The following is a 72089-nucleotide window of genomic DNA, read 5'->3' as shown; positions in this document are numbered from 1 at the left end:
GGACTTGGATCTGCATGCTACAGCAGCTTCTAGGGCATGCATCTGAGTGCTACAGCAGCTACTAGGACATGGATCTGCGTTCTACAACAGTTTCTAGGACATGGATCTGCGTGCAGTACCAACCTCTAGGACATGGATCTGTCTGCTTACAGCATCTTCTAGGACATGGATCTGCGTGCTACAGCAACTTCTAGGACTTGGGTCTGCATGCTACAGCAGCTTCTAGGACATGGATCTGCGTGCTACAGCAGCTTCTGGGACTTGGATCTGCGTGCTACTGTAGCTTATAGGACATGGATGTATTTGTTATAGTAGCCTCTAGGGCATGGATCTGGGTGCTACAGTAGCTTCAAGGAAATGGATCTGCGTGCTACACCAACTTCTAGGACATGGATCTGTCTGCTACAGCATCTTCTAGGACATGGATATGTGTGCTACAGCAGCTTCTCGGACATGGATCTGTGTGCTACAGCAGCTTCTAGGTCATGGATCTGTGTGCTACAGCAGCTTCTAGGTCATGGATCTGCGTGCTACAGCACCTTCTATGACATGGATCTGTGTGCTACTGCAGCTTCTAGGACATGGATCTTCGTGCTACAGCAGCTTCTAGGTCATGGATCTGTGTGCTACTGCAACTTATAGGACATGGATCTGCGTGCTACAGCAGTTTCTAGGAAATGGATCTGCGTGCTACAGCAGCTTCAAGACATGGATCTGTGTGCTACAGCAGTTTCTAGGACATGTATCTGAGTGCTACAGCATCTTCTAGGACATGTGTCTGCGTGCTACAGCACCTTCTAGCACATCGATCTGCGTGCTACAGCAGTTTCTAGGACATGGATATGCGTGCTACAGCAGTTTCTAGGACATGGATCTGCGTGCTACAGCAGTTTCCAGGACATGGATCGGCGTGCTACAGCAGCTTCTAGGACATGGATCTGTGTGCTAAAGCAGCTGCTAGGACATGGATCTGCGTGCAGTACCAACCTCTAGGACATGGATCTGTCTGCTTACAGCATCTTCTAGGACATGGATCTGCGTGCTACACCAACTTCTAGGACTTGGGTCTGCATGCTACAGCAGCTTCTAGGACATGGATCTGCGTGCTACAGCAGCTTCTGGGACTTGGATCTGCGTGCTACAGCAGCTTATAGGACATGGATCTGTGTGCTACACTAGATTCTAGGACATGGATCTGTGTGCTACAGCAGCTTCTGGGACTTGGATCTGCGTGCTACTGTAGCTTATAGGACATGGATGTATTTGTTATAGTAGCCTCTAGGGCATGGATCTGGGTGCTACAGTAGCTTCAAGGAAATGGATCTGTGTGCTACAGCAGCTCCTAGGACATGGATCTGTGTGCTACAGCATCTTCTAGGACATGGATATGTGTGCTACAGCAGCTTCTCGGACATGGATCTGTGTGCTACAGCAGCTTCTAGGTCATGGATCTGTGTGCTACAGCAGCTTCTAGGTCATGGATCTGTGTGCTACAGCAGCTTCTAGGTCATGGATCTGTGTGCTACAGCAGCTTCTAGGTCATGGATCTGTGTGCTACAGCAGCTTCTAGGTCATGGATCTGCGTGCTACAGCACCTTCTATGACATGGATCTGTGTGCTACTGCAGCTTCTAGGACATGGATCTTCGTGCTACAGCAGCTTCTAGGTCATGGATCTGTGTGCTACAGCAACTTATAGGACATGGATCTGCGTGCTACAGCAGTTTCTAGGACATGGATCTGCGTGCTACAGCAGCTTCAAGACATGGATCTGTGTGCTACAGCAGTTTCTAGGACATGTATCTGAGTGCTACAGCATCTTCTAGGACATGTGTCTGCGTCATACAGCACCTTCTCGGACATGGATCTGCGTGCTACAGCAGTTTCTAGGACATGGATATGCGTGCTACAGCAGTTTCCAGGACATGGATTGGCGTGCTACAGCAGATTCTAGGACATGTATCTCTGTGCTAAAGCAGCTGCTAGGACATGGATCTGCGTGCTACAGCAGCTTCTAGGACATGGATCTGTGTGCTACAGCAGCTTCTAGGACATGGATCTGTATGCTACAGCAGCTTCTAGGACATGGATCTGTGTGATACAGCAGCTTTTAGGACATGGATCTGCGTGCTACTGAAGCTTGTAGGACATGGATCTGTGTGATACAGCAGCTTCTAGGACATGGATCTGCGTGCTACTGCTGCTTCTAGGACATGGATCTGTGTGCTACTGCAGCTTCTAGGACATGGATCTGCGTGCTACTGCAGCTTCTAGGAAATGGATCTGTGTGCTACTGCTGCTTCTAGGACATGGATCTGTGTGCTACAAAGGCCACTAGGACATGGATCTGTGTGCTACAGCAGCTCCTAGGACATGGATCTGTGTGCTACAGCAGCTCCTAGGACATGGATCTGTGTGCTACAGCAGCTCCTAGGACACGGATCTGTGTGCTACCGCAGCTTCTAGGACATGGATCTGTGTGCTACGGCAACTTCTAGGACATGGATCTGCATGCTAAAGCAACTTCTAGGACTTAGATCTGCGTGCTACAGCAGCTTCTAGGACATGGATAAGCGTGCTACAGCAGCTTCTAGGACATGATCTGTGTTCTACAGCAGCTTCTAGGTCATGGACCTGCGTGGTACAGCAGCTTCTAGGTGATGGATCTGCGTGCTACTGCAGCTTCTAGGACATGGATATGCGTGCTACAGCAGCTTCTAGGACATGGATCTGTGTGCTACTGCTGCTTCTAGGACATGGATCTGTGTGCCACAGCAGCTTCTAGGACATGGATCTGCGTACTACAGCATCTTCTAGGATATGGATCTGTGTGCTACACCAACTTCTGGGACTTGGGTCTGTGTGTTACAGCAGCTTCTAGGACATGGATCTGCGTGCAACCGCAGCTTCTAGGACATGGTTCTGTGTGCTACAGCAGCTTCTAGGGCATGCATCTGCGTGCTACAACAGCTTCCAGGACATGGATCGGTGTGCTACAGCAGCTTCTGGGACTTGGATCTGCATGCTACAGCAGCTTCTAGGGCATGTATCTGAGTGCTACAGCAGCTACTAGGACATGGATCTGCGTTCTACAACAGTTTCGAGGACATGGATCTGCGTGCAGTACCAACCCCTAGGACATGGATCTGTCTGCTACAGCATCTTCTAGGACATGGATCTGCGTGCTACACCAACTTCTAGGACTTGGGTCTGCATGCTACAGCAGCTTCTAGGTCATGGATCAGTCTGCTACAGCAGCTTCTTGGACATGGATCTGCATGCTACACCAACTTCTAGGTCATGGATCTGCATGCTACAGCAGCTTCTTGGACATGGATCTGCATGCTACACCAACTTCTAGGACTTGGGTCTGCATGTTACAGCAGCTTCTAGGACATGGATCTGCGTGCTACAGCAGCTTCTGGGACTTGGATCTGCGTGCTACAGCAGCTTATAGGACATGGATCTGTGTGCTACACTAGCTTCTAGGACATGGATCTGTGTGCTACAGCAGCTTCTGGGACTTGGATCTGCGTGCTACTGCAGCTTATAGGACATGGATGTATTTGTTATAGTAGCCTCTAGGGCATGGATCTGGGTGCTACAGTAGCTTCAAGGAAATGGATCTGCGTGCTACACCAACTTCTAGGACATGGATCTGTCTGCTACAGCATCTTCTCGGACATGGATCTGTGTGCTACAGCAGCTTCTCGGACATGGATCTGTGTGCTACAGCAGCTTCTAGGTTATGGATCTGTGTGCTACAGCAGCTTATAGGTCATGGATCTGTGTGCTACAGCAGCTTCTAGGTCATGGATCTGTGTGCTACAGCAGCTTCTAGGTCATGGATCTGTGTGCTACAGCAGCTTCTAGGTCATGGATCTGTGTGCTACAGCAGCTTCTAGGTCATGGATCTGCGTGCTACAGCACCTTCTAGGACATGGATCTGTGTGCTACTGCAGCTTCTAGGACATGGATCGGCGTGCTACAGCAGTTTCTAGGAGATGGATCTGCGTGCTACAGCTGCTTCAAGACATGGATCTGTGTGCTACAGCAGTTTCTAGGACATGGATCTGCGTGCTACAGCATCTTCTTGGACATGTGTCTGCGTCCTACAGCACCTTCTGGGACATGGATCTGTGTGCTACAGCAGTTTCTAGGACATGGATCTGCGTGCTACAGCAGTTTCTAGGACATGGATCGGCGTGCTACAACAGCTTCGAGGACATGGATCTGTGTGATAAAGCAGCAGCTAGGACATGGATCTGTGTGCTACAGCAGCTTCTAGGACATGGATCTGTGTGCTACAGCAGCTTCTAGGACATGGATCTGTGTGCTACAGCAGCTTCTAGGACATGGATCTGTGTGATACAGCAGCTCCTAGGACATGGATCTGCGTGCTACTGCAGCTTCTAGGACATGGATCTGTGTGATACAACAGCTTCTAGGACATGGATCTGCATGCTACTGCAGCTTCTAGGACATGGATCAGCGTGCTACAGCAGCTTCTAGGACATGATCTGTGTTCTACAGCAGCTTCTAGGTCATGGACCTGCGTGCTACAGCAGCTTCTAGGTCATGGATCTGCGTGCTACTGCAGCTTCTAGGACATGGATATGCGTGCTACAGCAGCCTCTAGGACCTGGATCTGTGTGCTACTGCTGCTTCTAGGACATGGATCTGTGTGCCACAGCAGCTTTTAGGACATGGATCTGCCTGCTACAGCAGCTTCTAGGACATGTATCTGGGTGCTACAGTAGCTTGCAGGACATGGATCTTTGTGCTACAGCAGCTTCTAGGGCATGGATCTGCGTGCTACAGCTGCTTCTAGGGCATGGATCTGTCTGCTACAGCAGCTTCTAGGACATGGATCTTTGTGCTACAACAACTTCTAGGACTTCGGTCTGCGTGTTACGGCAGCTTCTAGGACATGGGTTTGCGTGCTACTGCAGCTTCTAGGACATGGATCTGTGTGCTACAGCAGCTTCTAGGACATGGATCTGCGTGCTACAGCTGCTTCTAGGGCATGGATCTGTCTACTACAGCTGCTTCTAGGATATGGATCTGCGTTCTACACCAACTTCTAGGACATGGATCTGTCTGCTACAGCATCTTCTAGGACATGGATCTGCGTACTACAGCATCTTCTAGGACATGGATCTGTGTGCTACACCAACTTCTGGGACTTGGGTCTGCGTGTTACAGCAGTTTCTAGGACATGGATCTGCGTGCTACAGCAGTTTCTAGGACATGGATCTGCGTGCTACAGCTGCTTCAAGACATGGATCTGTGTGCTACAGCGGTTTCTAGGACATGGATCTGCGTGCTACAGCATCTTCTAGGACATGTGTCTGCGTCATACAGCACCTTCTAGGACATGGATCTGCGTGCTACCGCAGTTTCTAGGACATGGATCTGCGTGCTACAGCAGTTTCTAGGACATGGATCTGCGTGCTACAGCAGTTTCTAGGGCATGGATCGGCATGCTACAACAGCTTCGAGGACATGGATCTGTGTGCTAAAGCAGTTGCTAGGACATGGATCTGTGTGCCTCAGCAGCTTCTAGGACATGGATCTGTGTGCTACAGCAGCTTCTTGGACATGGATCTGTGTGCTACAGCAGCTTCTAGCACATGGATCTGTGTGATACAGCAGTTTCTAGGACATGGATCTGCGTGCTACTGCAGCTTCTAGGACATGGATCTGTGTGATACAGCAGCTTCTAGGACATGGATCTGCATGCTACTGCAGCTTCTAGGACATGGATCTGTGTGATACAGCAGCTTCTAGACATGGATCTGCGTGCAACTGCAGCTTCTAGGACATGGATCTCCGTGCTACTGCTGCTTCTAGGACATGGTTCTGTGTGCTACTGCAGCTTCTAGGGCATGCATCTGCGTGCTACAACAGCTTCCAGGACATGGATCTGTGTGCTACAGCAGCTTCTCGGACATGGATCTGTGTGCTACAGCAGCTTCTCGGACATGGATCTGTGTGCTACAGCAGCTTCTAGGTCATGGATCTGTGTGCTACAGCAGCTTCTATGTCATGGATCTGTGTGCTACAGCAGCTTCTAGGTCATGGATCTGTGTGCTACAGCAGCTTCTAGGTCATGGATCTGTGTGCTACAGCAGCTTCTAGGTCATGGATCTGTGTGCTACAGCAGCTTCTAGGTCATGGATCTGCGTGCTACAGCACCTTCTATGACATGGATCTGTGTGCTACTGCAGCTTCTAGGACATGGATCTGCGTGCAACAGCAGCTGCTAGGTCATGGATCTGTGTGCTACAGCAACTTATAGGACATGGATCTGCGTGCTACAGCTGTTTCTAGGACATGGATCTGCGTGCTACAGCTGCTTCAAGACATGGATCTGTGTGCTACAGCGGTTTCTAGGACATGGATCGGCGTGCTACAGCATCTTCTAGGACATGTGTCTGCGTCCTACAGCACCTTCTAGGACATGGATCTGCGTGCTACCGCAGTTTCTAGGACATGGATCTGCATGCTACAGCAGTTTCTAGGACATGGATCTGCGTGCTACAGCAGTTTCTAGGACATGGATCGGCATGCTACAACAGCTTCGATGACATGGATCTGTGTGCTAAAGCAGCTGCTAGGACATGGATCTGTGTGCTACAGCAGCTTCTAGGACATGGATCTGTGTGCTACAGCAGCTTCTAGGACATGGATCTGTGTGCTACAGCAGCTTCTAGGACATGGATCTGTGTGATACAGCAGCTTCTAGGACATGGATCTGCGTGCTACTGCAGCTTCTAGGACATGGATCTGTGTGATACAGCAGCTTCTAGGACATGGATCTGCATGCTACTGCAGCTTCTAGGACATGGATCTGTGTGATACAGCAGCTTCTAGGACATGGATCTGCGTGCAACTGCAGCTTCTAGGACATGGATCTGTGTGCTACTGCTGCTTCTAGGACATGGATCTGTGTGCTACAAAGGCCCCTAGGACATGGATCTGTGTGCTACAGCAGCTCCTAGGACATGGATCTGTGTGCTACAGCAGCTCCTAGGACATGGATCTGTGTGCTACAGCAGCTCCTAGGACACGGATCTGTGCGCTACCGCAGCTTCTAGGACATGGATCTGTGTGCTACGGCATCTTCTAAGACATGATCTTTGTTCTACAGCAGCCTCTAGGACATGATCTGTGTTCTACAGAAGCTTCTAAACATGGATCTGTGTGTAACAGCAACTTCTAGGACATGGATCTGCGTGCTACAGCAGCTTCTAGAACATGGATCAGCGTGCTACAGCAGCTTCTAGGACATGATCTGTGTTCTACAGCAGCTTCTAGGTGATGGACCTGCGTGCTACAGCAGCTTCTAGGTCATGGATCTGCGTGCTAGTGCAGCTTCTAGGACATGGATATGCATGCTACAGCAGCTTCTAGGTCATGGATCTGTGTGCTACTGCTGCTTCTAGGACATCGATCTGTGTGCTACAGCAGCTTATAGGACATGGATCTGTGTGCTACACTAGCTTCTAGGACATGGATCTGTGTGCTACAGCAGCTTCTGGGACTTGGATCTGCGTGCTACTGCAGCTTATAGGACATGGATGTATTTGTTATAGTAGCCTCTAGGGCATGGATCTGGGTGCTACAGTAGCTTCAAGGAAATGGATCTGCGTGCTACACCAACTTCTAGGACATGGATCTGTCTGCTACAGCATCTTCTCGGACATGGATCTGTGTGCTACAGCAGCTTCTTGGACATGGATCTGTGTGCTACAGCAGCTTCTAGGTCATGGATCTGTGTGCTACAGCAGCTTCTAGGTCATGGATATGTGTGCTACAGCAGCTTCTAGGTCATGGATCTGTGTGCTACAGCAGATTCTAGGTCATGGATCTGTGTGCTACAGCAGCTTCTAGGTCATGGATCTGTGTGCTACAGCAGCTTCTAGGTCATGGATCTGCGTGCTACAGCACCTTCTATGACATGGATCTGTGTGCTACTGCAGCTTCTACGACATGGATCGGCGTGCTACAGCAGTTTCTAGGACATGGATCTGCGTGCTACAGCATCTTCTTGGACATGTGTCTGCGTCCTACAGCACCTTCTGGGTCATGGATCTGCGTGCTACAGCAGTTTCTAGGACATGGATCTGCGTGCTACAGCAGTTTCTAGGACATGGATCGGCGTGCTACAACAGCTTCGAGGACATGGATCTGTGTGATAAAGCAGCAGCTAGGACATGGATCTGTGTGCTACAGCAGCTTCTAGGACATGGATCTGTGTGCTACAGCAGCTTCTAGGACATGGATCTGTGTGCTACAGCAGCTTCTAGGACATGGATCTGTGTGATACAGCAGCTCCTAGGACATGGATCTGCGTGCTACTGCAGCTTCTAGGACATGGATCTGTGTGATACAACAGCTTCTAGGACATGGATCTGCATGCTACAGCAGCTTCTAGGACATGGATCAGCGTGCTACAGCAGCTTCTAGGACATGATCTGTGTTCTACAGCAGCTTCTAGGTCATGGACCTGCGTGCTACAGCAGCTTCTAGGTCATGGATCTGCGTGCTACTGCAGCTTCTAGGACATGGATATGCGTGCTACAGCAGCTTCTAGGACCTGGATCTGTGTGCTACTGCTGCTTCTAGGACATGGATCTGTGTGCCACAGCAGCTTTTAGGACATGGATCTGCCTGCTACAGCAGCTTCTAGGACATGTATCTGGGTGCTACAGAAGCTTGCAGGACATGGATCTTTGTGCTACAGCAGCTTCTAGGGCATGGATCTGCGTGCTACAGCTGCTTCTAGGGCATGGATCTGTCTGCTACAGCAGCTTCTAGGACATGGATCTTTGTGCTACAACAACTTCTAGGACTTCGGTCTGCGTGTTACAGCAGCTTCTAGGACATGGGTTTGCGTGCTACTGCAGCTTCTAGGACATGGATCTGTGTGCTACAGCAGCTTCTAGGACATGGATCTGCGTGCTACAGCTGCTTCTAGGGCATGGATCTGTCTACTACAGCTGCTTCTAGGATATGGATCTGCGTTCTACACCAACTTCTAGGACATGGATCTGTCTGCTACAGCATCTTCTAGGACATGGATCAGCGTACTACAGCATCTTCTAGGACATGGATGTGTGTGCTACACCAACTTCTGGGACTTGGGTCTGCGTGTTACAGCAGTTTCTAGGACATGGATCTGCGTGCTACAGCAGTTTCTAGGACATGGATCTGCGTGCTACAGCTGCTTCAAGACATGGATCTGTGTGCTACAGCGGTTTCTAGGACATGGATCTGCGTGCTACAGCATCTTCTAGGACATGTGTCTGCGTCCTACAGCACCTTCTAGGTCATGGATCTGCGTGCTACTGCAGCTTCTAGGACATGGATCTGTGTGATACAGCAGCTTCTAGGACATGGATCTGCATGCTACTGCAGCTTCTAGGACATGGATCTGTGTGATACAGCAGCTTCTAGACATGGATCTGCGTGCAACTGCAGCTTCTAGGACATGGATCTCTGTGCTACTGCTGCTTCTAGGACATGGATCTGTGTGCTACAAAGGCCCCTAGGACATGGATCTGTGTTCTACAGCAGATCCTAGGACATGGATCTGTGTTCTACATCAGCTCCTAGGACATGGATCTGTGTGCTACAGCAGCTCCTAGGACACGGATCTGTGTGCTACCGCAGCTTCTAGGACATGGATCTGTGTGCTACGGCATCTTCTAGGACATGATCTTTGTTCTACAGCAGCTTCTAGGACATGATCTGTGTTCTACAGAAGCTTCTAGGACATTGATCTGTGTGTAACAGCAACTTCTAGGACATGGATCTGCGTGCTACAGCAGCTTCTAGAACATGGATCAGCGTGCTACAGAAGCTTCTAGGACATGATCTGTGTTCTACAGCAGCTTCTAGGTGATGGACCTGCGTGCTACAGCAGCTTCTAGGTCATGGATCTGCGTGCTAGTGCAGCTTCTAGGACATGGATATGCATGCTACAGCAGCTTCTAGGTCATGGATCTGTGTGCTACTGCTGCTTCTAGGACATCGATCTGTGTGCTACAGCAGCTTATAGGACATGGATCTGTGTGCTACACTAGCTTCTAGGACATGGATCTGAGTGCTACAGCAGCTTCTGGGACTTGGATCTGCGTGCTACTGCAGCTTATAGGACATGGATGTATTTGTTATAGTAGCCTCTAGGGCATGGATCTGGGTCCTACAGTAGCTTCAAGGAAATGGATCTGCGTGCTACACCAACTTCTAGGACATGGATCTGTCTGCTACAGCATCTTCTCGGACATGGATCTGTGTGCTACAGCAGCTTCTTGGACATGGATCTGTGTGCTACAGCAGCTTCTAGGTCATGGATCTGTGTGCTACAGCAGCTTCTAGGTCATGGATATGTGTGCTACAGCAGCTTCTAGGTCATGGATCTGTGTGCTACAGCAGATTCTAGGTCATGGATCTGTGTGCTACAGCAGCTTCTAGGACATGGATCTGTGTGCTACAGCAGCTTCTAGGACATGGATCTGTGTGCTACAGCAGCTTCTAGGACATGGATCTGTGTGCTACAGCAGCTTCTAGGACATGGATCTGTGTGATACAGCAGCTCCTAGGACATGGATCTGCGTGCTACTGCAGCTTCTAGGACATGGATCTGTGTGATACAACAGCTTCTAGGACATGGATCTGCATGCTACTGCAGCTTCTAGGACATGGATCAGCGTGCTACAGCAGCTTCTAGGACATGATCTGTGTTCTACAGCAGCTTCTAGGTCATGGACCTGCGTGCTACAGCAGCTTCTAGGTCATGGATCTGCGTGCTACTGCAGCTTCTAGGACATGGATATGCGTGCTACAGCAGCTTCTAGGACCTGGATCTGTGTGCTACTGCTGCTTCTAGGACATGGATCTGTGTGCCACAGCAGCTTTTAGGACATGGATCTGCCTGCTACAGCAGCTTCTAGGACATGTATCTAGGTGCTACAGAAGCTTGCAGGACATGGATCTTTGTGCTACAGCAGCTTCTAGGGCATGGATCTGCGTGCTACAGCTGCTTCTAGGGCATGGATCTGTCTGCTACAGCAGCTTCTAGGACATGGATCTGTGTGCTACAACAACTTCTAGGACTTCGGTCTGCGTGTTACAGCAGCTTCTAGGACATGGGATTGCGTGCTACTGCAGCTTCTAGGACATGGATCGGTGTGCTACAGCAGCTTCTAGGACATGGATCTGCGTGCTACAGCTGCTTCTAGGGCATGGATCTGTCTACTACAGCTGCTTCTAGGATATGGATCTGCGTTCTACACCAACTTCTAGGACATGGATCTGTCTGCTACAGCATCTTCTAGGACATGGATCTGCGTACTACAGCATCTTCTAGGACATGTATGTGTGTGCTACACCATCTTCTGGGACTTGGGTCTGCGTGTTACAGCAGTTTCTAGGACATGGATCTGCGTGCTACAGCAGTTTCTAGGACATGGATCTGCGTGCTACTGCAGCTTCTAGGACATGGATCTGAGTGCTACTGCAGCTTCTAGGACATGGATCTGAGTGCTACAGCAGCTTCTAGGTCATGGATCTGTGTGCTACAGCAGCTTCTAGGTCATGGATCTGTGTGCTACAGCAGCTTCTAGGTCATGGATCTGCGTGCTACAGCACCTTCTATGACATGGATCTGTGTGCTATTGCAGCTTCTAGGACATGGATCGGCGTGCTACAGCAGTTTCTAGGACATGGATCTGCGTGCTACAGCTGCTTCAAGACATGGATCTGTGTGCTACAGCAGTTTCTAGGACATGGATCTGTGTGCTACAGCATCTTCTTGGACATGTGTCTGCGTCCTACAGCACCTTCTGGGACATGGATCTGCGTGCTACAGCAGTTTCTAGGACATGGATCTGCGTGCTACAGCAGTTTCTAGGACATGGATCTGTGTGCTACACCAACTTCTGGGACTTGGGTCTGCGTGTTACAGCAGCTTCTAGGACATGGATCTGCGTGCAACCGCAGCTTCTAAGACATGGTTCTGTGTGCTACTGCAGCTTCTAGGGCATGCATCTGCGTGCTACAACAGCTTCCAGGACATGGATCTGTGTGCTACAGCAGCTTCTCGGTCATGGATCTGTGTGCTACAGCAGCTTCTCGGACATGGATCTGTGTGCTACAGCAGCTTCTAGGTCATGGATCTGTGTGCTACAGCAGCTTCTATGTCATGGATCTGTGTGCTACAGCAGCTTCTAGGTCATGGATCTGTGTGCTACAGCAGCTTCTAGGTCATGGATCTGTGTGCTACAGCAGCTTCTAGGTCATGGATCTGTGTGCTACAGCAGCTTCTAGGTCATGGATCTGCGTGCTACAGCACCTTCTATGACATGGATCTGTGTGCTACTGCAGCTTCTAGGACATGGATCTGCGTGCAACAGCAGCTTCTAGGTCATGGATCTGTGTGCTACAGCAACTTATAGGACATGGATCTGCGTGCTACAGCAGTTTCTAGGACATGGATCTGCGTGCTACAGCTGCTTCAAGACATGGATCTGTGTGCTACAGCGGTTTCTAGGACATGGATCTGCGTGCTACAGCATCTTCTAGGACATGTGTCTGCGTCCTACAGCACCTTCTAGGACATGGATCTGCGTGCTACCGCAGTTTCTAGGACATGGATCTGCGTGCTACAGCAGTTTCTAGGACATGGATCTGTGTGCTACAGCAGCTTCTAGGACATGGATCTGTGTGCTACAGCAGCTTCTAGGACATGGATCTGTGTGCTACAGCAGCTTCTAGGACATGGATCTCTGTGCTACAGCACCTTCTAGGACATGGATCTGTGTGATACAGCAGCTTCTAGGACATGGATCTGCGTGCTACTGCAGCTTCTAGGACATGGATCTGTGTGATACAGCGGCTTCTAGGACATGGATCTGCATGCTACTGCAGCTTCTAGGACATGGATCTGTGTGATACAGCAGCTTCTAGGACATGGATCTGCGTGCAACTGCAGCTTCTAGGACATGGATCTGTGTGCTACTGCTGCTTCTAGGACATGGATCTGTGTGCTACAAAGGCCCCTAGGACATGGATCTGTGTGCTACAGCAGCTCCTAGGACATGGATCTGTGTGCTACAGCAGCTCCTAGGACATGGATCTGTGTGCTACAGCAGCTCCTAGGACACGGATCTGTGTGCTACCGCAGCTTCTAGGACATGGATCTGTGTGCTACGGCATCTTCTAGGACATGATCTTTGTTCTACAGCAGCTTCTAGGACATGATCTGTGTTCTACAGAAGCTTCTAGGACATTGATCTGTGTGTAACAGCAACTTCTAGGACATGGATCTGCGTGCTACAGCAGCTTCTAGAACATGGATCAGCGTGCTACAGCAGCTTCTAGGACATGATCTGTGTTCTACAGCAGCTTCTAGGTGATGGACCTGCGTGCTACAGCAGCTTCTAGGTCATGGATCTGCGTGCTAGTGCAGCTTCTAGGACATGGATATGCATGCTACAGCAGCTTCTAGGTCATGGATCTGTGTGCTACTGCTGCTTCTAGGACATCGATCTGTATGCTACAGCAGCATATAGGACATGGATCTGTGTGCTACACTAGCTTCTAGGACATGGATCTGTGTGCTACAGCAGCTTCTGGGACTTGGATCTGCGTGCTACTGCAGCTTATAGGACATGGATGTATTTGTTATAGTAGCCTCTAGGGCATGGATCTGGGTGCTACAGTAGCTTCAAGGAAATGGATCTGCGTGCTACACCAACTTCTAGGACATGGATCTGTCTGCTACAGCATCTTCTCGGACATGGATCTGTGTGCTACAGCAGCTTCTTGGACATGGATCTGTGTGCTACAGCAGCTTCTAGGTCATGGATCTGTGTGCTACAGCAGCTTCTAGGTCATGGATATGTGTGCTACAGCAGCTTCTAGGTCATGGATCTGTGTGCTACAGCAGATTCTGGGTCATGGATCTGTGTGCTACAGCAGCTTCTAGGACATGGATCTGTGTGCTACAGCAGCTTCTAGGACATGGATCTGTGTGCTACAGCAGCTTCTAGGACTTGGATCTGTGTGCTACAGCAGCTTCTAGGACATGGATCTGTGTGATACAGCAGCTCCTAGGTCATGGATCTGCGTGCTACTGCAGCTTCTAGGACATGGATCTGTGTGATACAACAGCTTCTAGGACATGGATCTGCATGCTACTGCAGCTTCTAGGACATGGATCAGCGTGCTACAGCAGCTTCTAGGACATGATCTGTGTTCTACAGCAGCTTCTAGGTCATGGACCTGCGTGCTACAGCAGCTTCTAGGTCATGGATCTGCGTGCTACTGCAGCTTCTAGGACATGGATATGCGTGCTACAGCAGCTTCTAGGACCTGGATCTGTGTGCTACTGCTGCTTCTAGGACATGGATCTGTGTGCCACAGCAGCTTTTAGGACATGGATCTGCCTGCTACAGCAGTTTCTAGGACATGCATCTGGGTGCTACAGAAGCTTGCAGGACATGGATCTTTGTGCTACAGCAGCTTCTAGGGCATGGATCTGCGTGCTACAGCTGCTTCTAGTGCATGGATCTGTCTGCTACAGCAGCTTCTAGGACATGGATCTTTGTGCTACAACAACTTCTAGGACTTCGGTCTGCGTGTTACAGCAGCTTCTAGGACATGGGTTTGCGTGCTACTGCAGCTTCTAGGACATGGATCTGTGTGCTACAGCAGCTTCTAGGACATGGATCTGCGTGCTACAGCTGCTTCTAGGGCATGGATCTGTCTACTACAGCAGCTCCTAGGACACGGATCTGTGTGCTACCGCAGCTTCTAGGACATGGATCTGTCTGCTACAGCATCTTCTAGGACATGGATCTGCGTACTACAGCATCTTCTAGGACATGGATCTGTGTGCTACACCAACTTCTGGGACTTGGGTCTGCGTGTTACAGCAGTTTCTAGGACATGGATCTGCGTGCTACAGCAGTTTCTAGGACATGGATCTGCGTGCTACAGCTGCTTCAAGACATGGATCTGTGTGCTACAGCGGTTTCTAGGACATGGATCTGCGTGCTACAGCATCTTCTAGGACATGTGTCTGCGTCCTACAGCACCTTCTAGGACATGGATCTGCGTGCTACCGCAGTTTCTAGGACATGGATCTGCGTGCTACAGCAGTTTCTAGGACATGGATCTGCGTGCTACAGCAGTTGCTAGGACATGGATCGGCATGCTACAACAGCTTCGAGGACATGGTTCTGTGTGCTAAAGCAGCTGCTAGGACATGGATCTGTGCGCTACAGCAGCTTCTAGGACATGGATCTGTGTGCTACAGCAGCTTCTAGGACATGGATCTGTGTGCTACAGCAGCTTCTAGGACATGGATCTGTGTGATACAGCAGCTTCTAGGACATGGATCTGCGTGCTACTGCAGCTTATAGGACATGGATCTGTGTGATACAGCAGCTTCTAGGTCATGGATCTGCATGTTACTGCAGCTTCTAGGACATGGATCTGTGTGATACAGCAGCTTCTAGACATGGATCTGCGTGCAACTGCAGCTTCTAGGACATGGATCTGTGTGCTACTGCTGCTTCTAGGACATGGATCTGTGTGCTACAAAGGCCCCTAGGACATGGATCTGTGTGCTACAGCAGCTCCTAGGACATGGATCTGTGTGCTACAGCAGCTCCTAGGACATGGATCTGTGTGCTACAGCAGCTCCTAGGACACGGATCTGTGTGGTACCGCAGCTTCTAGGACATGGATCTGTGTGCTACGGCATCTTCTAGGACATGATCTTTGTTCTACAGCAGCTTCTAGGACATGATCTGTGTTCTACAGAAGCTTCTAGGACATGGATCTGTGTGTAACAGCAACTTCTAGGACATGGATCTGCGTGCTACAGCAGCTTCTAGAACATGGATCAGCGTGCTACAGCAGCTTCTAGGGCATGATCTGTGTTCTACAGCAGCTTCTAGGTCATGGACCTGCGTGCTACAGCAGCTTCTAGGTCATGGATCTGCGTGCTAGTGCAGCTTCTAGGACATGGATATGCATGCTACAGCAGCTTCTAGGTCATGGATCTGTGTGCTACTGCTGCTTCTAGGACATCAATCTGTGTGCCACAGCAGCTTTTAGGACATGGATCTGCCTGCTACAGCAGCTTCTAGGACATGTATCTGGGTGCTACAGAAGCTTGCAGGACATGGATCTTTGTGCTACAGCTGCTTCTAGGGCATGTATCTGTCTGCTACAGCAGCTTCTAGGACATGGATCTGTGTGCTACAACAACTTCTAGGACTTCGGTCTGCGTGTTACAGCAGCTTCAAGGACATGGGTCTGCGTGCTACTGCAGCTTCTAGGACATGGATCTGTGTGCTACAGCAGCTTCTAGGACATGTATCTGCATGCAACAGCTGCTTCTAGGGCATGGATCTGTCTACTACAGCTGCTTCTAGGACATGGATCTGCGTTCTACACCAACTTCTAGGACATGGATCTGTCTGCTACAGCATCTTCTAGGACATGGATCTGCGTGCTACAGCATCTTCTAGGACATGGATCTGTGTGCAAGAACAACTTCTGGGACTTGGGCCTGCGTGTTACAGCAGCTTCTAGGACATGGATCTGCGTGCAACCGCAGCTTCTAGGACATGGTTCTGTGTGCTACAGCAGCTTCTAGGGCATGCATCTGCGTGCTACAACAGCTTCCAGGACATGGATCTGTGTGCTACAGCAGCTTCTGGGACTTGGATCTGCATGCTACAGCAGCTTCTAGGGCATGCATCTGAGTGCTACAGCAGCTACTAGGACATGGATCTGCGTTCTACAACAGTTTCTAGGACATGGATCTGCGTGCAGTACCAACCTCAAGGACATGGATCTGTCTGCTACAGCATCTTCTAGGACATGGATGTGCGTGCTACAGCAACTTCTAGGACTTGGGTCTGCATGCTACAGCAGCTTCTAGGTCATGGATCAGTCTGCTACAGCTGCTTCTAGGACATGGATCTGCATGCTACACCAACTTCTAGGTCATGGATCTGCGTGCTACAGCAGCTTCTTGGACATGGATCTGCATGCTACACCAACTTCTAGGACTTGGGTCTGCATGTTACAGCAGCTTCTAGGACATGGATCTGCGTGCTACAGCAGCTTCTGGGACTTGGATCTGCGTGCTACAGCAGCTTATAGGACATGGATCTGTGTGCTACACTAGCTTCTAGGACATGGATCTGTGTGCTACAGCTGCTTCTGGGACTTGGATCTGCGTGCTACTGCAGCTTATAGGAAATGGATGTATTTGTTATAGTAGCCTCTAGGGCATGGATCTGGGTGCTACAGTAGCTTCAAGGAAAGGGATCTACGTGCTACCCCAACTTCTAGGACATGGATCTGTCTGCTACAGCATCTTCTTGGACATGGATCTGTGTGCTACAGCATCTTCTAGGACATGGATCTGTGTGCTACACTAGCTTCTAGGACATGGATCTGTGTGCTACACCAACTTCTAGGACTTGGGTCTGCGTGTTACAACAGATTCTAGGGCATGGATCTTCGTGCTACTGCAGCTTCTAGGACATGGATCTGTGTGCTACATCAGCTTCTAGGAAATGGATCTCAGTGCTACAGCAGCTTCTAGGACATGGATCTGCGTGCTACAGCAGCTTCTTGGTCATGGATCTGTGTGCTACAGCAGCTTCTAGGTCATGGATCTGTGTGCTACAGCAGCTTCTAGGTCATGGATCTGCGTGCTACAGCACCTTCTATGACATGGATCTGTGTGCTATTGCAGCTTCTAGGTCATGGATCGGCGTGCTACAGCAGTTTCTAGGACATGGATCTGCGTGCTACAGCTGCTTCAAGACATGGATCTGTGTGCTACAGCAGTTTCTAGGACATGGATCTGCGTGCTACAGCATCTTCTTGGACATGTGTCTGCGTCCTACAGCACCTTCTGGGACATGGATCTGCGTGCTACAGCAGTTTCTTGGACATGGATCTGCGTGCTACAGCAGTTTCTAGGACATGGATCTGTGTGCTACACCAACTTCTGGGACTTGGGTCTGCGTGTTACAGCAGCTTCTAGGACACGGATCTGCGTGCAACCGCAGCTTCTAGGACATGGTTCTGTGTGCTACTGCAGCTTCTAGGGCATGCATCTGCGTGCTACAACAGCTTCCAGGACATGGATCTGTGTGCTACAGCAGCTTCTCGGACATGGATCTGTGTGCTACAGCAGCTTCTCGGACATGGATCTGTGTGCTACAGCAGCTTCTAGGTCATGGATCTGTGTGCTACAGCAGCTTCTATGTCATGGATCTGTGTGCTACAGCAGCTTCTAGGTCATGGATCTGTGTGCTACAGCAGCTTCTAGGTCATGGATCTGTGTGCTACAGCAGCTTCTAGGTCATGGATCTGTGTGCTACAGCAGCTTCTAGGTCATGGATCTGCGTGCTACAGCACCTTCTATGACATGGATCTGTGTGCTACTGCAGCTTCTAGGACATGGATCTGCGTGCAACAGCAGCTTCTAGGTCATGGATCTGTGTGCTACAGCAACTTATAGGACATGGATCTGCGTGCTACAGCAGTTTCTAGGACATGGATCTGCGTGCTACAGCTGCTTCAAGACATGGATCTGTGTGCTACAGCGGTTTCTAGGATATGGATCTGCGTGCTACAGCATCTTCTAGGACATGTGTCTGCGTCCTACAGCACCTTCTAGGACATGGATCTGCGTGCTACCGCAGTTTCTAGGACATGGATCTGCGTGCTACAGCAGTTTCTAGGACATGGATCTGCGTGCTACAGCAGTTTCTAGGACATGGATCGGCATGCTACAACAGCTTCGAGGACATGGATCTGTGTGCTAAAGCAGCTGCTAGGACATGGATCTGTGTGCTACAGCAGCTTCTAGGACATGGATCTGTGTGCTACAGCAGCTTCTAGGACATGGATCTGTGTGCTACAGCAGCTTCTAGGACATGGATCTGTGTGATACAGCAGCTTCTAGGACATGGATCTGCGTGCTACTGCAGCTTCTAGGACATGGATCTGTGTGATACAGCAGCTTCTAGGACATGGATCTGCATGCTACTGCAGCTTCTAGGACATGGATCTGTGTGATACAGCAGCTTCTAGGACATGGATCTGCGTGCAACTGCAGCTTCTAGGACATGGATCTGTGTGCTACTGCTGCTTCTAGGACATGGATCTGTGTGCTACAAAGGCCCCTAGGACATGGATCTGTGTGCTACAGCAGCTCCTAGGACATGGATCTGTGTGCTACAGCAGCTCCTAGGACATGGATCTGTGTGCTACAGCAGCTCCTAGGACACGGATCTGTGTGCTACCGCAGCTTCTAGGACATGGATCTGTGTGCTACGGCATCTTCTAGGACATGATCTTTGTTCTACAGCATTTCTAGGACATGATCTGTGTTCTACAGAAGCTTCTAGGACATTGATCTGTGTGTAACAGCAACTTCTAGGACATGGATCTGCGTGCTACAGCAGCTTCTAGAACATGGATCAGCGTGCTACAGCAGCTTCTAGGACATGATCTGTGTTCTACAGCAGCTTCTAGGGCATGCATCTGAGTGATACAGCAGCTACTAGGACATGGATCTGCGTTCTACAACAGTTTCTAGGACATGGATCTGCGTGCAGTACCAACCTCAAGGACATGGATCTGTGTGCTACAGCAGCTTCTAGGGCATGCATCTGCGTGCTACAACAGCTTCCAGGACATGGATCTGTGTGCTACAGCAGCTTCTGGGACTTGGATCTGCATGCTACAGCAGCTTCTAGGGCATGCATCTGAGTGCTACAGCAGCTTCTAGGACATGGATCTGCGTTCTACAACAGTTTCTAGGACATGGATCTGCGTGCAGTACCAACCTCTAGGACATGGATCTGTCTGCTACAGCATCTTCTAGGACATGGATCTGCGTGCTACAGCAACTTCTAGGACTTGGGTCTGCATGCTACAGCAGCTTCTAGGTCATGGATCAGTCTGCTACAGCTGCTTCTAGGACATGGATCTGCATGCTACACCAACTTCTAGGTCATGGATCTGCGTGCTACCCCAACTTCTAGGACATGGATCTGTCTGCTACAGCATCTTCTTGGACATGGATCTGTGTGCTACAGCATCTTCTAGGACATGGATCTGTGTGCTACACTAGCTTCTAGGACATGGATCTGTGTGCTACACCAACTTCTAGGACTTGGGTCTGCGTGTTACAACAGATTCTAGGGCATGGATCTTCGTGCTACTGCAGCTTCTAGGACATGGATCTGTGTGCTACATCAGCTTCTAGGACATGGATCTGAGTGCTACAGCAGCTTCTAGGACATGGATCTGCGTGCTACAGCAGCTTCTTGGTCATGGATCTGTGTGCTACAGCAGCTTCTAGGTCATGGATCTGTGTGCTACAGCAGCTTCTAGGTCATGGATCTGCGTGCTACAGCACCTTCTATGACATGGATCTGTGTGCTATTGCAGCTTCTAGGTCATGGATCGGCGTGCTACAGCAGTTTCTAGGACATGGATCTGCGTGCTACAGCTGCTTCAAGACATGGATCTGTGTGCTACAGCAGTTTCTAGGACATGGATCTGCGTGCTACAGCATCTTCTTGGACATGTGTCTGCGTCCTACAGCACCTTCTGGGACATGGATCTGCGTGCTACATCAGTTTCTTGGACATGGATCTGCGTGCTACAGCAGTTTCTAGGACATGGATCTGTGTGCTACACCAACTTCTGGGACTTGGGTCTGCGTGTTACAGCAGCTTCTAGGACACGGATCTGCGTGCAACCGCAGCTTCTAGGACATGGTTCTGTGTGCTACTGCAGCTTCTAGGGCATGCATCTGCGTGCTACAACAGCTTCCAGGACATGGATCTGTGTGCTACAGCAGCTTCTCGGACATGGATCTGTGTGATACAGCAGCTTCTCGGACATGGATCTGTGTGCTACAGCAGCTTCTAGGTCATGGATCTGTGTGCTACAGCAGCTTCTATGTCATGGATCTGTGTGCTACAGCAGCTTCTAGGTCATGGATCTGTGTGCTACAGCAGCTTCTAGGTCATGGATCTGTGTGCTACAGCAGCTTCTAGGTCATGGATCTGTGTGCTACAGCAGCTTCTAGGTCATGGATCTGCGTGCTACAGCACCTTCTATGACATGGATCTGTGTGCTACTGCAGCTTCTAGGACATGGATCTGCGTGCAACAGCAGCTTCTAGGTCATGGATCTGTGTGCTACAGCAACTTATAGGACATGGATCTGCGTGCTACAGCAGTTTCTAGGACATGGATCTGCGTGCTACAGCTGCTTCAAGACATGGATCTGTGTGCTACAGCGGTTTCTAGGATATGGATCTGCGTGCTACAGCATCTTCTAGGACATGTGTCTGCGTCCTACAGCACCTTCTAGGACATGGATCTGCGTGCTACCGCAGTTTCTAGGACATGGATCTGCGTGCTACAGCAGTTTCTAGGACATGGATCTGCGTGCTACAGCAGTTTCTAGGACATGGATCGGCATGCTACAACAGCTTCGAGGACATGGATCTGTGTGCTAAAGCAGCTGCTAGGACATGGATCTGTGCGCTACAGCAGCTTCTAGGACATGGATCTGTGTGCTACAGCAGCTTCTAGGACATGGATCTGTGTGCTACAGCAGCTTCTAGGACATGGATCTGTGTGATACAGCAGCTTCTAGGACATGGATCTGCGTGCTACTGCAGCTTCTAGGACATGGATCTGTGTGATACAGCAGCTTCTAGGACATGGATCTGCATGCTACTGCAGCTTCTAGGACATGGATCTGTGTGATACAGCAGCTTCTAGGACATGGATCTGCGTGCAACTGCAGCTTCTAGGACATGGATCTGTGTGCTACTGCTGCTTCTAGGACATGGATCTGTGTGCTACAAAGGCCCCTAGGACATGGATCTGTGTGCTACAGCAGCTCCTAGGACATGGATCTGTGTGCTACAGCAGCTCCTAGGACATGGATCTGTGTGCTACAGCAGCTCCTAGGACACGGATCTGTGTGCTACCGCAGCTTCTAGGACATGGATCTGTGTGCTACGGCATCTTCTAGGACATGATCTTTGTTCTACAGCAGCTTCTAGGACATGATCTGTGTTCTACAGAAGCTTCTAGGACATTGATCTGTGTGTAACAGCAACTTCTAGGACATGGATCTGCGTGCTACAGCAGCTTCTAGAACATGGATCAGCGTGCTACAGCAGCTTCTAGGACATGATCTGTGTTCTACAGCAGCTTCTAGGGCATGCATCTGAGTGATACAGCAGCTACTAGGACATGGATCTGCGTTCTACAACAGTTTCTAGGACATGGATCTGCGTGCAGTACCAACCTCAAGGACATGGATCTGTCTGCTACAGCATCTTCTAGGACATGGATGTGCGTGCTACAGCAACTTCTAGGACTTGGGTCTGCATGCTACAGCAGCTTCTAGGTCATGGATCAGTCTGCTACAGCTGCTTCTAGGACATGGATCTGCATGCTACACCAACTTCTAGGTCATGGATCTGCGTGCTACAGCAGCTTCTTGGACATGGATCTGCATGCTACACCAACTTCTAGGACTTGGGTCTGCATGTTACAGCAGCTTCTGGGACATGGATCTGCGTGCTACAGCAGCTTCTGGGACTTGGATCTGCGTGCTACAGCAGCTTATAGGACATGGATCTGTGTGCTACACTAGCTTCTAGGACATGGATCTGTGTGTTACTGCAGCTTATAGGAAATGGATGTATTTGTTATAGTAGCCTCTAGGGCATGGATCTGGGTGCTACAGTAGCTTCAAGGAAAGGGATCTGCGTGCTACCCCAACTTCTAGGACATGGATCTGTCTGCTACAGCATCTTCTTGGACATGGATCTGTGTGCTACAGCATCTTCTAGGACATGGATCTGTGTGCTACACTAGCTTCTAGGACATGGATCTGTGTGCTACACCAACTTCTAGGACTTGGGTCTGCGTGTTACAACAGATTCTAGGGCATGGATCTTCGTGCTACTGCAGCTTCTAGGACATGGATCTGTGTGCTACATCAGCTTCTAGGACATGGATCTGAGTGCTACAGCAGCTTCTAGGACATGGATCTGCGTGCTACTGCAGCTTCTAGGACATGGATCTGAGTGCTACAGCACCTTCTAGGTCATGGATCTGTGTGCTACAGCAGCTTCTAGGTCATGGATCTGTGTGCTACAGCAGCTTCTAGGTCATGGATCTGCGTGCTACAGCACCTTCTATGACATGGACCTGTGTGCTATTGCAGCTTCTAGGACATGGATCGGCGTGCTACAGCAGTTTCTAGGATATGGATCTGCGTGCTACAGCTGCTTCAAGACATGGATCTGTGTGCTACAGCAGTTTCTAGGACATGGATCTGCGTGCTACAGCATCTTCTTGGACATGTGTCTGCGTCCTACAGCACCTTCTGGGACATGGATCTGCGTGCTACAGCAGTTTCTAGGACATGGATCTGCGTGCTACAGCAGTTTCTAGGACATGGATCTGTGTGCTACACCAACTTCTGGGACTTGGGTCTGCGTGTTACAGCAGCTTCTAGGACATGGATCTGCGTGCAACCGCAGCTTCTAGGACATGGTTCTGTGTGCTACTGCAGCTTCTAGGGCATGCATCTGCGTGCTACAACAGCTTCCAGGACATGGATCTGTGTGCTACAGCAGCTTCTCGGACATGGATCTGTGTGCTACAGCAGCTTCTCGGACATGGATCTGTGTGCTACAGCAGCTTCTAGGTCATGGATCTGTGTGCTACAGCAGCTTCTATGTCATGGATCTGTGTGCTACAGCAGCTTCTAGGTCATGGATCTGTGTGCTACAGCAGCTTCTAGGTCATGGATCTGCGTGCTACAGCACCTTCTATGACATGGATCTGTGTGCTACTGCAGCTTCTAGGACATGGATCTGCGTGCAACAGCAGCTTCTAGGTCATGGATCTGTGTGCTGCAGCAACTTATAGGACATGGATCTGCGTGCTACAGCAGTTTCTAGGACATGGATCTGCGTGCTACAGCTGCTTCAAGACATGGAACTGTGTGCTACAGCGGTTTCTAGGATATGGATCTGCGTGCTACAGCATCTTCTAGGACATGTGTCTGCGTACTACAGCACTTTCTAGGACATGGATCTGCGTGCTACCGCAGTTTCTAGGACATGGATCTGCGTGCTACAGCAGTTTCTAGGACATGGATCTGCGTGCTACAGCAGTTTCTAGGACATGGATCGGCATGCTACAACAGCTTCGAGGACATGGATCTGTGTGCTAAAGCAGCTGCTAGGACATGGATCTGTGTGCCTCAGCAGCTTCTAGGACATGGATCTGTGTGCTACAGCAGCTTCTAGGACATGGATCTGTGTGCTACAGCAGCTTCTAGGACATGGATCTGTGTGATACAGCAGCTTCTAGGACATGGATCTGCGTGCTACTGCAGCTTCTAGGACATGGATCTGTGTGATACAGCAGCTTCTAGGACATGGATCTGCATGCTACTGCAGCTTCTAGGACATGGATCTGTGTGATACAGCAGCTTCTAGGACATGGATCTGTGTGCTACTGCTGCTTCTAGGACATGGATCTGTGTGCTACAGAGGCCCCTAGGACATGGATCTGTGTGCTACAGCAGCTCCTAGGACATGGATCTGAGTGCTACAGCAGCTCCTAGGACATGGATCTGTGTGCTACAGCAGCTCCTAGGACACGGATCTGTGTGCTACCGCAGCTTCTAGGACATGGATCTGTGTGCTACGGCATCTTCTAGGACATGATCTTTGTTCTACAGCAGCTTCTAGGACATGATCTGTGTTCTACAGAAGCTTCTAGGGCATTGATCTGTGTGTAACAGCAACTTCTAGGACATGGATCTGCGTGATACAGCAGCTTCTAGAACATGGATCTGCGTGCTAGTGCAGCTTCTAGGACATGGATATGCATGCTACAGCAACTTCTAGGTCATGGATCTGTGTGCTACTGCTGCTTCTAGGACATCGATCTGTGTGCCACAGCAGCTTTTAGGACATGGATCTGCCTGCTACAGCAGCTTCTAGGACATATATCAGGGTGCTACAGAAGCTTGCAGGACATGGATCTTTGTGCTACAGCTGCTTCTAGGGCATGTATCTGTCTGCTACAGCAGCTTCTAGGACATGGATCTGTGTGCTCCAACAACTTCTAGGACTTCGGTCTGCGTGTTACAGCAGCTTCTAGGACATGGGTCTGCGTGCTACTGCAGCTTCTAGGACATGGATCTGTGTGCTACAGCAGCTTCTAGGACATGTATCTGCGTGCTACAGCTGCTTCTAGGGCATGGATCTGTCTACTACAGCTGCTTCTAGGACATGGATCTGCGTTCTACACCAACTTCTAGGACATGGATCTGTCTGCTACAGCATCTTCTAGGACATGGATCTGCGTGCTACAGCATCTTCTAGGACATGGATCTGTGTGCAACAACAACTTCTGGGACTTGGGTCTGCGTGTTACAGCAGCTTCTAGGACATGGATCTGCGTGCAACCGCAGCTTCTAGGACATGGTTCTGTGTGCTACAGCAGCTTCTAGGGCATGCATCTGCGTGCTACAACAGCTTCCAGGACATGGATCTGTGTGCTACAGCAGCTTCTGGGACTTGGATCTGCATGCTACAGCAGCTTCTAGGGCATGCATCTGAGTGCTACAGCAGCTTCTGGGACATGGATCTGCGTTCTACAACAGTTTCTAGGACATGGATCTGCGTGCAGTACCAACCTCTAGGACATGGATCTGTCTGCTACAGCATCTTCTAGGACATGGATCTGCGTGCTACAGCAACTTCTAGGACTTGGGTCTGCATGCTACAGCAGCTTCTAGGTCATGGATCAGTCTGCTACAGCTGCTTCTAGGACATGGATCTGCATGCTACACCAACTTCTAGGTCATGGATCTGCGTGCTACAGCAGCTTCTTGGACATGGATCTGCATGCTACACCAACTTCTAGGACTTGGGTCTGCATGTTACAGCAGCTTCTAGGACATGGATCTGCGTGCTACAGCAGCTTCTGGGACTTGGATCTGCGTGCTACAGCAGCTTATAGGACATGGATCTGTGTGCTACACTAGCTTCTAGGACATGGATCTGTGTGCAACAGCAGCTTCAGGGACTTGGATCTGCGTGCTACTGCAGCTTATAGGAAATGGATGTATTTGTTATAGTAGCCTCTAGGGCATGGATCTGGGTGCTACAGTAGCTTCAAGGAAAGGGATCTGCGTGCTACCCCAACTTCTAGGACATGGATCTGTCTGCTACAGCATCTTCTTGGACATGGATCTGTGTGCTACAGCATCTTCTAGGACATGGATCTGTGTGCTACACTAGCTTCTAGGACATGGATCTGTGTGCTACACCAACTTCTAGGACTTGGGTCTGCGTGTTACAACAGATTCTAGGGCATGGATCTTCGTGCTACTGCAGCTTCTAGGACATGGATCTGTGTGCTACATCAGCTTCTAGGACATGGATCTGAGTGCTACAGCAGCTTCTAGGACATGGATCTGCGTGCTACTGCAGCTTCTAGGACATGGATCTGAGTGCTACAGCAGCTTCTAGGACATGGATCTGAATGCTACAGCAGCTTCTAGGACATGGATCTGTGTGTTACTGCAGCTTCTAGGACATGGATCTGCGTGCGACTGCAGCTTCTAGGACATGGATCTGCGTGCTACAGCAGCTTCTAGGACATGGATCTGCGTACTACAGCAGCTTCTAGGGCATGGATCTGTGTGCTACAGCAGCTTCTACTGCATGGATCTGCGTGCTACAGCAGCTTCTAGGGCATGGATCTTTTTTGCTACAGCAGCTTCTAGGGCATGGTTCTGACTGCTACAGCAGCTTCTTGGGCATGGATCTGCGTGCTACAGCATCTTCTAGGGCATGGATCTGCGTACTACAGCATCTTCTAGGGCATGGATCTGTGTACTACAGCATCTTCTAGGGCATGGATCTGCGTGCTACTGCAGCTTCTAGGGCATGGATCTGCGTACTACAGAATCTTCTAGGGCATGGATCTGCGTTCTACAGCTGCTTCTAGGACATGGATCTGCGTGCTACAGCTGCTTCTAGGGCATGGATCTGTGTGCTACAGCAGCTTCTAGGACATCGATCTGCGTGCTTCAGCTGCTTCTAGGATATGGATCTTTGTGCTACAGCAGCTTGTAGGACATGGATCTGCGTGCTACAGCATCTTCTAGGGCATGGATCTGCTAGCTACAGCAGCGTCTAGGAGATGGATCTGTGTGCTACAGCAGCTTCTAGGACATGGATCTGCGTGCTACAGCAACTTGTAGGACATGGATCTGCGTGCTACAGCTGCTTCTAGGAGATGGATCTGTGTGCTACAGCACCTTCTAGGACATGGATCTGCGTGCTACAGCAGTTTCTAGGACATGGATCTGCGTGCTACAGCAGTTTCTAGGACATAGATCTGCGTGCTACAGCAGTTTCTAGGACATGGATCGGCGTGCGACAGCAGCTTCTAGGAAATGGATCTGTGTGCTAAAGCAGCTGCTAGGACACGGATCTGTGTGCTACAGCAGCTTCTAGGACATGGATCTGTGTGCTACAGCAGCTTCTAGGACATGGATCTGTGTGCTACAGCAGCTTCTAGGACATGGATCTGTGTGATACAGCAGCTTCTAGGACATGGATCTGTGTGCTACTGCAGCTTCTAGGGCATGGATGTGCGTGCTACTGCAGCTTCTAGGACATGAATCTGTGTGCTACTGCTGCTTCTAGGACATGTATCTGTGTGCTACATAGGCCCCTAGGACATGGATCTGTGTGCTACAGCAGCTCCTGGGACATGGATCTGAGTGCTACAGCAGCTCCTAGGAAATTGATCTGTGTGCTACAGCAGCTCCTAGGACATGGATCTGTGTGCTACCGCAGCTTCTAGGACATGGATCTGTGTGCTACGGCATCTTCTAGGACATGATCTTTGTTCTACAGCAGCTTCTAGGACATGATCTGTGTTCTACAGAAGCTTCTAGGACATGGATCTGTGTGCAACAGCAACTTCTAGGACATGGATCTGCATGCTACAGCAGCTTCTAGGACATGGATCAGCGTGCTACACCAACTTCTAGGACTTAGATCTGTGTTCTACAGCAGCTTCTAGGTCATGGACCTACGTGCTACAGCAGCTTCTTGATCATGGATCTGCGTGCTTCTGCAGCTTCTAGGACATGGAAATGTGTGCTACATCAGCTTCTAGGCCAAGGATCTGCGTGCTACAGCAGCTTCTAGGACATGGATCTGTGTGCTACAGCAGCTTGTAGGACATGGATCTGCGTGCTACAGCAGCTTCTAGGGCATGGATCTGCTAGCTACAGCAGCGTCTAGGAGATGGATCTGTGTGCTACAGCAGCTTCTAGGACATGGATCTGCGTGCTACAGCAACTTGTAGGACATGGATCTGCGTGCTACAGCTGCTTCTAGGAGATGGATCTGTGTGCTACAGCACCTTCTAGGACATGGATCTGCGTGCTACAGCAGTTTCTAGGACATGGATCTGCGTGCTACAGCAGTTTCTAGGACATGGATCTGCGTGCTACAGCAGTTTCTAGGACATGGATCGGCGTGCGACAGCAGCTTCTAGGAAATGGATCTGTGTGCTAAAGCAGCTGCTAGGACACGGATCTGTGTGCTACAGCAGCTTCTAGGACATGGATCTGTGTGCTACAGCAGCTTCTAGGACATGGATCTGTGTGCTACAGCAGCTTCTAGGACATGGATCTGTGTGATACAGCAGCTTATAGGACATGGATCTGCGTGCTACTGCAGCTTCTAGGACATGGATCTGTGTGCTACTGCAGCTTCTAGGGCATGGATGTGCGTGCTACTGCAGCTTCTAGGACATGAATCTGTGTGCTACTGCTGCTTCTAGGACATGGATCTGTGTGCTACATAGGCCCCTAGGACATGGATCTGTGTGCTACAGCAGCTCCTGGGACATGGATCTGTGTGCTACAGCAGCTCCTAGGAAATTGATCCGTGTGCTACAGCAGCTCCTAGGACATGGATCTGTGTGCTACCGCAGCTTCTAGGACATGGATCTGTGTGCTACGGCATCTTCTAGGACATGATCTTTGTTCTACAGCAGCTTCTAGGACATGATCTGTGTTCTACAGAAGCTTCTAGGACATGGATCTGTGTGCAACAGCAACTTCTAGGACATGGATCTGCATGCTACAGCAGCTTCTAGGACATGGATCAGCGTGCAACACCAACTTCTAGGACTTAGATCTGTGTTCTAAAGCAGCTTCTAGGTCATGGACCTGCGTGCTACAGCAGCTTCTTGATCATGGATCTGCGTGCTACTGCAGCTTCTAGGACATGGAAATGTGTGCTACATCAGCTTCTAGGCCAAGGATCTGCGTGCTACAGCAGCTTCTAGGACATGGATCTGTGCGCTACAGCAGCTTCTTGGACATGGATCTGGGTGCTACAGCAGCTTCTTGGACATGGATCTGCCTGCTACAGCAGCTTCTAGGACATGTATCTGGGTGCTACAGAAGCTTGCAGGAGATGGATCTTTTTGCTACAGCTGCTTCTAGGGCATGGATCTGTCTGCTACAGCTGCTTCTAGGACATGGATCTGCGTGCTACACCAACTTCTAGGGCATGGATCTGTCTGCTACAGGAGCTTCTAGGACATGGATCTGTGTGCTACAACATCTTCTAGGATTTCGGGCTGCGTGTTACAGCAGCTTCTAGGACATGGGTCTGCGTGCTACTCCAGCTTCTAGGACATGGATCTGTGTGCTAAAGCAGCTTCCAGGACATAGATCTGTGTGCTACAGCAGCATCTGGGACTTGGATCTGCATGCTACACCAACTTCTAGGTCTTTGGTCTGCATGTTACAGCAGCTTCTAGGACTTGGATCTGCGTGCTACAGCATCTTCTAGGACATGGATCTGTGTGCTACACTAGCTTCTAGGACATGGATCTGTGTGCTACACCAACTTCTAGGACTTGGGTCTGCATGTTACAACAGATTCTAGGGCATGGATCTTCGTGCTACTGCAGCTTCTAGTACTTGGATCTGTGTGCTACAGCAGCTTCCAGGACATGGATCTGAGTGCTACAGCAGCTTCTAGGACATGGATCTGCGTGCTACAGCAGCTTCTAGGACATGGATCTGAGTGCTACAGCAGTTTCTAGGACATGGATCTGAATGAAACAGCAGCATCGAGGACATGGATCTGCGTGTTACTGCAGCTTCTAGGACATGGATCTGCGTGCGACTGCAGCTTCTAGGACATGGATCTGCGTGCTACAGCAGCTTCTAGGACATGGATCTGCGTACTACAGCATCTTCTAGGGCATGGATCTGTGTGCTACAGCAGCTTCTACTGCATGGATCTGCATGCTACAGCAGCTTCTCGGGCATGGATCTTTTTTGCTACAGCAGCTTATAGGGCATGGTTCGGACTGCTACAGCAGCTTCTTGGGCATGGATCTGCGTGCTACAGCAGCTTCTAGGGCATGGATCTGCGTACTACAGCATCTTCTAGGGCATGGATCTGCGTACTACAGCATCTTCTAGGGCATGGATCTGCGTGCTACAGCAGCTTCTAGGGCATGGATCTGCGTACTACAGCATCTTCTAGGGCATCGATCTGCATTCTACAGCTGCTTCTAGGACATGGATCTGCATGCTGCAGCTGCTTCTAGGGCATGGATCTGTGTGCTACAGCAGCTTCTAGGACATCGATCTGCGTGCTACAGCTGATTATAGGACATGGATCTTTGTGTTACAGCAGCTTGTAGGACATGGATCTGCGTGCTACAGCAGCTTCTAGGGCATGGATCTGCTAGCTACAGCAGCGTCTAGGAGATGGATCTGTGTGCTACAGCAGCTTCTAGGACATGGATCTGCGTGCTACAGCAACTTGTAGGACATGGATCTGCGTGCTACAGCTGCTTCTAGGAGATGGATCTGTGTGCTACAGCACCTTCTAGGACATGGATCTGTGTGCTACAGCAGTTTCTTGGACATGGATCTGCGTGCTACAGCAGTTTCTAGGACATGGATCTGCGTGCTACAGCAGTTTCTAGGACATGGATCGGCGTGCGACAGCAGCTTCTAGGACATGGATCTGTGTGCTAAAGCAGCTGCTAGGACATGGATCTGTGTGCTACAGCAGCTTCTAGGACATGGATCTGAGTGCTACAGCAGCTTCTAGGACATGGATCAGTGTGCTACAGCAGCTTCTAGGACATGGATCTGTGTGATACAGCAGCTTATAGGACATGGATCTGCGTGCTACTGCAGCTTCTAGGACATGGATCTGTGTGATACAGCAGCTTCTAGGACATGGAACTGTGTGCTACAGCAGCTTCTAGGACATGGATCTGTGTGCTACTGCAGCTTCTAGGACATGGATGTGCGTGCTACTGCAGCTTCTAGGACATGGATCTGTGTGCTACTGCTGCTTCTAGGACATGGATCTGTGTGCTACATAGGCCCCTAGGACATGGATCTGTGTGCTACAGCAGCTCCTAGGACATGGATCTGTGTGCTACAGCAGCTCCTAGGACATGGATCTGTGTGCTACAGCAGCTCCTAGGACACGGATCTGTGTGCTACCGCAGCTTTTAGGACATGGATCTGTGTGCTACGGCATCTTCTAGGACATGATCTTTGTTCTACAGCAGCTTCTAGGACATGATCTGTATTCTACAGAAGCTTCTAGGACATGGATCTGTGTGCAACAGCAACTTCTAGGACATGGATCTACGTGCTACAGCAGATTCTAGGACATGGATCAGCATGCTACAGCAGCTTCTAGGACATCATCTGTGTTCTACAGCAGCTTCTAGGTCATGGACCTGCATGCTACAGCAGCTTGTAGGTCATGGATCTGCGTGCTAATGCAGCTTCTAGGACATGGATATGCGTTTTACAGCAGCTTCTAGGGCATGGATCTGCGTGCTACAACAGCTTCTAGGACATGGATCTGTGTGCTACTGCTGCTTCTAGGACATGGATCTGTCTGCTACAGCAGCTTCTAGGACATGGATCTGGGTGCTACAGAAGCTTGCAGGACATGGATCTTTGTGCTACAGCAGCTTCTTGGGCATGGATCTGCGTGCTACAGCTGCTTCTAGGGCATGGATCTGTCTGCTACAGCTGCTTCTAGGACATGGATCTGCGTGCTACAGCAGCTTCTAGGACATGGATCAGTGTGCTACAGCAGCTTCTAGGACATGGATCTGTGTGATACAGCAGCTTATAGGACATGGATCTGCGTGCTACTGCAGCTTCTAGGACATGGATCTGTGTGATACAGCAGCTTCTAGGACATGGAACTGCGTGCTACAGCAGCTTCTAGGACATGGATCTGTGTGCTACTGCAGCTTCTAGGACATGGATGTGCGTGCTACTGCAGCTTCTAGGACATGGATCTGTGTGCTACTGCTGCTTCTAGGACATGGATCTGTGTGCTACATAGGCCCCTAGGACATGGATCTGTGTGCTACAGCAGCTCCTAGGACATGGATCTGTGTGCTACAGCAGCTCCTAGGACATGGATCTGTGTGCTACAGCAGCTCCTAGGACACGGATCTGTGTGCTACCGCAGCTTTTAGGACATGGATCTGTGTGCTACGGCATCTTCTAGGACATGATCTTTGTTCTACAGCAGCTTCTAGGACATGATCTGTATTCTACAGAAGCTTCTAGGACATGGATCTGTGTGCAACAGCAACTTCTAGGACATGGATCTACGTGCTACAGCAGATTCTAGGACATGGATCAGCATGCTACAGCAGCTTCTAGGACATCATCTGTGTTCTACAGCAGCTTCTAGGTCATGGACCTGCATGCTACAGCAGCTTCTAGGTCATGGATCTGCGTGCTAATGCAGCTTCTAGGACATGGATATGCGTTTTACAGCAGCTTCTAGGGCATGGATCTGCGTGCTACAACAGCTTCTAGGACATGGATCTGTGTGCTACTGCTGCTTCTAGGACATGGATCTGTCTGCTACAGCAGCTTCTAGGACATGGATCTGGGTGCTACAGAAGCTTGCAGGACATGGATCTTTGTGCTACAGCAGCTTCTTGGGCATGGATCTGCGTGCTACAGCTGCTTCTAGGGCATGGATCTGTCTGCTACAGCTGCTTCTAGGACATGGATCTGCGTGCTACACCAACTTCTAGGGCATGGATCTGTCTGCTGCAGTAGCTTCTAGGATATGCATCTGCGTGCTACAACAACTTCTAGGACTTGGGTCTGCGTGTTACACCAGATTCTAGGGCATGGATCTTCGAGCTACTGCAGCTTCTCGGACATGGATCTGAGTGCTACAGCAGCTTCTAAGACATGGATCTGATTGCTACAGCAGCTTCTAGGACATGGATCTGCGTGCTACTGCAGCTTCAAGGACATGGATCTGAGTGCTACAGCAGCTTCTAGGACATGGATCTGAATGCTACAGCAGCTTCTAGGACATGGATCTGCGTGTTACTGCAGCTTCTAGGACATGGATCTGCGTGCGACTGCAGCTTCTAGGACATGGATCTGCGTGCTACAGCAGCTTCTAGGACATGGATCTGCGTACTACAGCATCTTCTAGGGCATGGATCTGTGTGCTACAGCAGCTTCTACTGCATGGATCTGCGTGCTACAGCAGCTTCTAGGGCATGGATCTTTTTTGCTACAGCAGCTTCTAGGGCATGGTTCTGACTGCTACAGCAGCTTCTAGGGCATGGATCTGAGTACTCCAGCATCTTCTATGGCATGGATCTGCGTGCTACAGCAGCTTCTAGGGCATGGATCTGTGTACTACAGCATCTTCTAGGGCATGGATCTGCATAATACAGCATCTTCTAGGGCATGGATCTGCGTGCTGCAGCAGCTTCTAGGGCATGGATCTGCGTACTACAGCATCTTCTAGGGCATGGATCTGCGTACTACAGCTGCTTCTAGGACATCGATCTGCGTGCTACAGCTGCTTCTAGGGCATGGATCTGTGTGCTACAGCAGCTTCTAGGACATCGATCTGGGTGCTACAGCTGCTTCTAGGGCATGGATCTTTGTGCTACAGCAGCTTGTAGGACATGGATCTGCGTGCTACAGCAGCTTCTAGGGCATGGATCTGCTAGCTACAGCAGCGTCTAGAGGATGGATCTGTGTGCTACAGCAGCTTCTAGGACATGGATCTGCGTGCTACAGCAACTTGTAGGACATGGATCTGCGTGCTACAGCAGCTTCTAGGAGATGGATCTGTGTGCTACAGCAGCTTCTAGGGCATGGACATGCGTGCTACAGCAACGTGTAGGACATGGATCTGCGTGCTACAGCAGCGTCTAGGAGATGGATCTGTGTGCTACAGCAGCTTCTAGGACATGGATCTGCGTGCTACAGCAGCTTCAAGGACATGGATCTGCGTGCTACACTAGCTTCTAGGACATGGATCTGCGTACTACAGCAGCTTGCAGGACACGGATCTTTGTGCGACAGCACTTTCTAGGGCATGTATCTGCATGTTACTGCTGCTTGCAGTACATGGATCATTGTGGTACAGCAGCTTCTTGGGACTGGATCTGCGTGCTACAGCTGCTTCTAGGGCATGGATCTGACTGCTACAGCTGCTTCTAGGACATGGATCTGCGTGGTACACCAACTTCTAGGGCATGGATCTGTCTGCTACAGCAGCTTCTAGGACATGGATCTGCGTGCTACACCAACTTCTAGGACTTGGGTCTGCGTGTTACAGCAGCTTCTAAGACATGGGTCTGCGTGCTACAGCTGCTTCTAGGACATGGATCTGCATACTACAGCATCTTTTAGGGCATGGATCTGCGTGCTACAGCAGCTTCTAGGGCATGGATCTTTGTGCTACAGCAGCTTGTAGGGCATGGATCTGACTGCTACAGCAGCTTCTAGGGCATGGATCTGCGTGCTACAGAAGCTTCTAGGGCATGGATCTGCGTACTACAGCATCTTCTAGGGCATGGATCTGCGTACTACAGCACCTTCTAGGGCATGGATCTGTGTGCTACAGCTGCTTCTCGGACATGGATCTGCATGCTAAAGCAGCTTCTAGGACATCAATCTGCGTGCTACAGCTGCTTCTAGGGCATGGATCTTTGAGCTACAGCAGCTTGTAGGACATGGATCTGCGTGCTACAGCAGCTTCTAGGGCATGGATCTGTCTGCTACAGCAGCTTCTAGGACATTGATCTGCTAGCTACAGCATCTTCTAGGGCATGGATCAGCGTGCTACCGCAACTTGTAGGACATGGATCTGTGTGCTACAGCAGCGTCTAGGAGATGGATCTGTGTGCTACAGCAGCTTCTAGGACATGGATCTGCGTGCTACAGCAGCTTCAAGGACATGGATCTTTGTGCTACCGCAGCTTCTAGAGACTGGCTCTGCGTGCTACAGCTGCTTCTAGGGCATGGATCTGACTGCTACAGCTGCTTCTAGGACATGGATCTGCGTGGTACACCAACTTCTAGGGCATGAACTATCTGCTACAGCAGCTTCAAGGACATGGGTCTGTGTGCTACAGCAGCGTCTAGGTGTTGGATATGCGTGCTACAGCACCTTCTAGGACATGGATCTCCGTGCTACAGCAGCTTCTTGGACATGGATCTCCGTGCTACAGCACCTTCTAGGACATGGAGCTCCGTGCTACAGCAGCTTCTAGGACATGGATCTGCGTGCTACACCAACTTCTAGGACATGGATCTGTCTGCTACAGCATCTTCTAGGACATGGATCTGCGTTCTACAACATCTTCTAGGACTTGGGTTTGCGTGCTACAGCAGCTTGTACGGCATTGATCTGTGCGCTACAGCAGCTTCTAGGACATGGATCTGCGTGCTACAACTGCTTCTAGGACATGGATCTGCGTTCTACACCAACTTCTAGGACATGGATCTGAGTGCTACAGCAGCTTCTAGGACATGGATCTGAGTGCTACAGCAGGTTCTAGGGCATGGATCTTTGAGCTACAGCAGCTTCTAGGACATGGATCTGTGTGCTACAGCAGCTTCTAGGACATAGATCTGCGTGCTACAGCAGCTTCTGGGACTTGGATCTGCGTGCTACAGCAGCTTCTGGGACTTGGATCTGCGTGCTACAGCAGCTTATAGGACATGGATCTGTTTTCTAAAGTACCTTCTAGTGCATGGATCTGGGTGCTACAGCAGCTTCCATGACATGGATCTGCGTGCTACAGCTGCTTCTAGGACATGGATCTGGGTGCTACAACAGCTTGTAGGACATGGATCTGCGTGATACAGCAGCTTCTAGGACATGGGTCTGCGTGCTACAGCAGATTCTAGGACATGGGTCTGAGTGCTACAGCAGATTTCCGGACATGGTTCTGCGTGCTACAGCAGCTTTTAGGACATGGATCTGCGTGCTACAGCAGCTTGTAGGACATGGATCTGCGTGCTACAGTAGCTTCTAGGACATGGATATGGGTGTTACAGCAGCTTCTAGGACATGGATCTGCGTGCTACAGCAGATTTCTGGACATGGATCGGCTTGCTACAGCAGCTTCTAGGACATGGGTCTCCGTGCTGCAGCAGCTTGTAGGGCATTGATCTGTGTGCTACAGCAGCGTCTAGGACATGGATCTGCGTTTTACTGCTGCTTCTAGGACATGGATCTGCTTGCTACAGCTGCTTCTAGGACATGGATCTGCGTGTTACAGCAGCTGCTTGGACATGGATCTGCGTACTACCGCAGCTTCAAGGGCATGGATCTGCGTGCTACAGCAGCTTCTAGGTCATGGATCTGCGTGCTACAGCTGCTTCTATGGCATGGATCTGTCTGCTACAGCAGCTTCTAGGACATGTATCTGCGTGCTACAACAGCTTCTAGGACATGGATCTGCGTGTTACAGCAGCTTCTAGGACATGGGCCTGCGTGCTACAGCAGCGTCTCGGTGTTGGATCTGTGTGCTACAGCACCTTCTAGGACTTGGATCTAAGTGCTATAGCAGCTTCTAGGACATGGATCTCTGTGCTACAGCAGCTTCTAGGACATGGATCTGTGTGCTACAGCTGGTTCTAGGGCATGGATCTGTCTGCTACAGCTGCTTGTAGGACATGGATCTGCTTTCTACACTAACTTCTAGGACATGGATCTGTCTGCTACAGCATCTTCTAGGACATGGATCTGCGTGCTACACCGACTTCTAGGACTTGCGTCTGCGTGTTACAGCAGCTTCTAGGACTAGGATCTGCATTCTACAGCAGCTTCTAGGACATGGATCTGCGTGCTACAGCAGCTTATAGGACATGGATCTGCGTGCTTCAACAGCTTCTAGGACATGGATCTGCGTGCTACAGCTGCTTCTATGGCATGGATCTGTCAGCTACAGCAGCTTCTAGGACATGGATCTGTGTGCTACAGCATCTTCTAGGGCATGGATTTTCGTGCTACAGCATCTTCTAGGACATGGATCTGTGTGCTGCAGCAGCTTCTAGGGCATGGATCTGTGTGCTACAGCATCTTCTAGGACATGGATCTGCGCGCTACAGCAGCTTCTAGGACATGGATCTGCGTGCTACAGCAGCTTATAGGACATGGATCTGCGTGCTACAGCTGCTTCTAGGACATGGATCTGTGTGCTACAGCACCTTCTAGGACATGGATCCATGTGCTACAGCAGCTTCTAGGACATGGATCTGTGTGCTACAGCAGCTTCTAGGACATGGATCTGCATGCTACCGCAGCTTCTGGGACATGGATCTGCGTGCTACATCTGCTTCTAGGATGTGGATCTGTGTGCTACAGCAGCTTATAGGACATGGTTCTGTGTGCTCCAGCAGCTTCTAGGATGTGGATCTGTGTGCTACAGCAGCTTCTAGGACATGGATCTGTGTGCTACTGCAGCTTCTAGGACATGGATCTGTGTGCTGCAGCAGCTTCTAGTACATGGATCTGTGTGCTAAAGCAGCTTATAGGACATGGATCTGTGTGCTACAGCATCTTCTAGGACATGGATCTGTGTGCTACAGCAGCTTCTCGGACATGGAGCTGTGTGCTACTGCAGCTTCTAGGTCATGGATCTGTGTGCTACAGCAGCTTCTAGGTCATGGGTCTGTGTGCTACAGCAGCTTCTAGGTCATGGATCTGTGTGCTACAGCAGCTTCTTGGTCATGGATCTGTGTGCTACAGCAGCTTCTAGGTCATGGATCTGTGTGCTACAGCAGCTTCTATGTCATGGATCTGCGTGCTACAGCCCCTTCTATGACATGGATCTGCGTGCTACAGCAGCTTCAAGACATGGATCTGTGTGCTACAGCAGTTACTAGGACATTCATCTGCGTGCTACAGCATCTTCTAGGACATGAGTCTGCGTGCTACAGCAGCTTCTAGGACATGGATCTGAGTGCAACAGCAGCTTCTAGGACATGGATCTGTGTGCTTCAGCAGCTTCTAGGACATGGATCTGTGTGCTACAGCAGCTTCTAGGACATGGATCTGTGTGCTACAGCAGCTTCTAGGACATGGATCTGTGTGCTACAGCAGCTTCTAGGGACTGGATCTGCGTGCTACTGCTGCTTCTAGGGCATGGATCTGACTGCTACAGCTGCTTCTAGGACACGGATCTGCGTCTTATACCACCTTCTAGGGCATTGATCTGTCTGCTACAGCAGCTTCTAGGACATGGATCTGCGTGCTACACCAACATCGAGGACATGGGTCTGCGTGTTACAGCAGCTTCTAGGACATGGGTCTGCGTGCTACAGCTGCTTCTAGGACATGGATCTGTGTACTACAGCATCTTCTAGGGCATGGATCTGCGTGCTACAGCAGCTTCTAGGGCATGTATCTGCGTGCTACAGCAGCTTCTAGGGCATGGATCTGCGTATTACAGCATCTTCTAGGCCATGGATATGCGTACTACAGCATCTTCTAGGGCATGGATCTGTGTGCCACAGAAGCTTGTAGGACATGGATCTGTGTGCTGCAGCAGCTTCTTGGGCATGGATCTGCGTGCTACAGCAACTTGTATGACATGGATCTGCGTACTACAGCAGCGTCTAGGAGATGGATCTGTGTGCTACAGCAGCTTCTAGGACATGGATCTGCGTGCTACAGCAGCTTCAAGGACAGGGATCTGTGTGCTACCCTAGCTTCTAGGACATGGATCTGCGTGCTACAGCAGCTTCTAGGACATGGATCTGCGTGCTACAGCAGCTTCCAGGACATGGATCTTTGTGCTACAGCAGCTTCTAGGGCATGGATCTGCGTTCTACAACAGCTTCTAGGGCATGTATCTGCGTGCTACAGCAGCATGCAGGACATGGATCTTTGTGCTACAGCAGCTTCTAGGGACTGGATCTGCGTGCTACAGCTGCTTCTAGGGCATGGATTTGACTGCTACAGCTGCTTCTAGGACATGGATCTGCGTGGTACACCAACTTCTAGGGCATGGATCTGTCTGCTACAGCAGCTTCTAGGACATGGATCTGCGTGCTACACCAACTTCTAGGACTTGGGTCTGCGTGCTACAGCAGCGTCTAGGTGTTTGATCTGCGTGCTACAGCACGTTCTAGGACATGGATCTCCGTGCTACAGCAGCTTCTAGGACATGGATCTGTGTGCTACAGCAGCTTCTAGGACATGGATCTGAGTGCTACAGCAGGTTCTAGTGCATGGATCTTTGAGCTACAGCAGCTTCTAGGACATGGATCTGCGTGCTACAGCAGCTTCAAGGACATGGATCTGCGTGCTACAGCAGCTTCGGGGACTTGGATCTGCGTGCTACAGCAGCTTCTGGGACTTGGATCTGCGTGCTACAGCAGCTTATAGGACATGGATCTGTGTGCTACACTAGCTTCTAGGACATGGATCTGTGTGCTACAGCAGATTCTGGGACTTGGATCTGCGTGCTACAGCAGCTTATAGGACATGGATCTGTTTGCTAAAGTAGCTTCTAGGGCATGGATCTGGGTGCTACAGCAGCTTCCACGTTATGGATCTGCATGCTACAGCAGCTTGTAGGACATGGATCTGCGTGCTACAGCTGCTTCTAGGACATGGATCTGCGTGCTACAGCTGCTTCTAGGACATGGATCTGCGTGCTACAGCAGCTTCTAGGACATGGATCTGCGTGCTACAGCACCTTCTAGGACATGGATCTGCGTGCTACAGCATCATCTAGGACATTGATCTGTGTGCTACAGCAGCTTCTTGGGCATGGATCTGAGTACTACATCATCTTCTAGGGCATGGATCTGTGTGCTACAGCAGCTTCTAGGTCATGGATCTGTGTGCTGCAGCAGCTTCTAGGTCATGGATCTGTGTGCTACAGCAGCTTCTAGGGCATGGATCTGCATACTACAGCATCTTCTAGGACATGGATCTGTGTGCTACAGCAGCTTATAGGACATGGATCTGTGTGCTACAGCAGCTTCTAGGGCATGGATCTGTGTGCTATAGCAGCTTCTAGGACATGGATCTGCGTGCTACAGTGGTTTGCAGGACATGGATCTGCGTGCTATAGCAGATATCCGGACATGGATCTGCGTGCTACCGAATATTTCCGGACAAGGATCTGTGTGCTACAGCAGCTTCTATGGCATGGATCTGCGTGCTACAGCAGCGTCTAGGAGATGGATCTGTGTGCTACAGCATCTTCTAGGGCATGGATCTTCGTGCTACAGCATCTTCTAGGACATGGATCTGTGTGCTACAGCAGCTTCTAGGAAATGGGTCTGCGTGCTAGAGCTGCTTCTATGGCATGGATATGTCTGCTACAGCAGCTTCTAGGACATGGATCTGCGCGCTACAGCAGCTGCTAGGACATGGATCTGCGTGCTACAGTGGCTCCTAAGGCATGGATCTTCATGCTACAGCAGCTTGTAGGACATGGATCTGTGTGCTACAGCAGCTTCTAGGACATTGATCTGCGTGCTACAGCAGCTTATAGGACATGGATCTGCGTGCTACAGCAGCTTCTAGGACATGGATCTGTGTGCTACAGCAGCTTCTTGGACATGGATCTGCGTGCTACCGCAGCTTATAGGACATGGATCTGCGTGCTACAGCAGCTTCTAGGACATGGATCTGCATGCTACCGCAGCTTCTGGGACATGGATCTGCGTGCTACATCAGCTTCTAGGATGTGGATCTGTGTGCTACAGCAGCTTATAGGACATGGTTCTGTGTGCTCCAGCAGCTTCTAGGATGTGGATCTGTGTGCTACAGCAGCTTGTAGGACATGGATCTGTGTGCTACTGCAGCTTCTAGGACATGGATCTGTGTGCTGCAGCAGCTTCTAGGACATGGATCTGTGTGCTACTGCAGCTTATAGGACATGGATCTGTGTGCTATAGCATCTTCTAGGACATGGATCTGTGTGCTACAGCAGCTTCTCGGACATGGAGCTGTGTGCTACAGCAGCTTCTAGGTCATGGATCTGTGTGCTACAGCAGCTTCTAGGTCATGGATCTGTGTGCTACAGCAGCTTCTAGGTCATGGATCTGTGTGCTACAGCAGCTTCTAGGACATGGATCTGTGTGCTACAGCAGCTTCTATGTCATGGATCTGCGTGCTACAGCCCCTTCTATGACATGGATCTGCGTGCTACAGCAGCTTCAAGACATGGATCTGTGTGCTACAGCAGTTACTAGGACATGGATCTGCGTGCTACAGCATCTTCTAGGACGTGTGTCTGCGTGCTACAGCAGCTTCTAGGACATGGATCTGCGTGCTACAGCAGCTTCTAGGACATGGATCTGTGTGCTAAAGCAGCTTGTAGGACATGGATCTGTGTGCTACAGCAGCTTCTAGGACATGGATCTGTGTGCTACAGCAGCTTCTAGGACATGGATCTGTGTGCTACAGCAGCTTCTATGTCATGGATCTGCGTGCTACAGCCCCTTCTATGACATGGATCTGCGTGCTACAGCAGCTTCAAGACATGGATCTGTGTGCTACAGCAGTTACTAGGACATGGATCTGCGTGCTACAGCATCTTCTAGGACGTCTGTCTGCGTGCTACAGTAGCTTCTAGGACATGGATATGGGTGTTACAGCAGCTTCTAGGACATGGATCTGCGTGCTACAGCAGATTTCCGGACATGGATCTGCTTGCTACAGCAGCTTCTAGGACATGGATCTGCGTGCTACAGCAGATTTCCGGACATGGATCTGCTTGCTACAGCAGCTTCTAGGACATGGGTCTCCGTGCTACAGCAGCTTGTAGGGCATTGATCTGTGTGCTACAGCAGCTTCTAGGACATGGATCTGTGTGCTACAGCTGCTTCTATGGCATGGATCTGTCTGCTTCAGCAGCTTCTAGGACATGGATCTGCGTGCTACAGCAGCTTCAAGGACATGGATCTGCGTGCTACAGCAGCTTCTAGGACATGGATCTGCGTGTTACAGCAGCTGCGAGGACATGGATGTGCGTTCTACCGCAGCTTCAAGGGCATGGATCTGCGTGCTACAGCAGCTTCTAGGACATGGATCTGCGTGCTACAGCTGCTTCTATGGCATGGATCTGTCTGCTACAGCAGCTTCTAGGACATGCATCTGCGTGCTACAGCAGCTTCTTGGAATTGGATCTGCGTGTTACAGCAGCTGCTAGGACATGGATCTGCTTTCTACCGCAGCTTCAAGGGCATGGATCTGCGTGCTACAGCAGCTTCTACTGCATGGATCTGCGTGCTTTAGCAGCTTCTAGGACATGGATCTGCGTGCTACACCAACTTCTAGGACTTGGGTCTGCATGTTACAGCAGATTCTAGGACATGGATCTGCGTTCTACCGCAGCTTCTAGGGCATGGATTTTCGTGCTACAGCAGCTTCTAGGGCATGGATCTTTGAGCTACAGCAGCTTGTAGGACATGGATCTTCGTGCTACAGCAGTTTCTAGGACATGGATCTGCGTGCTACAGCAGCTTCTAGGACATGGATCTGCGTACTACAGCATCTTCTAGGACATGGATCTGCGTGCTACAGCAGGTTCTAGGACATGGATCTGCGTGCTACAGCAGCTTCTAGGGCATGGATCTGCGTACTACAGCATCTTCTAGGACATGGATCTTCATGCTACAGCAGCTTCTAGGACATGGATCTTCGTGCTACAGCAGGTTCTAGGACGTGGATCTGCGTGCTACAGCAGCTTCTAGGACATGGATCTGCGTGCTACAGCAGCTTCAAGGTCATGGATCTGTGTGCTACAGCAACTTATAGGACATGGATCTGCGTGCTACAGCAGTTTCTAGGACATGAATCTGCGTGCTACAGCAGCTTCAAGACATGGATCTGTGTGCTACAGCAGTTTCTAGGACATGGATCTGCGTGCTACAGCATCTTCTAGGACATGTGTCTGCGTGCTACAGCAGTTTCTAGGACATGGATCTGCGTACTACAGCAGTTTCTAGGACATGGATCTGCGTGCTACAGCAGCTTCGAGGACATGGATCTGTGTGCTTAAGCAGCTTCTAGGACATGGATCTGTGTGCCACAGCACCTTCTAGGACATGGATCTATGTGCTACAGCAGCTTCTAGGACATGTATCTGTGTGCTACAGCAGCTTCTAGGACATGGATCTGCATGCTACCGCAGCTTCTGGGACATGGATCTGCGTGCTACATCAGCTTCAAGGATGTGGATCTGTGTGCTACAGCAGCTTATAGGACATGGTTCTGTGTGCTCCAGCAGCTTCTAGGATGTGGATCTGTGTGCCACAGCAGCTTGTAGGACATGGATCTGTGTGCTACTGCAGCTTCTAGGACATGGATCTGTGTGCTGCAGCAGCTTTTAGGACATGGATCTGTGTGCTACTGCAGCTTATAGGACATGGATCTGTGTGCTATAGCATCTTCTAGGACATGGATCTGTGTGCTACAGCAGCTTCTCGGACATGGAGCTGTGTGCTACAGCAGCTTCTAGGTCATGGATCTGTGTGCTACAGCAGCTTCTAGGTCTTAGGTCTGTGTGCTACAGCAGCTTCTAGGTCATTGATCTGTGTGCTACAGCAGCTTCTAGGTCATGGATCTGTGTGCTACAGCAGCTTCTAGGACATGGATCTGTGTGCTACAGCAGCTTCTATGTCATGGATCTGCATGCTACAGCCCCTTCTATGACATGGATCTGCGTGCTACAGCAGCTTCTAGGACATGGATCTGTGTGCTAAAGCAGCTTCTAGGACATGGATCTGTGTGCTACAGCAGCTTCTAGGACATGGATCTGTGTGCTACAGCAGCTTCTAGGACATGGATCTGTGTGCTACAGCAGCTTCTATGTCATGGATCTGCGTGCTACAGCCCCTTCTATGACATGGATCTGCGTGCTACAGCAGCTTCAAGACATGGATCTGTGTGCTACAGCAGTTACTAGGACATGGATCTGCGTGCTACAGCATCTTCTAGGACGTCTGTCTGCGTGCTACAGTAGCTTCTAGGACATGGATATGGGTGTTACAGCAGCTTCTAGGACATGGATCTGCGTGCTACAGCAGATTTCCGGACATGGATCTGCTTGCTACAGCAGCTTCTAGGACATGGATCTGCGTGCTACAGCAGATTTCCGGACATGGATCTGCTTGCTACAGCAGCTTCTAGGACATGGGTCTCCGTGCTACAGCAGCTTGTAGGGCATTGATCTGTGTGCTACAGCAGCTTCTAGGACATGGATCTGTGTGCTACAGCTGCTTCTATGGCATGGATCTGTCTGCTTCAGCAGCTTCTAGGACATGGATCTGCGTGCTACAGCAGCTTCAAGGACATGGATCTGCGTGCTACAGCAGCTTCTAGGACATGGATCTGCGTGTTACAGCAGCTGCGAGGACATGGATGTGCGTTCTACCGCAGCTTCAAGGGCATGGATCTGCGTGCTACAGCAGCTTCTAGGACATGGATCTGCGTGCTACAGCTGCTTCTATGGCATGGATCTGTCTGCTACAGCAGCTTCTAGGACATGCATCTGCGTGCTACAGCAGCTTCTTGGAATTGGATCTGCGTGTTACAGCAGCTGCTAGGACATGGATCTGCTTTCTACCGCAGCTTCAAGGGCATGGATCTGCGTGCTACAGCAGCTTCTACTGCATGGATCTGCGTGCTTTAGCAGCTTCTAGGACATGGATCTGCGTGCTACACCAACTTCTAGGACTTGGGTCTGCATGTTACAGCAGATTCTAGGACATGGATCTGCGTTCTACCGCAGCTTCTAGGGCATGGATTTTCGTGCTACAGCAGCTTCTAGGGCATGGATCTTTGAGCTACAGCAGCTTGTAGGACATGGATCTTCGTGCTACAGCAGTTTCTAGGACATGGATCTGCGTGCTACAGCAGCTTCTAGGACATGGATCTGCGTACTACAGCATCTTCTAGGACATGGATCTGCGTGCTACAGCAGGTTCTAGGACATGGATCTGCGTGCTACAGCAGCTTCTAGGGCATGGATCTGCGTACTACAGCATCTTCTAGGACATGGATCTTCATGCTACAGCAGCTTCTAGGACATGGATCTTCGTGCTACAGCAGGTTCTAGGACGTGGATCTGCGTGCTACAGCAGCTTCTAGGACATGGATCTGCGTGCTACAGCAGCTTCAAGGTCATGGATCTGTGTGCTACAGCAACTTATAGGACATGGATCTGCGTGCTACAGCAGTTTCTAGGACATGAATCTGCGTGCTACAGCAGCTTCAAGACATGGATCTGTGTGCTACAGCAGTTTCTAGGACATGGATCTGCGTGCTACAGCATCTTCTAGGACATGTGTCTGCGTGCTACAGCAGTTTCTAGGACATGGATCTGCGTACTACAGCAGTTTCTAGGACATGGATCTGCGTGCTACAGCAGCTTCGAGGACATGGATCTGTGTGCTTAAGCAGCTTCTAGGACATGGATCTGTGTGCCACAGCACCTTCTAGGACATGGATCTATGTGCTACAGCAGCTTCTAGGACATGTATCTGTGTGCTACAGCAGCTTCTAGGACATGGATCTGCATGCTACCGCAGCTTCTGGGACATGGATCTGCGTGCTACATCAGCTTCAAGGATGTGGATCTGTGTGCTACAGCAGCTTATAGGACATGGTTCTGTGTGCTCCAGCAGCTTCTAGGATGTGGATCTGTGTGCCACAGCAGCTTGTAGGACATGGATCTGTGTGCTACTGCAGCTTCTAGGACATGGATCTGTGTGCTGCAGCAGCTTTTAGGACATGGATCTGTGTGCTACTGCAGCTTATAGGACATGGATCTGTGTGCTATAGCATCTTCTAGGACATGGATCTGTGTGCTACAGCAGCTTCTCGGACATGGAGCTGTGTGCTACAGCAGCTTCTAGGTCATGGATCTGTGTGCTACAGCAGCTTCTAGGTCTTAGGTCTGTGTGCTACAGCAGCTTCTAGGTCATTGATCTGTGTGCTACAGCAGCTTCTAGGTCATGGATCTGTGTGCTACAGCAGCTTCTAGGACATGGATCTGTGTGCTACAGCAGCTTCTATGTCATGGATCTGCATGCTACAGCCCCTTCTATGACATGGATCTGCGTGCTACAGCAGCTTCAAGACATGGATCTGTGTGCTACAGCAGTTACTAGGACAGGGATCTGCGTGCTACAGCATCTTCTAGGACGTGTGTCTGCGTGCTACAGCAGCTTCTAGGACATGGATCTGCGTGCTACAGCAGCTTCTAGGACATGGATCTGTGTGCTAAAGCAGCTTCTAGGACATGGATCTGTGTGCTTCAGCAGCTTCTAGGATATGGATCTGTGTGCTACAGCAGCTTCTAGGACATGGATCTGTGTGCTACAGCAGCTTCTAGGGACTGGATCTGCGTGCTACAGCTGCTTCTAGGGCATGGATCTGACTGCTACAGCTGCTTCTAGGACATGGATTTGCGTGGTACACCAACTTCTAGGGCATGGATCTGTCTGCTACAGCAGCTTCTAGGACATGGATCTGCGTGCTACACCAACTTCTAGGACATGGGTCTGCGTGTTACAGCAGCTTCTAGGACATGGGTCTGCGTGCTACAGCTGCTTCTAGGACATGGATCTGTGTACTACAGCATCTTCTAGGGCATGGATCTGCGTGCTACAGCAGCTTCTAGGGCATGGATCTTTGTGCTACAGCAGCTAGTAGGGCATGGATCTGACTGCTACAGCAGCTTCTAGGGCATGGATCTGCGTGCTACAGCAGCTTATAGGATTGGTTCTGTGTGCTCCAGCAGCTTCTAGGATGTGGATCTGTGTGCCACAGCAGCTTGTAGGACATGGATCTGTGTGCTACTGCAGCTTCTAGGACATGGATCTGTGTGCTGCAGCAGCTTCTAGGACATGGATCTGTGTGCTACTGCAGCTTATAGGACATGGATCTGTGTGCTATAGCATCTTCTAGGACATGGATCTGTGTGCTACAGCAGCTTCTCGGACATGGAGCTGTGTGCTACAGCAGCTTCTAGGTCATGGATCTGTGTGCTACAGCAGCTTCTAGGTCATAGGTCTGTGTGCTACAGCAGCTTCTAGGTCATTGATCTGTGTGCTACAGCAGCTTCTAGGTCATGGATCTGTGTGCTACAGCAGCTTCTAGGACATGGATCTGTGTGCTACAGCAGCTTCTATGTCATGGATCTGCGTGCTACAGCCCCTTCTATGACATGGATCTGCGTGCTACAGCAGCTTCAAGACATGGATCTGTGTGCTACAGCAGTTACTAGGACATGGATCTGCGTGCTACAGCATCTTCTAGGACGTGTGTCTGCGTGCTACAGCAGCTTCTAGGACATGGATCTGTGTGCTAAAGCAGCTTCTAGGACATGGATCTGTGTGCTTCAGCAGCTTCTAGGATATGGATCTGTGTGCTACAGCAGCTTCTATGACATGGATCTGTGTGCTACAGCAGCTTCTAGGGACTGGATCTGCGTGCTACAGCTGCTTCTAGGGCATGGATCTGACTGCTACAGCTGCTTCTAGGACATGGATTTGCGTGGTACACCAACTTCTAGGGCATGGATCTGTCTGCTACAGCAGCTTCTAGGACATGGATCTGCGTGCTACACCAACTTCTAGGACATGGGTCTGCGTGTTGCAGCAGCTTCTAGGACATGGGTCGGCGTGCTACAGCTGCTTCTAGGACATGGATCTGTGTACTACAGCATCTTCTAGGGCATGGATCTGCGTGCTACAGCAGCTTCTAGGGCATGGATCTTTGTGCTACAGCAGCTTGTAGGGCATGGATCTGACTGCTACAGCAGCTTCTAGGGCATGGATCTGCCTGCTACAGCAGCTTCTAGGGCATGGATCTGCGTACTACAGCATCTTCTAGGGCATGGATCTGCGTACTACAGCATCTTCTAGGGCATGGATCTATGTGCTACAGCAGCTTCTAGGACATGGATCTGCGTGCTACACCAACTTCTAGGACATGGGTCTGCGTGTTGCAGCAGCTTCTAGGACATGGGTCTGCGTGCTACAGCTGCTTCTAGGACATGGATCTGTGTACTACAGCATCTTCTAGGGCATGGATCTGCGTGCTACAGCAGCTTCTAGGGCATGGATCTTTGTGCTACAGCAGCTTGTAGGGCATGGATCTGACTGCTACAGCAGCTTCTAGGGCATGGATCTGCGTGCTACAGCAGCTTCTAGGGCATGGATCTGCGTACTACAGCATCTTCTAGGGCATGGATCTGCGTACTACAGCATCTTCTAGGGCATGGATCTATGTGCTACAGCAGCTTGTAGGACATGGATCTGTGTGCAACAGCAACTTGTAGGACATGGATCTGCGTGCTACAGCAGCTTCTTGGGCATGGATCTGCGTGCTACAGCAACTTGTATGACATGGATCTGCGTACTACAGCAGCGTCTAGGAGATGGATCTGTGTGCTACAGCAGCTTCCAGGTCATGGATCTGTGTGCTGCAGCAGCTTCAAGGACATGGATCTGTGTGCTACAGCAGCTTCTAGGGCATGGACCTGCATACTACAGCATCTTCTAGGACATGGATCTGTGTGCTACAGCAGCTTATAGGACATGGATCTGTGTGCTACAGCAGCTTCTAGGGCATGGATCTGTGTGCTATAGCAGCTTCTAGGACATGGATCTGCGTGCTACAGTGGTTTGCAGGACATGGATCTGCGTGCTATAGCAGATATCCGGACATGGATCTGCGTGCTACCGAAAATTTCCAGACAAGGATCTGTGTGCTACAGCAGCTTCTATGGCATGGATCTGCGTGCTACAGCAGCGTCTAGGAGATGGATCTGTGTGCTACAGCATCTTCTAGGGCATGGATCTTCGTGCTACAGCATCTTTTAGGACATGGATCTGTGTGCTACAGCAGCTTCTAGGAAATGGGTCTGCGTGCTAGAGCTGCTTCTATGGCATGGATATGTCTGCTACAGCAGCTTCTAGGACATGGATCTGCGCGCTACAGCAGCTGCTAGGACATGGATCTGCGTGCTACAGTGGCTCCTAAGGCATGGATCTTCATGCTACAGCAGCTTGTAGGACATGGATCTGTGTGCTACAGCAGCTTCTAGGACATTGATCTGCGTGCTACAGCAGCTTATAGGACATGGATCTGCGTGCTACCGCAGCTTCTAGGACATGGATCTGCGTGCTACAGCAGCTTATAGGACATGGATCTGCATGCTACGGCTGCTTCTAGGACATGGATCTGTGTGCTACAGCACCTTCTAGGACATGGATCTATGTGCTACAGCAGCTTCTAGGACATGGATCTGTGTGCTACAGCAGCTTCTAGGACATGGATCTGCATGCTACCGCAGCTTCTGGGACATGGATCTGCGTGCTACATCAGCTTCTAGGATGTGGATCTGTGTGCTACAGCAGCTGATAGGACATGGTTCTGTGTGCTCCAGCAGCTTCTAGGATGTGGATCTGTGTGCTACAGCAGCTTGTAGGACATGGATCTGTGTGCTACTGCAGCTTCTAGGACATGGATCTGTGTGCTGCAGCAGCTTCTAGGACATGGATCTGTGTGCTACTGCAGCTTATAGGACATGGATCTGTGTGCTATAGCATCTTCTAGGACATGGATCTGTGTGCTACAGCAGCTTCTAGGTCATGGATCTGTGTGCTACAGCAGCTTCTAGGTCATAGGTCTGTGTGCTACAGCAGCTTCTAGGTCATGGATCTGTGTGCTACAGCAGCTTCTAGGACATGGATCTGTGTGCTACAGCAGCTTCTATGTCATGGATCTGCGTGCTACAGCCCCTTCTATGACATGGATCTGCGTGCTACAGCAGCTTCAAGACATGGATCTGTGTGCTACAGCAGTTACTAGGACATGGATCTTCGTGCTACAGCATCTTCTAGGACGTGTGTCTGCGTGCTACAGCAGCTTCTAGGACATGGATCTGCGTGCTACAGCAGCTTCTAGGACATGGATCTGTGTGCTAAAGCAGCTTCTAGGACATGGATCTGTGTGCTACAGCAGCTTCTAGGACATGGATCTGTGTGCTACAGCAGCTTCTAGGACATGGATCTGTGTGCTACAGCAGCTTCTATGTCATGGATCTGCGTGCTACAGCCCCTTCTATGACATGGATCTGCGTGCTACAGCAGCTTCAAGACATGGATCTGTGTGCTACAGCAGTTACTAGGACATGGATCTGCGTGCTACAGCATCTTCTAGGACGTCTGTCTGCGTGCTACAGTAGCTTCTAGGACATGGATATGGGTGTTACAGCAGCTTCTAGGACATGGATCTGCGTGCTACAGCAGATTTCCGGACATGGATCTGCTTGCTACAGCAGCTTCTAGGACATGGATCTGCGTGCTACAGCAGATTTCCGGACATGGATCTGCTTGCTACAGCAGCTTCTAGGACATGGGTCTCCGTGCTACAGCAGCTTGTAGGGCATTGATCTGTGTGCTACAGCAGCTTCTAGGACATGGATCTGTGTGCTACAGCTGCTTCTATGGCATGGATCTGTCTGCTTCAGCAGCTTCTAGGACATGGATCTGCGTGCTACAGCAGCTTCAAGGACATGGATCTGCGTGCTACAGCAGCTTCTAGGACATGGATCTCCGTGTTACAGCAGCTGCGAGGACATGGATGTGCGTTCTACCGCAGCTTCAAGGGCATGGATCTGCGTGCTACAGCAGCTTCTAGGACATGGATCTGCGTGCTACAGCTGCTTCTATGGCATGGATCTGTCTGCTACAGCAGCTTCTAGGACATGCATCTGCGTGCTACAGCAGCTTCTTGGAATTGGATCTGCGTGTTACAGCAGCTGCTAGGACATGGATCTGCTTTCTACCGCAGCTTCAAGGGCATGGATCTGCGTGCTACAGCAGCTTCTACTGCATGGATCTGCGTGCTTTAGCAGCTTCTAGGACATGGATCTGCGTGCTACACCAACTTCTAGGACTTGGGTCTGCATGTTACAGCAGATTCTAGGACATGGATCTGCGTTCTACCGCAGCTTCTAGGGCATGGATTTTCGTGCTACAGCAGCTTCTAGGGCATGGATCTTTGAGCTACAGCAGCTTGTAGGACATGGATCTTCGTGCTACAGCAGTTTCTAGGACATGGATCTGCGTGCTACAGCAGCTTCTAGGACATGGATCTGCGTACTACAGCATCTTCTAGGACATGGATCTGCGTGCTACAGCAGGTTCTAGGACATGGATCTGCGTGCTACAGCAGCTTCTAGGGCATGGATCTGCGTACTACAGCATCTTCTAGGACATGGATCTTCATGCTACAGCAGCTTCTAGGACATGGATCTTCGTGCTACAGCAGGTTCTAGGACGTGGATCTGCGTGCTACAGCAGCTTCTAGGACATGGATCTGCGTGCTACAGCAGCTTCAAGGTCATGGATCTGTGTGCTACAGCAACTTATAGGACATGGATCTGCGTGCTACAGCAGTTTCTAGGACATGAATCTGCGTGTTACAGCAGCTTCAAGACATGGATCTGTGTGCTACAGCAGTTTCTAGGACATGGATCTGCGTGCTACAGCATCTTCTAGGACATGTGTCTGCGTGCTACAGCAGTTTCTAGGACATGGATCTATGTGCTACAGCAGCTTCTAGGACATGGATCTGTGTGCTACAGCAGCTTCTAGGACATGGATCTGCATGCTACCGCAGCTTCTGGGACATGGATCTGCGTGCTACATCAGCTTCAAGGATGTGGATCTGTGTGCTACAGCAGCTTATAGGACATGGTTCTGTGTGCTCCAGCAGCTTCTAGGATGTGGATCTGTGTGCCACAGCAGCTTGTAGGACATGGATCTGTGTGCTACTGCAGCTTCTAGGACATGGATCTGTGTGCTGCAGCAGCTTCTAGGACATGGATCTGTGTGCTACTGCAGCTTATAGGACATGGATCTGTGTGCTATAGCATCTTCTAGGACATGGATCTGTGTGCTACAGCAGCTTCTCGGACATGGAGCTGTGTGCTACAGCAGCTTCTAGGTCATGGATCTGTGTGCTACAGCAGCTTCTAGGTCATGGATCTGTGTGCTACAGCAGCTTCTATGTCATGGATCTGCGTGCTACAGCCCCTTCTATGACATGGATCTGCGTGCTACAGCAGCTTCAAGACATGGATCTGTGTGCTACAGCAGTTACTAGGACATGGATCTGCGTGCTACAGCATCTTCTAGGACGTGTGTCTGCGTGCTACAGCAGCTTCTAGGACATGGATCTGCGTGCTACAGCAGCTTCTAGGACATGGATCTGTGTGCTAAAGCAGCTTCTAGGACATGGATCTGTGTGCTACAGCAGCTTCTAGGACATGGATCTGTGTGCTACAGCAGCTTCTAGGGACTGGATCTGCGTGCTACAGCTGCTTCTAGGGCATGGATCTGACTGCTACAGCTGCTTCTAGGACATGGATTTGCGTGGTACACCAACTTCTAGGGCATGGATCTGTCTGCTACAGCAGCTTCTAGGACATGGATCTCCGTGCTACACCAACTTCTAGGACATGGGTCTGCGTGTTACAGCAGCTTCTAGGACATGGGTCTGCGTGCTACAGCTGCTTCTAGGACATGGATCTGTGTACTACAGCATCTTCTAGGGCATGGATCTGCGTGCTACAGCAGCTTCTCGGACATGGAGCTGTGTGCTACAGCAGCTTCTAGGTCATGGATCTGTGTGCTATAGCAGCTTCTAGGTCATAGGTCTGTGTGCTACAGCAGCTTCTAGGTCATTGATCTGTGTGCTACAGCAGCATCTAGGTCATGGATCTGTGTGCTACAGCAGCTTCTAGGACATGGATCTGTGTGCTACAGCAGCTTCTATGTCATGGATCTGCGTGCTACAGCCCCTTCTATGACATGGATCTGCGTGCTACAGCAGCTTCAAGACATGGATCTGTGTGCTACAGCAGTTACTAGGACATGGATCTGCGTGCTACAGCATCTTCTAGGACGTGTGTCTGCGTGCTACAGCAGCTTCTAGGACATGGATCTGCGTGCTACAGCAGCTTCTAGGACATGGATCTGTGTGCTAAAGCAGCTTCTAGGACATGGATCTGTGTGCTACAGCAGCTTCTAGGACATGGATCTGTGTGCTACAGCAGCTTCTAGGGACTGGATCTGCGTGCTACAGCTGCTTCTAGGGCATGGATCTGACTGCTACAGCTGCTTCTAGGACATGGATTTGCGTGGTACACCAACTTCTAGGGCATGGATCTGTCTGCTACAGCAGCTTCTAGGACATGGATCTCCGTGCTACACCAACTTCTAGGACATGGGTCTGCGTGTTACAGCAGCTTCTAGGACATGGGTCTGCGTGCTACAGCTGCTTCTAGGACATGGATCTGTGTACTACAGCATCTTCTAGGGCATGGATCTGCGTGCTACAGCTGCTTCTAGGGCATGGATCTTTGTGCTACAGCAGCTTGTAGGGCATGGATCTGACTGCTACAGCAGCTTCTCGGGCATGGATCTGCATGCTACAGCAGCTTCTAGGGCATGGATCTGCGTACTACAGCATCTTCTAGGGCATGGATCTGCGTACTACAACATCTTCTAGGGCATGGATCTATGTGCTACAGCAGCTTGTAGGACATGGATCTGTGTGCTACAGCAACTTGTAGGACATGGATCTGCGTGCTACAGCAGCTTCTTGGGCATGGATCTGCGTGCTACAGCAACTTGTATGACATGGATCTGTGTACTACAGCAGCGTCTAGGAGATGGATCTGTGTGCTACAGCAGCTTCTAGGACATGGATCTGCGTGCTACAGCAGCTTCAAGGACATGGATCTGTGTGCTACAGACGCTTCTAGGACATGGATCTGCGTGCTACAGCAGCTTCTAGGACATGGATCTGCGTGCTACAGCAGCTTGCAGGACATGGATCTTTGTGGTACAGCAGCTTCTAGGGCATGGATCTGCGTTCTACAGCAGCTTCTAGGGCATGTATCTGCGTGCTACAGCAGCATGCAGGACATGGATCTTTGTGCTACAGCAGCTTCTAGGGACTGGATCTGCGTGCTACAGCTGCTTCTAGGGCTTGGATCTGACTGCTACAGCTGCTTCTAGGACATGGATCTGCATGCTACACCAACTTCTAGGACTTGTGTCTGCGTGCTACAGCAGTGTCTAGTTGTTGGATCTGCGTGCTACAGCACCTTCTAGGACATGGATCTCCGTGCTACAGCAGCTTCTAGGACATGGATCTGTGTGCTACAGCAGCTTCTAGGACATGGATCTGAGTGCTACAGCAGGTTCTAGGGCATGGATCTTTGAGCTACAGCAGCTTCTAGGACGTGGATCTGCGTGCTACAGCAGCTTCTAGGACATGGATCTGCGTGCTACAGCAGCTTCTGGGACTTGGATCTGCGTGCTACAGCAGTTTCTGGGACTTGGATCTGCGTGCTGCAGCAGCTTATAGGACATGGATCTGTGTGCTACACTAGCTTCTAGGACATGGATCTGTGTGCTACAGCAGATTCTGGGACTTGGATCTGTGTGCTACAGCAGCTTATAGGACATGGATCTGTTTGCTAAAGTAGCTTCTAGTGCATGGATCTGGGTGCTGCAGCAGCTTCCACGACATGGATCTGCACGCTAGAGCAGCTTGTAGGACATGGATCTGTGTGCTACAGCTGCTTCTAGGACATGGATCTGCGTGCTACAGCTGCTGCTAGGACATGGATCTGCGTGCTACAGCAGCTTGTAGGACATGGATCTGCGTGCTACAGCACCTTCTAGGCCATGGATCTGCGTGCTACAGCATCATCTAGGACATTGATCTGTGTGCTAAAGCATCTTCTAGGGCATGGATCTGAGTACTACAGCATCTTCTAGGGCATGGATCTGCGTGCTACAGCAGATTCTAGGGCATGGATCTGCGTGCTACAGCATCTTCTAGGGCATGGATCTGCGTTCTACAGCATCTTCTAGGCCATGGATCTGTGTGCTACCGCTGCTTCTAGGACATGGATCTTCATGCTACAGCAGCTTCTAGGACATCGATCTGCGTGCTACAGCTGCTTCTAGGGCATGGATCTTTGTTCTACAGCAGCTTCTAGGGCATGGATCTGCTAGCTACAGCTGCTTCTAGGACATTGAAATGCTAGCTACAGCAGCTTCTAGGACATGGATCTGCGAGCTACAGCAACTTGTAGGACATGGATCTGCGTGCTATAGCAGCGTCTAGGAGATGGATCTGTGTGCTACAGCAGCTTCTAGGACATGGATCTGCGTGCTACAGCAACTTGTAGGACATGGATCTGCGTGCCACAGCAGCGTCTAGGAGATGGATCTGTGTGCTACAGCAGCTTCTAGGGCATGGATCTGCGTGCTACAGCAACTTGTAGGGTATGGATCTGCGTGCTACAGCAGCGTCTAGGAGATGGATCTGTGTGCTACAGCAGCTTCTAGGGCATGGATCTGCGTGCTACAGCAGCTTCAAGGACATGGATCTGCGTGCTACGCTAGGTTCTAGGACATGGATCTGCATGCTACAGCAGCTTCTAGGACATTGATCTGCGTGCTACAGCAGCTTGCAGGACATGGATCTTTGTGCTACAGCAGCTTCTAGGGCATGTATCTGCGTGCTACAGCAACTTGCAGGACATGGATCTTTGTGCTACAGCAGCTTCTATGGACTGGATCTGCGTGCTACAGCTGCTTCTAGGGCGTGGATCTGACTGCTGCAGCTGCTTCTAGGACATGGATCTGCGTTGTACACCAACTTCAAGGGCATGGATCTGTCTGCTACAGCAGCTTCTAGGACATGGATCTGCGTGCTACACCAACTTCTAGGACTTGGGTCTGCGTGTTACAGCAGCTTCTAGGACATGGGTCTGTGTGCTACAGCAACTTGTAGGACATGGATCTGCGTGCTACAGCAGCTTCTAGGGCATGGATCTCCGTGCTACAGCAACTTGTAGGACATGGATCTGCATGCTACAGCAGCGTCTAGGAGATGGATCTGTGTGCTACAGCAGCTTCTAGGACATGGATCTGCGTGCTACAGCAGCTTCAAGGACATGGATCTGCGTGCTACACTAGCTTCTAGGACATGGATCTGCGTGCTACATCAGCTTCTAGGACATGGATCTGCGTGCTACAGCAGCTTGCAGGACATGGATCTTTGTGCTACAGCAGCTTCTAGGGCATGTATCTGCGTTCTACATCAGCTTCTAGGGCATGTATCTGCGTGCTACAGCAGCATGCAGGACATGGATCTTTGTGCTACAGCAGCTTCTAGGGACTGGATCTGCGTGCTACAGCTGCTTCTCGGGCATGGATCTGACTGCTACTGCTGCTTCTAGGACATGGATCTGCGTGCTACACCAACTTCTAGGACTTGGGTCTGCGTGTTACAGCAGCTTCTAGGACATGGGTCTGCTTGCTACAGCAGCGTCTAGGTGTTGGATCTGCGTGCTACAGCACCTTCTAGGACATGGATCTCCGTGCTACAGCAGCTTCTAGGACATGGATCTGTGTGCTACAGCAGCTTCTAGGACATGGATCTGCGTGCTACAGCTGCTTCTAGGGCATGGATCTGTCTGCTACAGCTGTTTCTAGGACATGGATCTGCATTCTACACCAACTTCTAGGACATGGATCTGTCTGCTACAGCATCTTCTAGGACATGGATCTGCATGCTACACCAACTTCTAGGACTTTGGTCTGCGTGTTACAACAGCTTCTAGGACATGGATATGCGTGCTACAGCAGTTTATAGGACATGGTTGTGCGTGCTACAGCAGCTTCTACGGCATGGATCTGCGTGCTTCAACAGCTTCTAGGACATGGATCTGAGTGCTACAGCAGCTTCTAGGACATGGATCTGAGTGCTACAGTAGGTTCTAGGGCATGGATCTTTGAGCTACAGCAGCTTCTAGGACATGGATCTGCGTGCTACAGCAGCTTCTAGGACATGGATCTGCGTGCTACAGCAGCTTCTGGGACTTGGATTTGCGTGCTACAGCAGCTTCTGGGACTTGGATCTGCATGCTACAGCAGCTTATAGGACATGGATCTGTGTGCTACACTAGCTTCTAGGACATGGATCTGTGTGCTACAGCAGCTTCTGGGACTTGGATCTGCGTGCTACAGCAGCTTCTAGGACATGGATCTGCGTGGTACAGTAGCTTCTAGGACATGGATACGGGTGTTACAGCAGCTTCTAGGACATGGATCTGCATGATACAGCAGCTTCTAGGACATGGATCTGCGTGCTACAGCAGATTTCCGTACATGGATCTGGGTGCTACAGCAGCTTGTAGGACATGGATCTGCGTGCTACAGCTGCTTCTAGGACATGGATCTGCGTGCTACAGCAGCTTGTATGACATGGATTTGAATGCTACAGCAGCTTCTAGGGCATGGATCTGCGTGCTACAGCAGCTTCTAGGACATGTATCTGCATTCTACAGCAGCTTGTAGGACATGGATCTGCGTGCTAAAGCAGCTTCTAGGGCATGGATCTGCGTGCTACAGCAGCTTGTAGGACATGGATCAGTGTGCAACAGCAGCTTCTAGGGCATGGATCTGCGTGCTACAGCAGCTTCTAGGACATGGATCTGGGTGCTACAGCAGCTTGTAGGACATGGATCTGCGTGCTACAGCAGCTTCCACGACATGGATCTGCGTGCTACAGCAGCTTCTAGGACATGGATCTGCATGCTACAGCAGCTTCTAGGACATGGATCTGCCTGCTACAGTAGCTTCTAGGACATGGATATGGGTGTTACAGCAGCTTCTAGGACATGGATCTGCGTGCTACAGCAGATTTCCGGACATGGATCTGCTTGCTACAGCAGCTTCTAGGACATGGATCTGCGTGCTACAGCAGATTTCCGGACATGGATCTGCTTGCTACAGCAGCTTCTAGGACATGGGTCTCCGTGCTACAGCAGCTTGTAGGGCATTGATCTGTGTGCTACAGCAGCTTCTAGGACATGGATCTGTGTGCTACAGCTGCTTCTATGGCATGGATCTGTCTGCTTCAGCAGCTTCTAGGACATGGATCTGCGTGCTACAGCAGCTTCTAGGACATGGGTCTCCGTGCTACAGCAGCTTGTAGGGCATTGATCTGTGTGCTACAGCAGCTTCTAGGACATGGATCTGTGTGCTACAGCTGCTTCTATGGCATGGATCTGTCTGCTTCAGCAGCTTCTAGGACATGGATCTGCTTGCTACAGCAGCTTCAAGGACATGGATCTGCGTGCTACAGCAGCTTCTAGGACATGGATCTGCGTGTTACAGCAGCTGCGAGGACATGGATGTGCGTTCTACCGCAGCTTCAAGGGCATGGATCTGCGTGCTACAGCAGCTTCTACTGCATGGATCTGCGTGCTTTAGCAGCTTCTAGGACATGGATCTGCGTGCTACACCAACTTCTAGGACTTGGGTCTGCATGTTACAGCAGATTCTAGGACATGGATCTGCGTTCTACCGCAGCTTCTAGGGCATGGATTTTCGTGCTACAGCAGCTTCTAGGGCATGGATCTTCGTGCTACAGCAGTTTCTAGAACATGGATCTGCGTGCTACAGCAGCTTCTAGGACATGGATCTACGTACTACAGCATCTTCTAGGACATGGATCTGCGTGCTACAGCAGGTTCTAGGACATGGATCTGCATGCTACAGCAGCTTCTAGGGCATGGATCTGCGTACTACAGCATCTTCTAGGACATGGATCTTCATGCTACAGCAGCTTCTAGGACATGGATCTTCGTGCTACAGCAGGTTCTAGGACGTGGATCTGGGTGCTACAGCAGCTTCTAGGACATGGATCTGCGTGCTACAGCAGCTTCAAGGTCATGGATCTGTGTGCTACAGCAACTTATAGGACATGGATCTGCGTGCTACAGCAGTTTCTAGGACATGAATCTGCGTGCTACAGCAGCTTCAAGACATGGATCTGTGTGCTACAGCAGTTTCTAGGACATGGATCTGCGTGCTACAGCATCTTCTAGGACATGTGTCTGCGTGCTACAGCAGTTTCTAGGACATGGATCTGCGTGCTACAGCAGTTTCTAGGACATGGATCTGCGTGCTACAGCAGCTTCGAGGACATGGATCTGTGTGCTTAAGCAGCTTCTAGGACATGGATCTGTGTGCTACAGCAGCTTCTAGGACATGGATCTGTGTGCTACAGCAGCTTCTAGGAAATGGATCTGTGTGCTACAGCAGCTTCTAGGACATGGATCTGTGAGATACAGCAGCTTCTAGGACATGGATCTGCGTGCTACTGCAGCTTCTAGGACATGGATCTGTGTGATACAACAGCTTCTAGGACATGGATCTGCGTGCTACTGCAGCTTCTAGGACATGGATCTGTGTGCTACAGCAGATTCTAGGACATGGATCTGCATGCTACTGCAGCTTCTAGGACATGGATCTCTGTGCTACTGCTACTTCTAGGACATGGATCTGTGTGCTACAAAGGCCCCTAGGACATGGATCTGTGTGCTACAGCAGCTCCTAGGACATGGATCTGTGTGCTACTGCAGCTCCTAGGACACGGATCTGTGTGCTACCGCAGCTTCTAGGACATGGATCTGTGTGCTACGGCATCTTGTAGGACATGATCTTTGTTCTACAGCAGCTTCTAGGACATGATCTGTGTTCTACAGAAGCTTCTAGGACATGGATCTGTATGCAACAGCAACGTCTAGGACATGGATCTGCGTGCTACAGCAGCTTCTAGGACATGATCTGTGTTCTACAGTAGCTTCTAGTTCATGGACCTGCGTGCTACAGCAGCTTCTAGGTCATGGATCTGCGTGCTACTGCAGCTTCTAGGACATGGATCTGTCTGATACAGCTGCTTCAAGGACATGGATCTGCGTGCTACACCAACTTCTAGGGCATGGAACTGTCTGCTACAGCAGCTTATAGGACATGGATCTGTGTGCTACAACAACTTCTAGGACTTCGGTCTGCGTGTTAAAGCAGCTTCTAGGACATGGGTCTGCGTGCTACTGCAGCTTCTAGGACATGGATCTGCGTGCTACAGCTGCTTCTAGGGCATGGATCTGTCTTCTACAGCTGCTTCTAGGACATGGATCTGCGTTCTACACCAACTTCTAGGACATGGATCTGTCTGCTACAGCATCTTCTAGGACATGGATCTGCGTGCTACAGCATCTTCTGGGACATGGATCTGTGTGCTACACCAACTTCTGGGACTTGGGTCTGCGTGTTACAGCTGCTTCTAGGACATGGATCTGTGTGCAACCGCAGCTTCTAGGACATGGTTCTGTGTGCTACTGCAGCTTCTAGGGCATGCATCTGCGTGCTACAACAGCTTCCAGGACATGGATCTGTGTGCTACAGCAGCTTCTGGGACTTGGATCTGCATGCTACAGCAGCTTCTAGGGCATGCATCTGAGTGCTACAGCAGCTACTAGGACATGGATCTGCATTCTACAACAGTTTCTAGGACATGGATCTGCGTGCAGTACCATCCTCTAGGACATGGATCTGTCTGCTACAGCATCTTCTAGGACATGGATCTGCGTGCTACACCAACTTCTAGGACTTGGGTCTGCATGCTACAGCAGCTTCTAGGTCATGGATCAGTCTGCTGCAGCTGCTTCTAGGACATGGATCTGCATGCTACACCATCTTCCAGGTCATGGATCTGCGTGCTACAGCAGCTTCTTGGACATGGATCTGCATGCTACACCAACATCTAGGACTTGGGTCTGCATGTTACAGCAACTTCTAGGACATGGATCTGCGTGCTACATCAGCTTCTGGGACTTGGATCTGCGTGCTACAGCAGCTTATAGGACATGGATCTGTGTGCTACACTAGCTTCTAGGACATGGATCTGTGTGCTACAGCAGCTTCTGGGACTTGGATCTGCGTGCTACTGCAGCTTATAGGACATGGATGTATTTGTTATAGTAGCCTCTAGGGCATGGATCTGGGTGCTACAGTAGCTTCAAGGAAATGGATCTGCATGCTACACCAACTTCTAGGACATGGATCTGTCTGCTACAGCATCTTCTAGGACATGGATCTGTCTGCTACAGCATCTTCTCGGACATGGATCTGTGTGCTACAGCAGCTTCTTGGACATGGATCTGTGTGCTACAACAGCTTCTAGGACATGGATCTGCATGCTACAGCAACTTCTAGGACATGGATCTGTGTGCTAAAGCAGCTTCTAGGACATGGATCTGTGTGCTACAGCAGCTTCTAGGACATGGATCTGTGTGCTACAGCAGCTTCTAGGACATGGATCTGTGTGCTACAGCAGCTTCTAGGGACTGGATCTGCGTGCTACAGCTGCTTCTAGGGCATGGATCTGACTGCTTCAGCTGCTTCTAGGACATTGATTTGCGTGGTACACCAACTTCTAGGGCATGGATCTGTCTGCAACAGCAACTTCTAGGACATGGATCTGCGTGCTACACCAACTTCTAGGACATGGGTCTGCGTGTTACAGCAGCTTCTAGGACATGGGTCTGCGTGCTACAGCTGCTTTTAGGACATGGATCTGTGTACTACAGCATCTTCTAGGGCATGGATCTGCGTGCTACAGCAGCTTCTAGGGCATGGATCTTTGTGCTACAGCAGCTTCTAGGGCATGGATCTGACTGCTACAGCAGCTTCTAGGGCATGGATCTGCGTGCTACAGCAGCTTCTAGGGCATGGATCTGCGTACTACAGCATCTTCTAGGGCATGGATCTGCGTACTACAGCATCTTCTAGGGCTTGGATCTATGTGCTACAGCAGCTTGTAGGACATGGATCTGTGTGCTACAGCAACTTGTAGGACATGGATCTGCGTACTACAGCAGCGTCTAGGACATGGATCTGCGTGCTACAGCAGCTTCTAGGACATGGATCTGCGTGCTACAGCAGCTTGCAGGACATGGATCTTTGTGCTAAAGCAGCTTCTAGGGCATGGATCTGCGTTCTACAGCAGCTTCTAGGGCATGTATCTGCGTGCTACAGCAGCATGCAGGACATGGATCTTTGTGCTACAGCAGCTTCTAGGGACTGGATCTGCGTGCTACAGCTGCTTCTAGGGCATGGATTTGACTGCTACAGCTGCTTCTAGGACATGGATCTGCGTGGTACACCAACTTCTAGGGCATGGATCTGTCTGCTACAGCAGCTTCTAGGACATGGGTCTGCGTGCTACACCAACTTCTAGGACTTGTGTCTGCGTGCTACAGCAGCGTCTAGGTGTTGGATCTGCGTGCTACAGCACCTTCTAGGACATGGATCTCCGTGCTACAGCAGCTTCTAGGACATGGATCTGTGTGCTACAGCAGCTTCTAGGACATGGATCTGAGTGCTACAGCAGGTTCTAGGGCATGGATCTTTGAGCTACAGCAGCTTCTAGGACGTGGATCTGCATGCTACAGCAGCTTCTAGGACATGGATCTGCGTGCTACAGCAGCTTCTGGGACTTGGATCTGCGTGCTACAGCAGTTTATGGGACTTGGATCTGCGTGCTGCAGCAGCTTATAGGACATGGATCTGTGTGCTACACTAGCTTCTAGGACATGGATCTGTGTGCTACAGCAGATTCTGGGACTTGGATCTGTGTGCTACAGCAGCTTATAGGACATGGATCTGTTTGCTAAAGTAGCATCTAGTGCATGGATCTGGGTGCTACAGCAGCTTCCACGACATGGATTTGCACGCTACAGCAGCTTGTAGGACATGGATCTGTGTGCTACAGCTGCTTCTAGGACATGGATCTGCGTGCTACAGCTGCTGCTAGGACATGGATCTGCGTGCTACAGCAGCTTGTAGGACATGGATCTGCGTGCTACAGCACCTTCTAGGACATGGATCTGCGTGCTACAGCATCATCTAGGACATTGATCTGTGTGCTACAGCATCTTCTAGGGCATGGATCTGAGTACTACAGCATCTTCTAGGGCATGGATCTGCGTGCTACAGCAGATTCTAGGGCATGGATCTGCGTGCTACAGCATCTTCTAGGGCATGGATCTGCGTTCTACAGCATCTTCTAGGCCATGGATCTGTGTGCTACCGCTGCTTCTAGGACATGGATCTTCATGCTACAGCAGCTTCTAGGACATCGATCTGCGTGCTACAGCTGCTTCTAGGGCATGGATCTTTGTTCTACAGCAGCTTCTAAGTCATGGATCTGCTAGCTACAGCTGCTTCTAGGACATTGAAATGCTAGCTACAGCAGCTTCTAGGACATGGATCTGCGAGCTACAGCAACTTGTAGGACATGGATCTGCGTGCTATAGCAGCGTCTAGGAGATGGATCTGTGTGCTACAGCAGCTTCTAGGGCATGGATCTGACTGCTACAGCAGCTTCTAGGGCATGGATCTGCGTGCTACAGCAGCTTCTAGGGCATGGATCTGCGTACTACAGCATCTTCTAGGGCATGGATCTGCGTACTACAGCATCTTCTAGGGCTTGGATCTATGTGCTACAGCAGCTTGTAGGACATGGATCTGTGTGCTACAGCAACTTGTAGGACATGGATCTGCGTGCTACAGCAGCTTCTTGGGCATGGATCTGCGTGCTACAGCAACTTGTATGACATGGATCTGCGTACTACAGCAGCATCTAGGAGATGGATCTGTGTGCTACAGCAGCTTCAAGGACATGGATCTGTGTGCTACACACGCTTCTAGGACATGGATCTGCGTGCTACAGCAGCTTCTAGGACATGGATCTGCGTGCTACAGCAGCTTGCAGGACATGGATCTTTGTGCTACAGCAGCTTCTAGGGCATGGATCTGCGTTCTACAGCAGCTTCTAGGGCATGTATCTGCGTGCTACAGCAGCATGCAGGACATGGATCTTTGTGCTACAGCAGCTTCTAGGGACTGGATCTGTGTGCTACAGCAGCTTCTAGGACATGGATCTGAGTGCTACAGCAGGTTCTAGGGCATGGATATTTGAGCTACAGCAGCTTCTAGGACGTGGATCTGCGTGCTACAGCAGCTTCTAGGACATGGATCTGCGTGCTACAGCAGCTTCTGGGACTTGGATCTGCGTGCTACAGCAGTTTCTGGGACTTGGATCTGCGTGCTGCAGCAGCTTATAGGACATGGATCTGTGTGCTACACTAGCTTCTAGGACATGGATCTGTGTGCTACAGCAGATTCTGGGACTTGGATCTGTGTGCTACAGCAGCTTATAGGACATGGATCTGTTTGCTAAAGTAGCATCTAGTGCATGGATCTGGGTGCTACAGCAGCTTCCACGACATGGATCTGCACGCTACAGCAGCTTGTAGGACATGGATCTGTGTGCTACAGCTGCTTCTAGGACATGGATCTGCGTGCTACAGCTGCTGCTAGGACATGGATCTGCGTGCTACAGCAGCTTGTAGGACATGGATCTGCGTGCTACAGCACCTTCTAGGCCATGGATCTGCGTGCTACAGCATCATCTAGGACATTGATCTGTGTGCTACAGCATCTTCTAGGGCATGGATCTGAGTACTACAGCATCTTCTAGGGCATGGATCTGCGTGCTACAGCAGATTCTAGGGCATGGATCTGCGTGCTACAGCATCTTCTAGGGCATGGATCTGCGTTCTACAGCATCTTCTAGGCCATGGATCTGTGTACTACCGCTGCTTCTAGGGCATGGATCATCATGCTACAGCAGCTTCTAGGACATCGATCTGCGTGCTACAGCTGCTTCTAGGGCATGGATCTTTGTTCTACAGCAGCTTCTAGGGCATGGATCTGCTAGCTACAGCTGCTTCTAGGACATTGAAATGCTAGCTACAGCAGCTTCTAGGACATGGATCTGCGAGCTACAGCAACTTGTAGGACATGGATCTGCGTGCTATAGCAGCGTCTAGGAGATGGATCTGTGTGCTACAGCAGCTTCTAGGGCATGGATCTGCGTGCTACAGCAACTTGTAGGACATGGATCTGCGTGCTACAGCAGCGTCTAGGAGATGGATCTGTGTGCTACAGCAGCTTCTAGGGCATGGATCTGCGTGCTACAGCAGCTTCAAGGACATGGATCTGCGTGCCATGCTAGCTTCTAGGACATGGATCTGCATGCTACAGCAGCTTCTAGGACATTGATCTGCGTGCTACAGCAGCTTGCAGGACATGGATCTTTGTGCTACAGCAGCTTCTAGGGCATGTATCTGCGTGCTACAGCAACTTGCAGGACATGGATCTTTGTGCTACAGCAGCATCTATGGACTGGATCTGCGTGCTACAGCTGCTTCTAGGGCGTGGATCTGACTGCTGCAGCTGCTTCTAGGACATGGATCTGCGTTGTACACCAACTTCAAGGGCATGGATCTGTCTGCTACAGCAGCTTCTAGGACATGGATCTGCGTGCTACACCAACTTCTAGGACTTGGGTCTGCGTGTTACAGCAGCTTCTAGGACATGGATCTGCGTGCAACAGCAGCTTCTAGGGCATGGATCTGAGTACTACAGCATCTTCTAGGGCATGGATCTGCGTGCTACAGCAGATTCTAGGTCATGGATCTGCGTGCTACAGCATCTTCTAGGGCATGGATCTGCGTTCTACAGCATCTTCTAGGCCATTGATCTGTGTGCTACCGCTGCTTCTAGGACATGGATCTTCATGCTACAGCAGCTTCTAGGACATCGATATGCGTGCTACAGCTGCTTCTAGGGCATGGATCTTTGTTCTACAGCAGCTTCTAGGGCATGGATCTGCTAGCTACAGCTGCTTCTAGGACATTGAAATGCTAGCTACAGCAGCTTCTAGGACATGGATCTGCGAGCTACAGCAACTTGTAGGACATGGATCTGCGTGCTATAGCAGCGTCTAGGAGATGGATCTGTGTGCTACAGCAGCTTCTAGGACATGGATCTGCGTGCTACAGCAACTTGTAGGACATGGATCTGCGTGCCACAACAGCGTCTAGGAGATGGATCTGTGTGCTACAGCAGCTTCTAGGGCATGGATCTGCGTGCTACAGCAACTTGTAGGACATGGATCTGCGTGCTACAGCAGCGTCTAGGAGATGGATCTGTGTGCTACAGCAGCTGCTAGGACATGGATCTGCGTGCTACAGCAGCTTCAAGGACATGGATCTGCGTGCTACGCTAGCTTCTAGGACATGGATCTGCATGCTACAGCAGCTTCTAGGACATTGATCTGCGTGCTACAGCAGCTTGCAGGACATGGATCTTTGTGCTACAGCAGCTTCTAGGGCATGTATCTGCGTGCTACAGCAACTTGCAGGACATGGATCTTTGTGCTACAGCAGCTTCTATGGACTGGATCTGCGTGCTACAGCTGCTTCTAGGGCGTGGATCTGACTGCTGCAGCTGCTTCTAGGACATGGATCTGCGTTGTACACCAACTTCAAGGGCATGGATCTGTCTGCTACAGCAGCTTCTAGGACATGGATCTGCGTGCTACACCAACTTCTAGGACTTGGGTCTGCGTGTTACAGCAGCTTCTAGGACATGGGTCTGTGTGCTACAGCAACTTGTAGGACATGGATCTGCGTGCTACAGCAGCTTCTAGGGCATGGATCTGCGTGCTACAGCAACTTGTAGGACATGGATCTGCATGCTACAGCAGCGTCTAGGAGATGGATCTGTGTGCTACAGCAGCTTCTAGGACATGGATCTGCGTGCTACAGCAGCTTCAAGGACATGGATCTGTGTGCTACACTAGCTTCTAGGACATGGATCTGCGTGCTACATCAGCTTCTAGGACATGGATCTGCGTGCTACAGCAGCTTGCAGGACATGGATCTTTGTGCTACAGCAGCTTCTAGGGCATGTATCTGCGTTCTGCATCAGTTTCTAGGGCATGTATCTGCGTGCTACAGCAGCTTGCAGGACATGGATCTTTGTGCTACAGCAGCTTCTAGGGACTGGATCTGTGTGCTACAGCTGCTTCTAGGGCATGGATCTGACTGCTACAGCTGCTTCTAGGACATGGATCTGCGTGCTAAACCAACTTCTAGGACTTGGGTCTGCGTGTTACAGCAGCTTCTAGGACATGGGTCTGCATGCTACAGCAGCGTCTAGGTGTTGGATCTGCGTGCTACAGCACCTTCTAGGACATGGATCTCCATGCTACAGCAGCTTCTAGGACATGGATCTGTGTGCTACAGCAGCTTCTAGGACATGGATCTGCGTGCTACAGCTGCTTCTAGGGCATGGATCTGTCTGCTACAGCTGTTTCTAGGACATGGATCTGCGTTCTACACCAACTTCTAGGACATGGATCTGTCTGCTACAGCATCTTCTAGGACATGGATCTGCATGCTACACCAACTTCTAGGACTTTGGTCTGCGTGTTACAACAGCTTCTAGGACATGGATATGCGTGCTACAGCAGTTTATAGGACATGGTTGTGCGTGCTACAGCAGCTTTTACGGCATGGATCTGCGTGCTTCAACAGCTTCTAGGACATGGATCTGAGTGCTACAGCAGCTTCTAGGACATGGATCTGAGTGCTACAGTAGGTTCTATGGCAAGGATCTTTGAGCTACAGCAGCTTCTAGGACATGGAACTGCGTGCTACAGCAGCTTCTAGGACATGGATCTGCGTGCTACAGCAGCTTCTGGGACTTGGATCTGCGTGCTACAGCAGCTTCTGGGACTTGGATCTGCGTGCTACAGCAGCTTATAGGACATGGATCTGTGTGCTACACTAGCTTCTAGGACATGGATCTGTGTGCTACAGCAGCTTCTGGGACTTGGATCTGCGTGCTACAGCAGATTATAGGATATGGATCTGTTTGCTAAAGTAGCTTCTAGTGCATGTATCTGGGTGCTACAGCAGCTTCCACGACATGGATCTGTGTGCTACAGCAGCTTCTAGGACATGTATCTGCGTGCTACAGCTGCTTCTAGGACATGGATCTGCGTGCTACAGCAGCTTGTAGGACATGTATCTGCGTGCTACAGCAGCTTCTAGGACATGGATCTTCGTGCTACAGCAGTTTCTAGGACATGGATCTGCGTGCTACAGCAGCTTCTAGGACATGGATCAGCGTACTACAGCATCTTCTAGGACATGGATCTGCGTGCTACAGCAGGTTCTAGGACATGGATCTGCGTGCTACAGCAGCTTCTAGGGCATGGATCTGCGTACTACAGCATCTTCTAGGACATGGATGTTCATCCTACAGCAGCTTCTAGGACATGGATCTTCGTGCTACAGCAGGTTCTAGGACGTGCATCTGCGTGCTACAGCAGCTTCTAGGACATGGATCTGCGTGCTACAACAGCTTCAAGGTCATGGATCTGTGTGCTACAGCAACTAATAGGACATGGATCTGCGTGCTACAGCAGTTTCTAGGACATGAATCTTCGTGCTACAGCAGCTTCAAGACATGGATCTGTGTGGTACAGCAGTTTCTAGGACATGGATCTGCGTGCTACAGCATCTTCTAGGACATGTGTCTGCGTGCTACAGCAGTTTCTAGGACATGGATCTGCGTGCTACAGCAGTTTCTAGGACATGGATCTGCGTGCTACAGCAGTTTCTAGGACATGGATCTGTGTGCTACAGCAGCTTCGAGGACATGGATATGTGTGCTTCAGCAGCTTCTAGGACATGGATCTGTGTGCTACAGCAGCTTCTAGGACATGGATCTATGTGCTACAGCAGCTTCTAGGAAATGGATCTGTGTGCTACAGCAGCTTCTAGGACATGGATCTGTGTGATACAGCAGCTTCTAGGACATGGATCTGCGTGCTGCTGCAGCTTCTAGGACATGGATCTATGTGATACAGCAGCTTCTAGGACATGGATCTGCGTGCTACGTCAGCTTCTAGGACATGGATCTGTGTGCTACAGCAGATTCTAGGACATGGATCTGCATGCTACTGCAGCTTCTCGGACATGGATCTCTGTGCTACTGCTACTTCTAGGACATGGATCTGTGTGCTACAAAGGCCCCTAGGACATGGATCTGTGTGCTACAGCAGCTCCTAGGACATGGATCTGTGTGCTACAGCAGCTCCTAGGACACGGATCTGCGTGCTACCGCAGCTTCTAGGACATGGATCTGTGTGCTACGGCATCTTGTAGGACATGATCTTTGTTCTACAGCAGCTTCTAGGACATGATCTGTGTTCTACAGAAGCTTCTAGGACATGGATCTGTCTGCAACAGCAACTTCTAGGACATGGATCTGCGTGCTACATCAGCTTCTAGGACATGGGTCAGCGTGCTACTGCAGCTTCTAGGACATGATCTGTGTTCTACAGTAGCTTCTAGGTCATGGACCTGCGTGCTACAGCAGCTTCTAGGTCATGAATCTGCGTGCTACTGCAGCTTCTAGGACATGGATATGCATGCTACAGCAGCTTCTAGGACATGGATCTGTGTGCGACTGCTGCTTCTAGGACATGGATCTGTGTGCCACAGCAGCTTCTAGGACATGGATCTGCCTGCTACAGCAGCTTCTAGGACATGTATCTGGGTGCTACAGAAGCTTGCAGGACATGGATCTTTGTGCAACAGCAGCTTCTAGGGCATGGATCTGCGTGCTCCAGCTGCTTCTCGGGCATGGATCTGTCTGATATAGCTGCTTCAAAGACATGGATCTGCGTGCTACACCAACTTCTAGGGCATGGATCTGTCTGCTACAGCAGCTTCTAGGACATGGATCTGTGTGCTACAACAACTTCTAGGACTGCGGTCTGCGTGTTACAGCAGCTTCTAGGACATGGGTCTGCGTGCTACTGCAGCTTCTAGGACATGGATCTGTGTGCTACAGCAGCTTCTAGGACATGGATCTGCGTGCTACAGCTGCTTCTAGGGCATGGATCTGTCTTCTACAGCTGCTTCTAGGACATGGATCTGCGTTCTACACCAACTTCTAGGACATGGATCTGTCTGCTACAGCATCTTCTAGGACATGGATCTGCGTGCTACAGCATCTTCTAGGACATGGATCTGTGCGCTACACCAACTTCTGGGACTTGGGTCTGCGTGTTACAGCAGCTTCTAGGACATGGATCTGCGTGCAACCGCAGCTTCTAGGACATGGTTCTGTGTGCTACTGCAGCTTCTAGGGCATGCATCTGCGTGCTACAACAGCTTCCAGGACATGGATCTGTGTGCTACAGCAGCTTCTGGGACTTGGATCTGCATGCTACAGCAGCTTCTAGGGCATGCATCTGAGTGCTACAGCAGCTACTAGGACATGGATCTGCGTTCTACAACAGTTTCTAGGACATGGATCTGCGTGCAGTACCATCCTCTAGGACATGGATCTGTCTGCTACAGCATCTTCTAGGACATGGATCTGCGTGCTACACCAACTTCTAGGACTTGGGTCTGCATGCTACAGCAGCTTCTAGGTCATGGATCAGTCTGCTACAGCTGCTTCTAGGACATGGATCTGCATGCTACACCATCTTCTAGGACATGGATCTGTCTGCTACAGCATCTTCTAGGACATGGATCTGCATGCTACACCAACTTCTAGGACTTTGGTCTGCGTGTTACAACAGCTTCTAGGACATGGATATGCGTGCTACAGCAGTTTATAGGACATGGTTGTGCGTGCTACAGCAGCTTTTACGGCATGGATCTGCGTGCTTCAACAGCTTCTAGGACATGGATCTGAGTGCTACAGCAGCTTCTAGGACATGGATCTGAGTGCTACAGTAGGTTCTATGGCAAGGATCTTTGAGCTACAGCAGCTTCTAGGACATGGAACTGCGTGCTACAGCAGCTTCTAGGACATGGATCTGCGTGCTACAGCAGCTTCTGGGACTTGGATCTGCGTGCTACAGCAGCTTCTGGGACTTGGATCTGCGTGCTACAGCAGCTTATAGGACATGGATCTGTGTGCTACACTAGCTTCTAGGACATGGATCTGTGTGCTACAGCAGCTTCTGGGACTTGGATCTGCGTGCTACAGCAGATTATAGGATATGGATCTGTTTGCTAAAGTAGCTTCTAGTGCATGTATCTGGGTGCTACAGCAGCTTCCACGACATGGATCTGTGTGCTACAGCAGCTTCTAGGACATGTATCTGCGTGCTACAGCTGCTTCTAGGACATGGATCTGCGTGCTACAGCAGCTTGTAGGACATGTATCTGCGTGCTACAGCAGCTACTAGGACATGGATCTTCGTGCTACAGCAGTTTCTAGGACATGGATCTGCGTGCTACAGCAGCTTCTAGGACATGGATCAGCGTACTACAGCATCTTCTAGGACATGGATCTGCGTGCTACAGCAGGTTCTAGGACATGGATCTGCGTGCTACAGCAGCTTCTAGGGCATGGATCTGCGTACTACAGCATCTTCTAGGACATGGATGTTCATCCTACAGCAGCTTCTAGGACATGGATCTTCGTGCTACAGCAGGTTCTAGGACGTGCATCTGCGTGCTACAGCAGCTTCTAGGACATGGATCTGCGTGCTACAGCAGCTTCAAGGTCATGGATCTGTGTGCTACAGCAACTAATAGGACATGGATCTGCGTGCTACAGCAGTTTCTAGGACATGAATCTTCGTGCTACAGCAGCTTCAAGACATGGATCTGTGTGGTACAGCAGTTTCTAGGACATGGATCTGCGTGCTACAGCATCTTCTAGGACATGTGTCTGCGTGCTACAGCAGTTTCTAGAACATGGATCTGCGTGCTACAGCAGTTTCTAGGA

This window comes from Cetorhinus maximus, chromosome 16, assembly GCF_964194155.1.
Source record: "Cetorhinus maximus chromosome 16, sCetMax3.hap1.1, whole genome shotgun sequence".
NCBI lineage: Eukaryota > Metazoa > Chordata > Chondrichthyes > Lamniformes > Cetorhinidae > Cetorhinus > Cetorhinus maximus.
The sequence above is the reverse complement of the archived record's forward strand: the minus strand, read 5'-3'. Positions refer to the sequence as shown.